General features: G+C 40.2%; 2 protein-coding genes across 4 annotated transcripts in view; one reads left to right on the plus strand and one right to left on the minus strand.

The window, feature by feature from the left end:
* Nucleotides 1-2,227: 2,227 nt before the first annotated feature.
* On the minus strand, nt 2,228-29,428 carry HACD1 (3-hydroxyacyl-CoA dehydratase 1). The gene is made up of 7 exons (XM_031014988.3): nt 29,116-29,428; nt 15,965-16,082; nt 15,761-15,779; nt 15,595-15,683; nt 11,317-11,438; nt 6,212-6,390; nt 2,228-2,404 (listed from the first exon to the last, which is right to left on the minus strand). Exons 1-7 carry the CDS (start codon nt 29,370-29,372, stop codon nt 2,322-2,324), a joined length of 867 nt encoding a protein of 288 aa, XP_030870848.1. The 5' UTR covers nt 29,373-29,428; the 3' UTR covers nt 2,228-2,321.
* A 22,211-nt stretch (nt 29,429-51,639) lies between these two features.
* The window catches only part of STAM (signal transducing adaptor molecule), a 72,441-nt gene continuing 51,991 nt past the window's right edge, over nt 51,640-72,089 (plus strand). The window contains exons 1-2 of one of the 3 annotated variants that reach the window (XM_019035442.4): nt 51,640-52,542; nt 68,557-68,641. In XM_019035442.4, the coding sequence (XP_018890987.1) occupies nt 52,503-52,542; nt 68,557-68,641 (125 nt within the window). In that variant the 5' untranslated portion in view covers nt 51,640-52,502. Of the gene's footprint in view, nt 52,543-68,555; nt 68,642-72,089 lie in introns of those variants that run through there. The other 2 variants (XM_063709919.1, XM_055352245.1) reach the window with 2 other exon arrangements.

Consider the following 72,089-nt stretch of genomic DNA (forward strand, 5'->3'; position numbering starts at 1 on the left):
ACCACCTTAGACACATGTTCTCAGGACCTCCTAAGGGCTGTGTCATGGGCCATGGTCACTTATATTTGGCTCAGAATAAATCTCTTCAAATATTTTACAGAGTTTGACTCTTTTCTGTCAACACAAGTGTAAAGGAATTTCAAATATTTTTTCCTTTTAAAATCAAACTACTGTTTAGCACTTCATTTTCCAAACAACGTTTAGAATTGGTCGAATATAGAAGATAAATGAAATTTAAAGTTTAGGTGTACTTTGCATATGTTAAAGAGTCATCAAATAGTTTAATGCATTTTTTATTAAAGTTAATCACAATTCCTACTTCAAGATATTCCACAACATAAGAAGAAAAAGTATTACAGCCCCTTGAAGGCAGTACTAGTTGAATTAATGCAAATTTTAGAAATATGATTTAAAATATTTTTTGCAAGATAGGCATCTAATAAAATAAATATGTGAAATTCTCATACTATGTAACCAAAGGTAAAGTCTCCCTGACAATTTCTTCCATATAAAAATCCAAGATGAAACTGATCACATAGAGTAAGAGCAGAATGAATGTTAGATCTTTTGAGAACTAGTAACCTAATCCATATTGCTCAACGAAACATTCAGCTGCAGAGGAAACATTACAACGTAATGTAATAAAAGAAATAGCACCTTTGAAAAACCAAGTTATTTAAAGTAAAGGTTTGCAAAAATGTTCTGAGCTACAAATCTCTGTGTGAAAATAATCTGTAAAGGAGGTGGTAACACAAAATCAAGTAATTTTTAGAAGTGTAATGTTACGTGTTGATTATAAATGGAAACAATACAGAACATTTAAAGCCAAAATTACACCTAGATATCTATAGTGGGGGAAAAAAGTTCCTTTTCTTTGAAAGTCACATATTTAATATTCTCTCAAAAACTGGGTTAGTAAATCAACATACTTGAATAAAGGAGGGAAATTTTTTAAAGGACCTATTTACAAATTAAGGCAGTTCTGAAAGTAGATCTGGTGTATCTTTTTTATTAAACACAAGGACAGGAACTTTATTACAAGACCTTTTGCTATTCAATGGAATTCAGAATGAAAGGAGTCTGTCCAAAGATCATACCCCAAAATGTTTAGTTACCTAAGTACCACAAAGGGATTATCATAACAATTGTTACAAGATAATTCTACAGTACAGAGAAGACTTTCTCAAGCAAAGTTCTGAGTACAGCATGATCATCTTCCTCATCATCGTTATCATCATCATCATCATCACTATTTTTCAGAGACAGGGTCTTGCTCTGTCACCCAGGCTTAAGTACAGTGGTACCATCATAGCTCATTGTAACCTTGAATTCCTGGGCTCAAGTGATCCTCCCACCTCAGCCTCCCAAGTAGCTGGAACCACAGGCATGTGTCACCATGCCTGGTTAATTTATTTTTTTTGTAATTTTTTTAGGGATGGGGTCTTGCTATGTTGCCCAGACTGGCCTTGAACTTCTGGGCTCAAACGATCCTCCTGCCTCAGTCTTCCAAAGTGCTGAGATTACAGGCGTGAGCTACCACTCCCAGCCTGAATACAACATTATAGTCAGATGTCATGTTTTTTTTTTAATAGTGGGGCAAATACTTATGCTCTTCCTAACCCCTTAAAACCTTCACAGTTGAAAACCTTGTCCTTAAGTGGCTAATTTAAATAAAAAGCAGATTTCCTTAGCAGTATAAGTAATTTCAGCTGCCTAGAAATAGTTCCAAAGAATATTTTCCAACTGTGACATCTACTTGAATATTTGTGTGTTTTTATGCTGCTACTTTATCTACATCAAAAGTCTTACTTTAGCAAATTATATCCACGCTTCCAAACATTGTTATTAGTCATAATGCTGCCTTATTTCCTGAAAAAATAGATTGTGGGTTCAAAAATACCAATACATTATTAACAAGTTGTTATAATTTTGCATTTATTTTCATTTATAAATATCACATAAATATCATTAGCAGGTATAATAGTAAATCATTAAACTAATTTCTAAATATTGATTTAAAAAGCTTTGAGCATGTTTCAAAAAAAACTTAGCAGAAGTTTTTTTCCCCCAGATAATACACCTAATTATTTTCCTAATAATCAATACCTACCCAAAAGTTACTGATATTTGCACAGTTCTTGTAAAAAATAGATCTGGCACAAGAGGAACACAAATACTGGCAAATACCACATGTCTCAAGTTATATTTTAAGAAACCATACAATCCATGATATTTCACAAAGTTGTTTATTCTTGTTATTAAAACTTGGACTCAGGTAATCTTGGTTATTCTGGAAAAAGCACCTTGTTTGCAGAGATCATTTAATCATCCTTTTCTACAATCACCTCTCCATGAAGCACCTTTCTTCTTTGACGTAACATATGAAAATAGAGTTGTGGAAACACTTCATTGAAAAAGAAAACAAAGAAAAATAAGCTATTGCTTTAAAATTATTTATACTTGAAACCTGTTAAATGTGGCAATGTTAGAGAGTAAATACATCCCATACCACTGCCGTTCCCCGGATATTTACAGAGCTCAAGAGTATAAGAGCACAAATGGAAGCCCACATACCACATGCCTAAATATTCTAATGCTGTAACTGTTGAGGTTTTGTTTTTACTTTTGCTTATTTATTTTTTTTCCTGAGAGAGAGTCTCACTCTATTGCCCCAGCTAGAGTGCAGTAGCATGATCTCAGCTCACTGCAACCTCTGCCTCCCAGGTTCAAGCAGTTCTCCTGCCTCAGTCTCCCGAGTAGCTGAGATTACAGGCATGCATCACCACCACACCTGACTAATTTTTCTATTTTTAGTAGAGATGGGATTTCACCACGTTGGTCAGCCTGGTCTTGAACTCCTGGCCTCAAGTGATCCGCCTGCCTCGGCCTCCCAAAGTGCTGGGATTACAGGCATGAGCCACTGCGCCCGGCCTATTTTTGCTTGTTTTTAACAAACTTAAATACCTTGATAAAAATACCTTCATAATGACCTGGAAGACCATGTTTGAGTTTAGAATTCTGAACTCTTTGGAATGCTGCGCCAGAACATTCCAGCACAGGGAAAACTGGCCCACCCAGCCTCCTCTTCTCCATTCTACTGGCTGTATCCTGTACTGCAAGGGGTCTCCTGCACATGTGTGAGGATACCCGGGTGCATACATCTAAGCTTCATCCGTACCCCTCACAAACAGCTGCCCCCTGGCTATCCTGTTTTCTCAGGGGTGCGTATACTGATACATGGTTAACCCTCAGGACCATGGATCAAGGAAGAAGCCTGGTTAGGGCCCAGATGCATGCTCATTGCCCTCTGGGTAGCAAATTCCATGGTCTCAGGTTTCTAGAATGTGATCTAGAAGGCAGTGGGGTGCTGTGTGGAGTGACCACAGAAGGGCTACAGCAAGGTCCTCTTAACAGAGCCTAAAGCAGAAGCTCCTCCTGGCTGGGTGTAAGGGCATTTAATCCATTATATAATAGCACATAAATTCATATGTTATTAGGTCAGTTGGACAAATTGTCATCTGTCCAGTCAAATTTGAAGAATATTTCGAACCAATTTGAACCAGTATTTCAAACCAGTGTTTCATAGTATAAATGTTGGTGGATAAACAAATTAATATCAGCTATAAACAATGCCAGTGTAAAAATATTTCTGAATATGATGATCAGAATAATCAAACCAATGAACCTTATCACAAAACAAGCTTTGAATATCCTGCTTAGGCAACTTTGGATAAAAATTTCTTTATAAAACTTAGCTCAAACAGAGCAAAAATACACAATAGGTTTTATGTCTTTCTATTTAGGTTCTTCCTAACTTAAGAAAGGTTACCATCATATTATATATACCTAGGGGGCTAAATTTATTCAGGTCGTAATTACTTACTCACTGACCAATTATTGTAAATACTTCCATAAAATTCCGAGTAGCTGAACAGAAGGTATGGGCTTGAGTTCAAACCCTGGCTTTACTCACCAGCTAGTGATTTTTTTTTTTTTTTTTTTGAGATGGAGTCTCACTCTGTCACCCAGGCTGGAGTGCAGTGGTGTAATCTTGGCTCACTGCAACCTCTGCCTCCTCGGTTTCAGTGATTTTCCTGCATCAGCCTCCTGAGTAGCTGGGACTACAGGTGCCCACTACCATGTCCGGCTAATTTTTGTATTTTTAGTAGAGACGGGGTTTCACCATGGTGGCCAGGCTGGTCTGGAACTCCTGACCTCAAGCGATCCATCCACCTTGGCCTCCCAAAGTGCTGTGATTACAGGTGTGAGCCACCACACCAGGCCACAAGCTAGTGATTTTTAAGCAACTCACTTAACCTCTTTCATCTTAATGTAAATGAGAAATACTACTACTACTTTTGAATACTAAGTACTCAAAAAGTACTTTTAATTAGCAAAGGATTTAATAAGTAAAGTAAAATTAATTGATTTATTTCTAACATTAAGAATGCAGGGGGAGGAGGGAATTAAAAAAAAAATGCAGTGGAAAACATGTTCTGGGCTGAGTGGTCCTCTGGCCAGTGGGACTCAGTAGCTGGCAGCATGATGAACTGGGAAGCTGCTACTGGTACAGGCCAGAGTCTACATCTCCCAGGACAACTGAAAAAGGTGCTTCAGGCTCTCCATTTCCATGGAGATGCCTCAAAGGCCATGAGGAGGAAGAGAACCCACTGTTTGAACCTGTAACTGTCAGACAGACACCGAAGCAAGCTCTAGTTCTGTTCAAGTAATGCTACCATTAACCTGCCATTGGGAAAAGAGAGGGATGTGAACCAATAGAGTAGGCATCCCCTCCTTAGCTCTCCCGAAATGGCTGGGGTAGAAAATCAAATACAGAATCAGGCTGAAGTGGTAGAAGACAAGGGGAAAACACATCTTTCACCACTAAGTCAATTTTGACTTTGGGAAAGATACAAGTTGGAGACCTCTGCCGGGGGCGGGGGCTCACGCCTGTAAACCCAGCACTTTGGGATACCAAGGTGGGCGGATCCCTTGAGGTCGGGAGTTTGAGACCAGCCTGGCCAATATGGTGAAACCTCGTCTCTACTAAAAATACAAAAATTAGGTGGGCACTGTGGCAGGCGCCTGTAATCCCATGAACCTGAGAGGCAGCGATTGGAGTGAGCTGAGATGGCGCCACTGCACTCCAGCCTGGGCAAAAGCGCAAGACTCTGTCTCAAAAAAAACAACAAAAAAAAGTTGGAGACCTCAAGGGGCTGGCCAAGTTTTATGCTCATCTCCTTTAGATGAAATAATTTGTATCATGTCGATGTAGATTTTAGAGCTATCAATATTTGACTTAAAAATATATCACTATTAGCCCCCCCCTTTTTTTTTTGAGACAGAGTCTCACTCTTGTTGCCCAGGCTGGAATGCAATGGCACCATCTCAGTTCACTGCAACTTCTGCCTCTCAGGTTCAAACGATTCTCCTGCCTTAGCCTCCTGAGTAGCTGAGATTACAGGCATGTGCCACCATGCCCGGTTAATTTCTGTATTTTAGTAGAGACAGGGTTTTGCCATGTTGGCCAGCCTGGTCTCGAACTCCTGACCTCAGGTGATCCACCTGCCTCGGCCTCCCAAAGTGGTGGGATTATAGGCACGAGCCACCGAGCCCAGCCTCACTATTAGCAGCACTTAAATGGAGTAAAGCCTTACCAATTCACTGCAACTACTGAAAGATGATGAGAAATTAGTGAAGAGGCTGACTTATTCAAAATCCTTTAAGAAAAGAGGCTTTATTATTTGCAAGTACATACAGCAACACAAATAAGACTCAAAACTACTCCTAGATGATTTTTCCAAGTATATGCTTAATGAATAGATAGAAATGATCTGAAATTTTCTTGGACACAGTGTTTATACTCAGACATATAATTCTAAATGCTTGTAAAAAGTGCACTAATGCTTTAAAAATGATTTGTTTTTATCTTTCTTTAAAAAAAATCATATTAAGCTGATGTTTAAATGATTTTGAGAAAGCAATAATCCATGCGTTAATTTACCTGCCTTTATTCTCATAGCTAATGAACTGTCTTCTGCCTCTATCTCCCTTCACTTTTCCCAAATTATCAGTAAATATGGGGTTAAACTGAAGTTTTAATGTATTTGTAAGCAATTATTTCTAATTATTTCCCCTTGCATATTATTATATCCTTTCAAAAATTTCCACATCATATGTCAAATCAAAGTACTAATAAGTATATACTTACAAGGTATATATGATGCCATGGTTATAAGAAGAAAATAATAGTAGTCAAAAGAGACATTGTATTTGTTAGGAAGTCTTATTGAAAACATTCCTGTTTTCTTCACATACGGCAAGGCAGCGTATATTGTAAGAAGTTCACCAGCAACTCCAACAGGATATAAGATGATAAAAAAATTATATCTGGAGAAAGAAAAACCTCAGAGAATTATTTTTCTAGAATAATTATTAGACTTTACATTGCAGGTCTATTGCTACTACTAAATTTAAACTTCAAAATTCTCTTTACATATTTACAATAACCTTACGTAAGGTTAATAGTTCTACTTTAATCATTTGCTTATTGATTATCATCCTTTTTTTCCTAATGCCAGTTTCCATAATAGGCAATGTCTTTTTAATAAAATAGTATCAACTTATTTTAGAGTACCAAAATACTTTCATGTATTAAAAAATGTATATGTAGTTTTTCTTGTTTTTGTTTTGAGATGGAGTTCGCTCTTGTCACCAGGCTGGAGTGCAGTGGCACAATCTTGGCTCACTGCAACCTCCACCTCCTGGGTTCAAGTAATTCTCCTGCCTCAGCCTCCCAAGTAGCTCGGATTACAGGTGTGTGCCACCACACCCAGCTAATTTTTGGTGGGTTTTTTTTTTGTTGTTTGTTTTTTGTTTTTTGTTTTTTTTTGAGATGGAGTCTTACTCTGTCGCCTAGGCTGGAGTGCAGTGGCACAATCTTGTCTCACTGCAACCTCCACCTCCCAGGTTCAAGCAATTCTCCTGCCTCAGCCTCCTGAGTAGCTGGGACTACAGGCGCCCACCACCACACCTGGTTAATTTTTGTATTTTTAGTAGAGACGGGGTTTCACCATGTTGGTCAGGCTGGTCTTGAACTCCTGCCTTCAGGTGATCCACCCGCCTCAGCCTCCCAAAGTGCTGGGATTACAGACATGAGCCACCATGCCCGGCCTATGTAGCTTTAAAAAAAGTATTGTAATGGTAACTTCTTTGGTGCATAAAATCACAAATGACTGCTTTTGTCCACGGCAGCTAGTAATTTATTGATCAAACACTGCGTTTAAAAAGACCAGTGATTATCCTAAATTTTATATCTAAACCTTGAAATTACCAAGGTAGTTATTTTTAAGAGGCATTTGAAAAAGTCTTTGTGGTTACTAATGAAAACCAATTATTGCAGAAAACTGATAATACCACCTGAAGCATGAGTAGCTACTAATGAGTATATTATATTGTCTAAAACTGCTACCGTAACAAAATAAATTGACAAGTTAGTTCCCGAATTCCCACATTAAAAGAAGAGTTAGCTTGTTTAAAGGAGAGCTAAGAAAGTTCTACTCTAAATCCAAAGTCATCATGTGTTCATTTGGTCTGTGGCAAGGTCTGGAACACACAGTAGGCCGGGCATCCTGTATGCTTCCAATTAGGAAACACTCTGTGTTCTACTGGCTGGTCTCCAATAAGAGGGGCCTAAAGGATCCAAGATGATCATATTTCTTCATTAAAAAAAATCATTTTTCTCTGACTCAGTCACTATATAACAGTTACCACAGAAAACTTAAGAGGCCAGAGTGCAAGACCACCCTGGGCGATATAGTAAGACCCCCGTCTCACAAAAACAAATTTAATGAGCAGAGCACAGTGGTGCATGCCTGTCGCCCCAGCTACTTGGGAGGCTAAGGCAGGAGGATTGCTTGAGCCTAGGAGGTCAAGGGGGCAGTGAGCCAAGACCGCACCACTGTATTCCAGCCTGGGTGACACTGCGAGACCCTGTCTCAAAAAAAAAAATTTAATTTAAAAAAAGAAAAATGTTTTTAATTTAAAACAAAAGGTCAACATTTTGATGGAAAAAGAAATCAAATTAATCTGTATTTTATTTAATCATTTTGTTGGCATTAAGAAATATCTATAAAGAAAAGTCAAAGTTGTCAGTATTGAAGAAGCTTGGAGACAAATTAAAAATCACCTTATTCCTGTATGTCAGGGATATGCGAAGATAAGAGATGGGGAGAAGGGCAGAATTATTTGCCAAAATAGATGAGCTGTTCAAGAAAGTAGAATGATTCCTTCACTGTACCTGTTAATCCCTTCCTGGCCTTGGAGAAACTCCCTGCTTTCTTACCAGTTTTGGGTAGTTATTTGTGTATCATTTAAATCAATCTTTCCCTATACCTCAATTTATTAAATCCCATAAGTGGACATTTTATATACCTGTCTCAGTAAAATACCCAAACTGATTAAGTTGCAATTTTTACTTTATGTGGTTTTCAAAAGACTTTTTTTTGGTGGCAGGATTGTTCTTCAATAGAAGAAAAAATTAACACTCCTACAATAAGCTAGTTGAAAGTCTTAAGGGCAATGAAAATTTCTAATGAAATGGGAACAAATTATATAATTTGACTTTACTTGCACTTCAAAAAGATTGCATGTTACTACCTCTCTAAGTTCTGAGGGCAGTATGGGATATTTAACTATGGATAGACCACATTAAAAAAAAAGATACAATGCTTCTTTGAAGGTTGCCAATTACTATCTAAAATTTTTTTGAAGGGAGTGCATTTTAAATCAATATGAAAAACCTAACTTAATATATACAATTACCTATTCTGAGGACTTTTCCAAGAACACTTATAACACATAAATAGAATCAAAGTATATTCAAACTGTAACAATAGGCCAAACTACTTATAACTAAGAAGCCATTTCTAAAGTGTAGTTTTATTTGAGAACAACAGCTTCAACATCTGAACATAAATACAAATATTATTTTACATTACTTAATGGAGTTGGGAAACATATTTAGATGGCTGGGATTTTTAAGATCTTTTTGACATGAAACGTAATTATTTATGATTATGATCAACTGACAATGTATTATGTAACATATAATTTCAAAGCTGAAAGACTGTATAACTTGTTTAACATTAAGGCAATGGATAAACACTTTCTTTTTTTGAGACAGAGTCTTGCTGTGTCACCAAGCTGGAGTGCAGTGGTGTGATCTCAGATCACTGCAACCTCTGCCCCCTAGTTCAAGCAATTCTCCTGCCTCGGCCTCCCAAGTAGCTGGGATTACAGGCACATGTGGCTAATTTTTTAATTTTTTAGTAGAGATGGGGTTTCACCATGTTGGCCAGGCTGATCTGGAACTCCTGACCTCAAGTGATCCGCCCACCTTGGCCTCCCAAAGTGTTGGGATTACAGGCATGAGCCACCACGCCCAGCCTGCAATGGATAAACACTTTCTAAACAGCAAATTTAAACATACGATGGCAGAGTTTTTATCTTTTCCAGACACTCAAGACATGCAAATGCATTCCAAAAGACAGACACACAAAGCCATCAAGTCTAATGTGCCGACCTCAGGAAAATATGCAATGTACATTCTGCTATCCTCTTCAGACAAATTTTGTAAATTCAGCACATGAAAAGAGACTATATGGTAAGTTAGTATTTTCACAGGTGCCAGAGGTCCAGAACATTGTCATGTGAAATGATATTGATGTGTTCTAGGATTAGAGTCCAGCTACATTCAAAACTGCCAACCTTTAAAAAGCCCAGTCACTAAAGGTAAGTACATTTTCATGTACAGTAAGATTAAAACCAATCAAATCCATATAAATGGTAGTAAAACCTTCTTATGACAGACAAGACACTTAAGCTCAAATTATAATTTCAAAGTATTCAAAGATACTTTGAAATACATCATATACAAAGTGGTAAGCCGCAAGTGTCTAAAAAAGAGCTAGAGAATATTAAAAAGTCAAAAAGAATATATAACATGGCCAGGCGCAGTGGCTCACACCTGTAATCCTAGCACTTAGGGAGGCCGAGGTGGGTGGATCACTTGAGCTCAGGAGTTCGAGACCAACCTGGGCAACATAGTAAAACCCCATCTCTACAAAAAATACAAAAATTAGCCAGGTGTGGTGGCCTGCGCCTGTACTCCCAGCTACTTGGGAGGCTGAGGCAGGAGAATCGCTTCAGCCCAGGTGGTGGATATTGAAGTGAGCCGAGATCATGCCACTACCCTCCAGCCTGGGTGACAGAATGAGACCCTGTCTCAAAAAAAAAAAAAAAAAAAAGAGAAAAAAACCCATAAAACACAATTAACAGTGGTTATCCTTGGTTATAGAGATTATAAGTAATTTAAAAGTGGTTTTCCTTCTTTTTGGTTTATATATTCTCATTGATTATATTTGAACATTTATAATACATGAGATTAAAAAATAGTAATTGACCAGGCATGGTGGCTCACACCTATAATCCCAGCATTTATCAGCAACTGACATATCACATATTATTAGTTTATGTTTTGTCTTCATCATAAGACAGAGAATTTGTTTTGTTCATACCTACATCTCAGGCATGCAGTAGGCACACACCATTTGTCATTGTTATTGCTACCATAAAGTACAATACAAAGAATAAAATGAACAAGTCTATACTGATTTGTGACTTGTTCTCCAAAGAGCAGTTTTGCTTTTATAATAACTTTCTAAAATGTCAATTGCTCAAAGAATTCAAACTTCAAGAAGAACAGACATCTTTTGCTTTAAAAACTGTTGCTTTAGGATATATTTGGAGCCCTTCAAATATAAATTTTATCCACATTCCAAATAATACAATTTTAAGTAAGTGTGACTTTTAAAAATGTCTCTGCAACTTAAAGCAAAGAAAAAAACCAATCGCATTGTGTAAATGGTATAAATTGTGGCTGCTAGATTGACTATTAAAATAATTTACATCACAGACACACAAAAAACATATTTTTGGTACTGCTTATGTAAGCTAATTCCAAAAATGTATATTGTGCTTTCCAAAAAAAATGAATGATTAATTCTGAGGTTAAGGATACCACAATTTGTCTCACATTGATTTCACTCAAAATATTTATTAATACGATTCCTCTCTGATCATTAAGCTTTTAGAATACAAATCATAACTTGTATAATTATTAGTTATGCCAGTTATACCTCCTATAACAGCATTCTGGCATCGTGGGGCTGAAACACGAATTTTAATTCCCTGGCGTTAGCACACAAAATAAGCATGCACAGGACAATGAGAAACTAAACTGCAAGATATCGCCACCTGGCCCATTTAATGAAGTATGGCAAGTGGTCAAGAAGGCTGAATGTGTAGAAGGAATAGCGAGTGATCTCTGTCACAGTCCACGCGACCAGAAAAAGCACCACACTCTCTTCATTCTGGATCTGCAGAATTAGAGAAACCCAGTGTCATTCAACCTAGAACTTACTTTTCAGTGAAGGTACTTACTTTACTTATTTATTGCCTTTTATTTATAATGGAATGTTAGGGTTAGGCAAATGCAATATAGAAAACTTCATGCAGTCACCATTAACATAATTAATTATAAATGTGGAACTTAAAGGTATCTTATGCATAGGAATAGTTGACCATAGACTCGTTTTTCTTCCCTCGTCCTTCACTTCAGGCAATAACGCTATCATTGGAGGACAATGTTACCTTGCTGAAACCAAAATCTGACCCTCCTACTTCTAGTAATCATTGAATCACACCTGTTCTACTGTAGGACCAATGCTTGAATTGCTCACTCATCTTTGGCCCTTTTACTACTATTTTAATTCAGGGATTTATCATCTCTCATTTTGACTACTGTAACTGTTTCCTAAATAGTCTTTCCTCTCTTTATTGTCCTCATGAATGCAAGTTTTCTTTTAAAAAGAAGTCAAAGAAGCAAATACATAAAAAACAAACTGGAATCAGCTAAGTCCTGTGATTTAAAAGTTTCACTGGTCCCACTCTTCTTAACAGAATAAAAGGATGAGCCCTAATACCTGGGCACCATATTCAAGGTTCTTTACAGTCCTTGCTCGGAAATCTCTCCAACTTCATCTACAATTACTCAACCCTTCTACCTACTTCTCTCTCTGGTGACACTAGATGTTGTTATTTCCAGAATATGCTCTGAACTTGTGCAATTTAACACATGCTATTCACTCTCACTGGAATGTTACTCTCTTATTCCATAAAAAATCTTTTCCTATCTTTCAAGATTCAGCTAAAACATCTCGCCCTCTAGAAAACTGACTCCAACCCTCTCCTCTCACCCTGAGCAGTTATTTGCTCACCACCTTTATTTATTTATTTATTTAGTTTATTTATTTATTTATGTGAGACGGAGTCTTGCTATGTCACCCAGGCTGGAGTGCAGTGGCATGATCTCGGCTCACTGCAACCTCCACGTCCTAGGTTCAAGTGAGTCTCATGCCTCAGCCTCCGGAGTAGCTGGGATTACATGCCTTGCTAATTTTTGTATTTTTAGTAGAGACGGGGTTTCACCGTGTTGGCCAGGCTGGTCTCGAATTCCTGATCTCATGTAATCTGCTTGCCTCAGCCTCCCAAAGTGCTAGGATTACAGGCATGAGCCACCATGCCCAGCCCAGCACCCTTCTTCTACTGTACTTTGTTCACATCTGTGTTGTGGCATTTGCCAATCTGTACTAAGAGTTGTCTGGCTAACTCTTGTACATGTCAGCATTCAACATCTGTATCCCTCCTTAAGGGAAGCCTTCTTTCACTCCCTACGTCAGACTAAGTCCCTAGGTATACCACAACGCATACTGAGCTCTTGCTTCAAAGCACTTAACACTTATATGATTAAATGTTTGTTTAGCTTCTCTCCCAAGTATAGGCTCCACCAGGTGAGAACCATGTTTGTTTTATCAACAGCCATATCCCAGCACACTGACGGGCACAGATGAGGTGCATGATTAGCATTGTGCATGATTTGACGTTAAGTGTCCCCCACTTCCCAACAGCCAGTACACTGGACAGCTGGGATTGCCTTGTTCTTTTTTTTTTTTTTTTTGAGACAGAGTCTCGCTCTGTCACCCAGGCTGGAGTGCAGTGATGCGATCTCGGCTCACTGCAACCTCTGCCTCTTGGGTTCAAGCAATTCTCCTGCCTCAGCCTCCCGAGTAGCTGGGACTACAGGCGCGCACCACCACACCTGGCTAATTTTTGAATTTTTAGTAGAGACAGGGTTTCACCATGTCGGCCCGGCTGGTCTCCAACTTCTGACCTCAAGTGATCCACCTGCCTCAGCCTCCCAAAGTGCTGGGATTATAGGCGTGAGCCACCCCACCTGCCCACCTTATTCATTTCTGTAAATCCAGAAATTTGCACAGCACCAGGTGTAGAGAACGCATTCAATAATATTGGTTGAATTAATTAACAAGTGCTGAATAGGTACCAGTGGGAAACTATCGTCAGCAAAAAATAAATAGGAATATTAAGGCAGAGATCCTCTGGAGGATAAACGGGGCAGATGGGTCCTGTTTTATTTTTGGAACTCGCGACTCTCAAGCTTCCCTCAAGGTCTAGACAGACCTCCGTCTGTCTAGTTAATGTCTAGTTAATGTTGTCTTTCTTCTTCATTCTTCAGACTCATGGTGGTCCTAACTCAGCTATTATATTCCCTCACTGCCTGGAAGAGTCTGTCTTCTAGTCTTTTAATGCTGTCCTCCTGCTTTTAAACTAGTAGGCAAAGTTAATTAATAGTTTGTCTCTCCCATTGCATGTGCTCACTGCTATGTGCACTATCTGCATGGCAGTCGCTGTTTAGGGTGCAGGTAAATCATGCAAGTTGAGTGAAAGATACTAGTCAAGAGGGATAAAGTATAAAGAGCAGGAGGTCAGTGAGCTGTCCACATGCAGACAGGAGGCCAGTGAAGCTAAGAGGAACAGAGAAGAGGTCAGGTGTCAGTCCCCAAGCATCTAAGAAAGGCATCTGAGAAATGGAAAGGAGGCCAGAGATCTGTCCTCGAGTAGACAGGAGGCTCTAAAGGCTGTCAAGAAGGTCAGAAGGGTTGACGTAGGAAATGTTCCTGTCATGGGTTTAATTTTTTTTTTTTTTGAGATGGAGCCTCACTCTGTCACCCAAACTGGAGTGCAGTGGTGCGATCTCAGCTCACTGCACCCTCCACCTCCCAGGTTCAAGCTATTCTCCTGCCTCAGCCTCCCGAGTAGCTGGGATGGCAGGCGCCCGCCACCACATCTGGCTGATTTTTGTATTTTTGGTAGAGATGAGGTTTCACCACATTAGCCAGGCTGGTCGCGAACTCCTGACCCTCAGGTGGTTCACCCACCTTGGCCTCCCAAAGTGCTGGGATTACAGGCTTGTGCCACCTCGCCCGGCCCTGTCATGGGTTTAAAATGCCCAATATCTTGACATAGCAGCATGGTATCTATCTCGCCTGAAAGGTTTGAATCATTAATTAGATTCAATAATTAGGTCTGTCTCCTGTCATGCCTCAATAAAAATTGTTTATTTTTCCTAAAGCTCCTTAGCACTTTTTTGACAATTATTTTTAATTGAAAATTTAAATTGCATATGTTTATGGTGTACAACATGATGTTCTGAAATATGTACGCATTGTGAAATGGCTAAATCAAGCTAACGAACCTATGTATTACCTTATATACTTATTTATTTGTGGTAAGATCACTATTCTGTTAGCAATTTTCAAATATACAATACGTTGCTATTAACTATAGTCACTACGTTGCATAATAGATCTCTTGAACTTAATTCCTCCTAAAATTTTTATCCTTTGACCCCTTCTAACTTTCAGTCTTTTCTGTTTGTTCAGATCTACAGAACTGCATTTACTTTTTATGTCTGTTGCTGTAATACTCAATGCTAAATAAGATATAATTTTTTTTTTTTTTTGAGATGGAGTCTCGCTCTGTCGCCCAGGCTGGAGTGCAGTGGCACAATCTCAGCTCACTGCAACCTCTGCCTCTCTGGTTCAAGCGATTCTTCTGCCTCGGCCTCCTGAGTAGCTGGGATTCCAGGTGCTCGCCACCACGCCTGGTTAATTTTTGTATTTTTAGTAGGAACAGGGTTTCACCATGTTGGCCAGGCTGGTCTCAAACTCTGACCTCAGGTGATCCACCCGCCTTGGCCTCCCAAAGTGCTGGGATTACAGGTGTGGGCCACTGCGGCTGGCCAGAAATAATAAATTGTATACTGACAACTTCGATTACATAATCAAAAAGGACAACTTGGATTGAAAAGAAACTTCTATAGAAAAGAACATTTTCTGCAGGTTATTTGACAGAATCTGAATACTGATTTCAAAAACTGGAAAATATCAAAGGAGAATATATTACGGATCTAACATGCCAATATTTGGGTTTGTTTGTGCATCAAAGTCATTCTGCTAAGGCACTAAGTCAATGCACAATATCTAAAACTCAAACCCAACTCCTTTTTGTCCAATGCTTCCACTTCCTGAAATATACAAATGTTAATATTTTAGATTCCTATGAATGGAAAGCTTTCCTGCAGGCTCAAGTAGACAACATGTTTGTGTCACTTACTGGTTTTATACTGTGAGTAATGAGCCACACCATAAAGATTCTTGAACTCACTTGGACCCCAGTCACAATCACAGAAGTAGGTACAATTCCTTAAAAAGAAAAACAAGTCAACTATTGCCCTAAAGGCAATTTATAATAAAAGTATAAAATTGAAGCAAAAACTCACCAATTAAACAGTGAACTATCTGTAAGCAAATAGAAAAAAATCATTACGTCAATAATAGAAAACATTAAATAAACCACTGTCAACATTGGTATTCAGCAAATCCATAGGTGGTATGTAATCAGCAAAATCATATTGATTTTGCACAACAAAAAATGTTCACATAAATATTACAGCAATAGAAAAACAGCATGATGGAAAACTTACCTCAAGCAAGGCAAATGTCTGGAAAAATTTAAGTGTCTTCTGAATACTTTTATATAAACCTCTGTGTGTTCCTTTTTCCATATAAAAACGTACCATGGCAATAGCTAGAACCAACCACCTAAAAAAAAAAAGTATTTCATAAAGTTCTTTCGAACTTAATACCACTGATTTATACATTTGTGTTTACAGCAGCATTATTCAAAATAGTGAAAAGGTAAAAGCAACCCAGGTGTCCATAAGTGAGTGAATGGATACTTGAAATGTGGTCTACACAGGCTGGGCACGGTGGCTCATGCCTGTAATCCCAGCACTTTGGGAGGCCAAGACGGGCGGATCACGAGGTCAGGAGATCGAGACCATCCTGGCTAACACGGTGAAACCCCGTCTCTACTAAAAATACAAAAAATTAGCCAGGTGTGGTGGTGGGCGCCTGAGTCCCAGCTACTCAGGAGGCTGACGCAGGAGAATGGTGTGAACCCGGGAGGCGAAGCTTGCAGTGAGCCAAGATCACGCCACTGCACTCCAGCCCAGGCGACAGAGCTGTCCGTCTCAAAAAAAAAAAAAAAAAAAAAAAAGGAACTGTGGTCTATACAGACAATAGAATATTAGCCTTAAAAAGGAAAAGAAATTCTGACATATCATGCAACACGGATAAACCTTGAAGACCTTATGCTATGTGAAATAAGCTAGGCACAAAAGGACTAATACTGTATGATCATTTTTTTCTTTAAAAAATTTCTTTTTTTGCATTACGTGTTGCTGTCATCTTTAACAAAGAACAATTATTGACTGATTGATTGAGACAGGGTCTCACTCTGTCACCCTGGCTGAAGGGCAGTGGCGCAGTCTTGGCTCACTGCTGCCTTGACGTCCAGGGCTCAAGCGATCCTCCCATCTCAGCCTTCCCCATAGCTGGGTCTACAGGTGTGCGCCATCATATCCAGCTAATTTTTGTATTTTTTGTAGATATGGGTTTTCGCCATGTTGCCCAGGCTGGTCTCAAATTCCTGAACTCAAGCGATCCATCTACCTCAGCCTCCCAAAGTGCTGGGATTACATGGTGTGAGCCACCATGCCCAGCCTGTATGATTTAATTTATATGAGGTATACATAGGGTAGTCAAATTCATAGAGACAGAAAGTAGGATAGTGGTGGCTAGGGGCTGGGGACAGATGGGGCAATGAGGAGTTAGCGTTCACTGGGTGCAGAGTTTCGTTTTGCAAGATGAAAAGGTATGGAGACAGAAAGAAGTAATGGTTACACAAAAATGTGAATGTACTTAATGCCACTGAACTTACACTTTAAAAAGTTAAGATGGGCCGGGCGCAGTGGCTCACACCTGCAATCCCAGCACTTTGGGAGGCCGAGGCAGGTGGATCACCTGAGGCCAGAGGTTTGAGACCAGTCTGGCCAACATGGTGAAACCCTGTCTCTACTAAAAACACAAGAATTGGCCAAGCGTGGTGGCGCACACCTGTAGTCCCAGCTACTCCGGAGGCTGAGGCAGGAGAATTGCTCCAACCTGAGAGGTGGAGATTGCCGTGAGCCAAGATCACACCACTGCATTCCAGCCTGGGTGACAGAGCAAGACTCCCTCTCGGGGGGGGAAAAAAAAGTCATCAATTAATATTTACTTAATTTTCACTAAAAACAACAACAACAACAATTGCTGAGCCACAGATAGAAGATCAGCCACGGGCCTGCTTTCAAAAGGTTGTTTAAAAAAAAAAAATAAAAGAAGAGGCCAGGCGTAGTGGCTCACCCCTGTAATCCCAACACCTTGGAAGGTTGAGGTGGGTGGATCACCTGAGGTCAGGAGTCTGAGACCAGCCTGGCCAACATAGCAAAACCCCGTCTCTATTAAAAATACAAAAATTAGCCAGGTGTGCCGGTGGGCACCTATAGTCTCAGCTACTCGGGAGGCTGAGGCAGGAGAATTGTTTGAACCCCTGAGGTGGAGGTTGCAGTGAGCTCAGATGGTGCCACTGCACTCCAGCCTGGGTGACAGAGTGAGACTCTGTCTTAAAAAAAAGAAAAGAAAAGAAAAAAACAGCCTGGGCAACATGGCAAGATCCTGTCTCTACAAAAAACAAATTTCAGAGGCATGGTGGCACATGCCTGTGGTTCCAGCTACTTGGAAGGCTGAGGTGGGAGGATCACTTGAGCACAGAGGCGCTGGTTGCAGTAAGCTTTGTTTGTGCCACTGCAATCCAGGCTGTGCAACAAAGACCCTGTCTCAAAAAAAAAACAAGAGAGAGAGAAAGAAAAAGAAAGAAAAAAATACTATATGCCCTCACTTTTAAACTTACGTTTGCATATAAATATAGCTTATGTTCTGTGAATTAATGGTGCTTTAAATATAAGCTAGAGTTGTGGAGACCAGCTTTCTCATACTACTTCTTACTCTTCCTAAAGTCACCAATGAGAAGTTACTTTTTTCCAGTTTCCCTTGCAATTCCAAAAGCACGTTTAAGTTTAAGCAACTTACCTCATCTGTAACTTTTTAAAAGCTCTAATAACTCACCCAGGGAAATGAGGAGCTACCCTAGTCTTTTAGATAGTCTCCAAAGAGTCTGGTAAGTAGATTTATGAAATATAAAATTATCATGCAGTTTTAACTTTTTTAACCAAACAACACTCATACAGTGGACAAATGGCTTGAAAAGATTCCTGCAAAGAATCTACTAACTGATTCTGATGAAAATGCATGCTCAAGAGAATAATAAGATGGCAGAATGACACTTCTATTCTTAGAACATAATAAGGTAAAAGCAATGACTTGTTTATCAGATTGGCAAGAAGTCAAGTAAATATCTGAAAGGACCACAAGGACCTTTGAAATGCAGACATATTCATGATAATAACAATGACAATAATAAGTGTATTGTCAGAGTGCTTTCTATGTCTTAGACACTGTTTTCAATTCATAACATACTAACCTCAAATCCTCACAATAACCCTATGAGGCGAGGGTCTTCTATTATCCTATTTCACTACTGAGGAAATAGGCAGAGAGGGTCACACAGCCACCACTAAGCTCGGAGTATATGCTCTTAAGCCACAATGCTGTATCGGTCTGGCTCTAAGTATATACTGTGCCCTGAGATACCAGTTAATGATAGCAATTCATATTTACATTATAAATATATTTTTAAAGTTATATGGAGAGTCTATGCTCAAATATTTTAATTGATAATAGCATGCTATCCAAAAAGTTTGAAGGCCACTCTTTTAGATGAGATAATCATCTTCCAGAACATTCAGTTACTTACCCTGAGTCTTAGAGTAAGTTAATGACTGAGTCTGAAATAGAACCTCTGCAGTCTCTAGACTCCCTAGTCCTGACCCCTTTCCACTCTTCCCCAACTTCACTGTGGCTACAACTGATGGATCCATCTCATGTGAGCGCCAACACTGAACTCAGTGCTGGACTGATCCTACGGCACTCATCGGAATCATGCTTTAGGTACCTTCCACAACTAAAGTATTATGATTTCATTATCTTCAATTCAAAGTCCCCATATTTCTTCTACTAAGAAAACAAAAAGTTTATTAAGATATTTTCATTCACATTTTCCATACACTTGTCTTTTTTAGGTGAACCCAAATCAGATGTCCACAAAAGATAAGTTTGAGAGGCAGTTATTAACCTACCAATCAAAGGAGTCATTTGGATGGCAAGTTTTCTACATTTTTAAACAGCATTGTATAAAAATCCGTGCATCGTTAACATTATAACAAGTTCTACTGTTGCTCCATAGGTGGCAGTATTGTACCACCTAGCATAGTATCATGATCGTGCCACTCACCAAACTGTGGGAAATAAAAGAAATTGACAGGCTCAGGGGTTTGAAAGGACCCATCGAACCATCTATTCTAACCTCTTGTCTGTTTTTCCTAAGTAAGGCCAGGAGCCAATTGAATGAGGGTTCACTTCCTAAGCCCTCCATCACAAAGGGTGACAGTCAAAGAAAGTCTCTCTAAGGGTCCTATATTGAACTAGTTTTGAACTTCCTTCATCTATCGGTTTAGTAACTATAATAAAACACACAGAAAATATTTCAAAAGCAACTGGAATTTCTGCAATTAGGATTTTTTTTTTTTTTTAGACAGATTCTCGCTCTGTCCCGCAGGCTGGAGTGAGTGGTGTGCCCATGGCTCATGGCAGCCTTGGGTTCCCAGGCTTCAGCAATCTTCCCACCTCAGCCTCCCGAGTAGCTGGGACCACAGGGGTGTACCACCATACCTGGCTCATTATTGTTCTTGCTGTTGTGGGTTTTTTTTTTTAGTAGAGATGGGGTCTCCCTATGTTGCCCAGGCTAATCTTGAACTCCTGGGCTCAAGCCATCTGCCTGCCTCCGTCTCCCAAAGTAATGGGATTACAGGTGTGAGCCACTGCACCTGGCCAGACTCTCTCTTTTGTGATGCTAGCAGTTACTGATGATCATTGGCTAGATCCATTATTTCAATAATCATTGAAAAACAATATTCTAGCTTGCTATTTCCTTTGTATACCTCCTTTAGCCATTTGGAGGCTTGGACCGAAGATAGTCTTCAACTTTCATATACCCCACACTTTGTCTCCTTTTTTTTTTTTTTTTTTTTTTTTTGAAATGGAGTCTTGCTCTGTCACCCAGTCTGTTGCGATTTCGGCTCACTGCAACCTCAACCTCCCAGGTTCCAGTGATTCTCGTGCCTCAGCCTCCCAAGTGGCTGGGATTACAGGTACCTGCCACCATACCCAGCTAATTTTTGTATTTTTAGTAGAGATGGGGTTTCAACATGTTGGCCAGGCTGGTCTCGAACTCCTGACCTCAAACGATCTGCCTGCCTCAGCCTCCCAAAGTACTGGGGTTACAGACCTGAGCCACCACATCTGGCCCATACTTTCATATATTGTTCATTGACACCTCTAAACTGCCTTTTCTAGATAAAAGTTATACTTTTGTTTAGCAGCCAATATGTGAGTGCTTCAACTGATTGTACACCGGCACTCATGCCAATGAGTCAAGCTGAATGATTCATAAAAGAAAAAACGCCTGAGAAACTGAATTTCACTAAGATTAAGACACCTGCTCTTTGAAAGCACAGTTAAGAGAATAAAAAATCAAGCCCAAACTGGAAGAAAATATTTGCAAATCACATATCTGGTAAAGCACTTGTATCCAGATTGTATAAAGAACTTTCAAAACCCTATAATAGGAAATCAAACAGCCCATTAAAGAAAAAAAAATGGGCAAAAGGTTTTTTGTTTTTTTTTTTTTTGAGACGGAGTCTCGCTCTGTCACCCAGGCTGAAGTGCAGTGGCGCGATCTCGGCTCACTGCAAGCTCCGCCTCCGGGTTCATACCATTCTCCTGCCTCAGCCTCCCGAGTAGCTGAGACTATAGGCGCCCGCCACCACGCCCGGCTAATTTGTTGTATTTTTAATAGAAATGGGGTTTCACCGTGATAGCCAGGATGGTCTCGATCTCCTGACCTCATGATCCACTCGCCTCGCCCTCCTAAAGTGCTGGGATTACAAGTGTGAGCCACCGTGCCCAGCTAAAAATGGGCAAAAGATCTGAACAGATACCCAAGAAGATATATGATTGGCAAGTGAAGCACATGAAAAGATACTCAGTATCGTTAGCTACCAGGGAAAACAAAATCAAAATCCCAATGAGATAACAGAATGTACTTCTCGGAATGTCTAAAATTACAATGACTGACCACACCAAGGGTTGGCAAGGATGTGCACCAATGGGAAGTCCCATTCATTGCGAGAGGGAAGATAAAAGGGTGTAACCACTTTGGAAACCAGTTTGGCAGTTTCATAAGAAATTACGCTTTGGGAGGCCAAGGCGGTTGGATCATTTGAGGTCAGGAGTTTGGGCAGTCTACTAAAAATAGAAAAAAAATTAGCCAGGCGTGGTGGCGCACGCCTGGAGTCCCAGCCACACAGGAAGCTGAGGCAGGAGAATCGTTTGAATCCGCAGGCAGAGGTTGCAGTGAGCCGAGGTTGCACCACTGCACTCCAGCGTAGGTGGCACAGTGAGACTCCATCTCAAAAAAAAAAAAGAACGAAAGAAATTAAACACTTAACTACCCTATGACCCAGCCCCTCCACTCCTAGGTATTTACCCAAGCAAAACAAAAGCATATGTTCGTACATAGACATGTACATGCATGCTTATAGCTTGATTTGTAATAGTAAAAACTGAAGAGAGCCCAAATGTCCATCAACAAATGGATGGATGAACAATTTGTGGTAGGTCCATTTGCGGATCTGTCCTCAGCAACAAAATAGATTCTATGCAGCAATAAAAGATATGGCTCTTACTTAACATTCTGGGAAGTGAACCTTGGGTTTCTTGTTCTATTAAATCATACTAAGTATATTGTGAAAATATCTTACTTTCTCTTTCTGCAAGAAGTGCAATTTTAGGCCAGGCACAGTGGCTCACACCTGTAATCCCAGGATTTTGGGAGGCCAAGGTGGGTGGATTGCTTGGGCCCAGGAGTTCAAGACCAGCATGGGCAACATGGCAAGACCTTGTTTCTACAAAAAATTAAAAAATTAGCCAGGTGTGGTGGCACGTGACTGTAGTCCCAGCTGCTCGGGAGGCTGAGGTGGGAGGATCACTTGAGCCTGGGAGGCTGAGCAGTGAGCTGAGCTGGTGCTACTGCACTCCAAAGCCAGACTCTGTCTCAAAAAAAAAAAAAAAAAAAAAAAGTACAATTTTAAATAAACCACTAGGAATAAAAACGAACATTCGTAAACATCCACTGTGCATCAGGCATCCTGCTAAGAACTTCATATCCATTATCTCTTTATTCCTTTATAATCTAGCTAAGTAGTCGTGCTGTTCCAACTTTACAGATGAGAAAACTAAGAGTCAGAGAGGTTAAGTAGCTTATCTGAGGTTACCCAGCTACAAAGGAATGAGACACAACCTTTAAACAACACCTTTCTGTATTGTGTACAGACTAAAATCCAAACATGTTAGCAAAGCATCTAAGGCCCAGTGCAATGCCCCAAGCTACCTGTCCGCCTTCATTTCCCACTCTACACTTCAGGCCCTCTTCTTTTTTTTTTTTTTTTTTTGAGACAGTCTCGCTCTGTTGCCCAGGCTGGAGTGCAGTGGCATGGTCTCGGATCACTGCAACCTCTGCCTCCCGGGTTCAAGAGATTCTCCTGCCTCAGTCTCCCGAGTAGCTGGGACTACAGGTGCACGCCACCACACCCAGCTAATTTTTTGTATTTTTAGTAGAGACAGGCTTTCACTGTGTTAGCCAGGATGGTCTCGATCTCCTGACCTCGTGATCCGCCTGCTTCAGCCTCAAGTGCTGGGATTACAGGCGTGAGCCACTGCGCCCGGCCCAAGCCCTCTTCTTGATGCCTCAACAGATGTCTTGCAATTTCAGATCTCTGTGCTCTAACTCATGCTGTTTCCCCACTTACGCCTACTAAGTCCTTCACCGCTCAGTTTAAATGCTGTGATCTCTCACAGAAAACTTTCTCTAATTCTCCCTACCTGTCTGTCCTCTGACACATCTGCTTAGCACTTATCTCATTATTTTATTGCAATTGTTGTTTATATATTAATGCCCCAGGTTACCCTGCTTCAAGGACAGGGCCTACAGTATTTGAAGGACAATGCATTTATATATACAGGCACAAAAGTATTTGTCAGAAAGAAAGAGAGAGGGAGGGAGAGAAATGCTCACTTCCCTATTATGAGCAAGTGCCATAAAAATCCTTACATCTGGCCAGGTGTGGTGGCTCACGCCTATAATCCCAGCACTTTGGGAGGCGGAGGCGGGGCACATCACGAGGTTAGGAGATCGAGACCATCCTGGCTAACAACATGGTGAAACCCCGTCTCTACTAAAAATACAAAAAAATTAGCCAGGTGTGGTGGGGGGTGCCTGTAGTCCCAGCTACTCGGGAGGCTGAGGCAGGAGAATGGCATGAACCCGGGAGGCGGAGCTTGCAGTGAGCTGAGATCGCACCACTGCACTCCAGCCTGGGCGACAGAGCAAGACTCTGTCTTGAAAAAAAAGAAAAATCCTTAAATCTGCCAGGCATGGTAGCACTCACCTGTAATCCCAGCTACTCATGAGGCTAATGCAGGAAGTCACTTGAGCCCAGGAGTTTGACGCCAGCCTAGGCAACAAAGCTAAACTCCATCTCAAAAAAAAAAAAAAAAACCCTAAAAAAATCCTTACATCCTTTAAAGGTATAATTCTACTTCCAGGAATTTATTACACTAAGCCACTAATTGAACAGAAACAAATAAAAGCAAAATGTCATTAGGGGCATGATTTAATCCATTATTGTATAATTAATTCTATACATTCAAATGTAACTGTCAAAAAGTATAATTATGAAAAACAGATGAAAACCTGACAGACTATTAAGTGAAAATGGAAAAATATACAATACAGCAGATATTATAACAACAATGCTGTAATACATTCACTCATTCATTCATTCAAATATTTATTGAGTACTTCATGGAGTTTACACTCTAATGGAGATGACAGACAATAAGCATTGCGAATAAGTAAAATGTATTGTACAATCATATGAAAGAAAGTGGGATGGAGAAAAATAAACAGGCAAGGGAGATAAGGAGTATGTGTTTCACTATTCAAATTAAGATGGCCAGGTAAGGCCTCCTTGAGAATGAAGTTTTGAGTAAAAACTTGGAAGAGGGGGCAGGGCGCGGTGGCTCATGCCTGTAATCCCAGCACTTTGGGAGGCCGAGGCGGGCGGATCACGAGGTCAGGAGATCAAGACCAACCTGGCCAACACGGTGAAATCCCATCTCTACTAAAAATACAAAAAAAATCAGCCGGGCGTGGTGGCAGGCGCCAGTAGTCCCAGCTACTCAGGAGGCTGAGGCAGGAGAATGGCGAGAATCCGGGAGGCGGAGCTTGCAGTGAGCCGAGATCTCCCCACTGCACTCCAGCTGGGTGACAGAGTAAGACTCCGTCCCAAAAAAAAAACAAAAAAACAAAAACAAAAACAAAAAAACTTGGAAGAGGTCAGATATTCATATGAAAGATAAAAAGAAAATGAAAGTGTGTGATAGGCTGATAAAATAACAAGCTGTATTTTACATTTATGTAAAATTTTATAATATTTCTTAAATACTATTCCGTTGCTTTGCAATTTGGGGTGTGTGTGTGTGTGTGTGTTTTGTTTTTGAGATGGGGTCTCACTATGCTGCCCAGGCTGGTCTTAAACTACTGGACTCAAGCAATCCTCCTGCCTCAGTCTCCTGAGTAGCTGGGATTACAGGTGCATACCACTTTTCCCAGCTTGTTTTGAAAATTATTACAAAAAAATTAATAAACACGCCAAAGTTCTGTTAACAGAGAAATAAAATAAGTTAAATGAACAAAAAGAGCCTCAACTAGTCTTCTGCTGTCCACCCCATAAAACGTGTAAGTTCTTGTCCCGATTTCAACACTACAACTTCTTCAACCTTATTTACCACTATTCCCCAACAGCACCCTCCAGTTCAATCAAGAGAATACATCAGGCTTGCATACCATGCCTATTTCCAGAATTTATATCACCTGAAATGTCTACTCTCTATGTATGCAAATCTTATTCCTTCTTCAAATCTCAACGCCTCTAGAAAGCATCTGAAGAGTCAGTTACAGAGATTATTCCATTTCAATATCCCTTATTTTTGTAAATATGACAAGGAAACTTCTCAGTAGAGGCAGAAGGAGACAAGTTTAGAATAAGCCCTGATTTGCCGGGGAAGGGTCAGAGGGACAGAATGGAGAAAGAATTTAATTCTGCGCCAGGTAAGGCAGGAGACCCGGAAAACTTCAAAGAGGTAGATTTGATTAGAAGTCATGGGAATAACAGGAGAACATTATACAAAAGTGAAAAACCTGAGCACAGAAGCAGAGCGCTGTGAAAACACATGGTGCTTTGAGGGACGAGTGAGTCAGAGATATCAAATGCAAGTTGACTGGAAAGGGGAATCGGGAGCAGACTGCAAAAAGCCTTGAATGGCAGACAGCCTGAATCCCTTAGATCAGGGTGGAGGTGGCAGGGAGTCACTGAAGTCTTTAAACTGGAGCTATGCATTGATGTTCATTTTTGAAATATAAGTTGGCTTTCAAGACAGAGAGTCAACTGAAAAGAGAAAGGACAGACACCCAGTTAACACAAGGCAGATATTTCAAAATGTTTACTGGCTGGGCACGGTGGCTCACACCTGTAATCCCAGCACTTTGGGAAGCCATTGTGGGAGGATCACTTGAGAACGTCCTGGGCAATATAGCAAAAACCTGTCTTTACAGAAATTATTATTATTATTGTTTTATTTTTGTGTGTGAGACAGAGTGCAGACTGGAGTGCAGTGGAACGATCTCTCAGCCTCCTGGGTTCAAGCGATTATCGTGCCTCAGCCTTCCAAGCAGCTGAGATTACAGGCGTGTGCCACCATGCCCGGCTAATTTTTGTATTTTTAATAGAGACGGGGTTTTGCCATGTTGGCTAGGCTGGTCTCAAACTCCTGGCCTCAGGCGATCCACCCGCCTCAGCCTCCCAAAGTGCTGGGATTACAGACGTGAGCCACCGTGCTCGGCCTACTCTACAAAAAAAAATTTCAAATTAGCTGAGGATGGTGGTGTGCGCCTGTAGTCCCAGCTACTCAGGAGGCTGAGGCAGGAGGATCGCTTTGAGCTTCGGGGTTGTGGCTGTAGTAAGCACCACTGCACTCCAGCCTGGAAAACAGAGCAAGGGCTTGGCTTAAAAAAGAAAAAAAAAAGGAAATAAAAGGAAACGTTTATTTTATATTATTTTTTGAGACGGAGTCTCACTCTGTCGCCCATGCTGGAGTGCAGTGGCGCTATCTCGGCTCACTGCAAGCTCCCTCTCCCGGGTTCACGCCATTCTCCTGCCTCAGCCTCCGGAGTAGCTGGGACTATAGGCGCCCGCCATGGCGCCTGGCTAATTTTTTGTATTTTTAGTAGAGACGGGGTTTCGCCGTGTTAGCCAGGATGTTCTCGATCTCCTGACCTCGTGATCCGCCCACCTCGGCCTCCCAAAGTGCTGGGATTACAGGCGTGAGCCACCGAGCCCGGCTCCGGAAACGTTTATTAACCAGACTATCACAGAGGTGAGAGAATTCTTTCAGTTCCGAATGCATTTAAAGGCAGCATCATTTCGTGATTGCTGAATTGTTGTAAATACATTAGTTTTCTCTCTTTCCAAGATTATAATTTAGGAAGAAAGAAAGATGAAGTAGCAGGACAGTGGAGTCAGAGAGTCTGGGTTGAAACCCATGTCTGACTGACACTTGCTGGCTGTGATCTTGGGCAAGTATCTGTGCCTCACTCTTCTAATCTATATAATGTAATATCATGTGCCCCTCACAGGACTTTAAAGGACTAAAAATACACCTAAAATAACCAACACAGTCCCCTGCATAGTAAGTCCTCAGTAAATAACATTTGTATGAACTGTATTTGGCATTCAATATCATATGCTAAGCACATAATAGAAACTCAATCACCATAGGTAAAGATTTATTAAATTTTTGTCAATCACATTTTTCTATAAACCCTGGAGAAAGTTTAAAATATTAAGCCGGAAGTGGTAATCCCAGCACTTTTGGAGGTTGAGGTGGGAGGATTGCTTGAGGCCAGGAGTTTGAGACCAGCCTAGCCAACACAGTGAGAGGCCATCTCTATTTTTAAAAAATTAAAATAAAATATTAGGCCCGGTGCAATGGCTCACACCTGTAATCGCAGCACATTGGGAGGCCGAGGTGGGGGAATCATTTCAGGTCAGGAGTTCGAGACCACCCTGGCCAACATGGTGATACCCTGTCTCTACCAAAAATACAAAAATTAGTGGGGCGTGGTGGCCCACGCTTGTAGTCCCAGCTACTCCGGAGGCCGAGGCAGGAGAATCGCTTGAACTCCAGAGGCTGAGGTTGGCAGTGAGCGGAGATTGCGCCAATGCACTCCAGCCTGGGCGACAGAATGAGTCTCCGTCTAAAAAATAAAATAAAATACTGTCAGGGCGGGATGGCTCACGCTTGTAATCCCAGCACTTTGGGAGGCCGAGGCGGGCGGATCACGAGGTCAGGAGATGGAGACCATCCTGGCTAACATGGTGAAACCCCGTCTCTACTAAAAATACAAAAAAACTAGCCAGGCGTGGTGGCGGGCGCCTGTAGTCCCAGCTACTCGGGAGGCTGAGGCAGAAGAAAGGCATGAACCCGGGAGGCGGAGCTTGTAGTGAGCCGAGATCCCGCCACTGCACTCCAGCCTGTGAGACAGAGCGAGACTCCGTCTCAAAATAAATAAATAAATAAATAAATAAATAATAAAAAGAAAAAAAGAAAATAGTAAACTTTTCCTCGCGTTTACATAAGTTAATACTTCGAGTGATAATGGGAAAATAACTTTTTTAAAAGGCAGTGCAATTGAGAAATGGAAAAGCATTTTCCCAACAGGTTTTGAGAAGGCAGTTGACACAGAAGTCACTTTGACAGCTCTGCGAAGAGCGACAGTCATTGCGTAACCTTAACTTGCAAAGTCATACTCAAAGCCAAAAATCAAGGTCCAGGGTATCAGCCACGGAGCCTGAGGCCATAATGATGCTGGGCAGGAGCTCCAGGCTGGGATAAGTGGGGTGGTTATTTCAAAATCGTCCCAAGTGACAAGCTCTAGGACGTGCTGTGCTTTAAAAAAAAAAAAAAAAAAAAAAAAAAGTCGCGGTGAAATTAACAGGGGCGAAAACTCTGCCCAGCGATCGCAGCATGAAGCTCTGCGCTCTCGAGACCAGCGAGTGGCCAGGGCTGGGCGCTCCTTCAACAGCAGCGAAGGCAGCGGCGCCTGGGCCGCAGCCGCCTCCCCCGCGGGCCGGCACCGCATTCCTGCCCAGGTCTATACTTAACCTCCGGCCAGCGCCCCGCCGTGCACCGTATTAGGCAATGCCCGGCGCGCAGGGCCCGGCCCCCCCGCCCGCTCCATTCAACCCCGGCGGTGGCCGCGGCGACAGCTCCCTTCCCCCACGGCCGCTGCCCGCACCCCCCGCGCCCCTCACACCCCGGCCCGCGCCCCCTGAACCCGGAACCTCCGCGGACCGCGGCGCGGGGAGGGCCCGAGGGTGCCCCGCGGCGCGCGTACCCCGCGGTCATGGCGATGTCGTAGAAGGTGAGCCAGGCGGTGGCCAAGAACCCCAGGCGCCTCCGTTTGCCCGGAGCCTCCCGGTCCTCGCCGGCCTCCGAGGCGCCGCCGTTGGTGCCGTCCTCGTCGCTGGACGCCATGGTGGCCGCGCACCTGGGGGACGTTGGAGAGAGCGGCAGGAGCGTGGGAGGGGACCCTGCCCAGCCTGCAGCCCGAGCGCCGCTGCCCGCTGCCGCCGCCTCCGTCAGGCGCCCCATGTGCAGCGCGCAGGGGGCTCGGCGCAGCCAGCCCTACCGACCGCGAGGGGGAGGAGCGGACGCCCCCGGCCACCGCCCGTCACGCCCCCGCCCCGCCCTGCCCCTTGGGAGCGCGCGCCACTCGGGGGCCAGAACGCCTGGCCCTGGCACTGGGGATCCAGGACCCGCGAGCCCCGGCACGCTTTCCAGGCGGCGCTGTAGTTTCCGCTGCCGAGGAAAGTGCACCCGCCTCGCTAGCTGCGGGGGCCTCTTCATAGAGAGACGCCCAGGCGCCTTGCGCCCTGGCGATGCGCACCATGCGAGTGCATTTAGTGGGGACACAGGGAACGCACCTGAACTTGGCGTGGCTCTGCCCTGCCTGGCCTTTTGTAAGGCAGTTTCTCAATACGCAGGCAGGGAGCGGGATCTTTCCGCCACTCATTCTTTTCTTTTCTTTTTAGAGATGCGGTCTCAGTCTGTCTCCTAGGCTGGAGGGCAGTGACGCGAACATAGCTCACTGCAATTTCGTGAGCTCAAGCAATCTTCCCACCTCTGCCTTCCAAAGTTCTGTGATTACAAGCCTGAGCCACAGCGCTGGGCCAAACATTCATTCATTCTTAAGAGCTTCTGGGGAAGAAACGCCTCTTTCGCCCTGTTTCTCGTTTACCAGCGAGTCCAACAGGTCTTCCAACAGTGAGAAGACCGTCCCACTTGAGTGATTTTTTTTTCCTTTTTCTTTTCTATTTTTTTTTTTTTTTTTAGAGTCTGGAGTGCAGTGTTGTGATCTCGGCTCACTGCAACCTCCGCCTCTCTGATTCAAGAGATTCTCCTGCCTCAGCCTCCCGAGTAGCTGAAACTACAGTCATGCACCACCACGCCCGGCTATTTTTTGTTATTTTTAGTAGAGACGGTTTCACCACGTTTGCCAGGCTGGTCCCGAACTCCTGGCCTCAAGTGATCCACCCGCCTTGGCTTCCCAAAGTGCTGGGATTACAGGCGTGAGCCACCGCACCCGGCCTCACTTGTGTGAATTTTACCGGAGCGTGTGTGTGTGTGTGTGTGTGTCTCTGTGTGTCTGTGTGTGTGTCTATTTACCAAGTGTCAGGCCTCTGAGCCCAGGCTAAGCCATTATATCCCCTGTGCCCTGCACGTATACATCCAGATGGCCTAAAGTAACTGAAGAATCACTAAAGAAGTGTGGCCGGTTCCTGCCTTAACTGATGACATTACCTTTTGAAATTCCTTCACCTACTGAAATACAACCCCCAAATTCCTGACTCCTCCCATTTTATTAGCTGTGTGAACTTGGACAACGTAACCTATCCATGCCTCAGTTTCCTTAGTGGAAATAATTTTTAAAAATCGTGAGCAGAGATTGGCCATTGCACTCCAGCCTGGACGACAGAGTGAGACTCTGTCTCAAAAAAATAAAAAAAAAAAGGAAAGGAAGGCTGGGTGTGGTGGCTCACCCCTGTAATCCTACCACTTTGGGAGGCCGAGGTAGGCGGATCACTTGAGGTCAGGAGTTTGAGGCCAGCCTGACTAACATGGTGAAACCCCGTCTCTACTAAAAATACAAAAATTAGCGGGGCGTGGTGGCGGGTGCCTGTAATCCCAGCTACTCGGGAGTTGAGGCAGGAGAATCGCTTGAACCCAGGAGGCACAGGTTGCAGTGATTTGAGATCACCCCATTGCACTCCAGCCTGGGTGACAGAGTGAGACTTCGTTTCGAAAAAGAATAAAAATAAAATAAAGGGAGGAAAGAAGTAAAACTGTTTGCAAATGAGAGCAATGTGTTTCCTAGAAAATCCCAGGAATCTCGAGGAATCCTAAAAAAAAAACCTACTGGAATTACAAGATCAACATAACAAAAATCAATTGTTTTTCTACATGTGTACACGGAACAACTGGAAAATGAAATTTAAAATAAACCATACAATGTTAATCAGCATCCAAAAACATGAACTATATAGGGATAAATTTCACAAAATATGTGTGAGACGTATACACTGAAAATTATAAATCATTGCTCAAAACTATAAATCTCTGCTGAGAGAAATGAAAGATCTAAATAAATAGCTGTTCCCTGTTCATGAATTGGAAGACTCGATACTGTTAAAATGTCAATTCTCTCCAAACCCCACAGACTTTTTTTTAACTTGACAAGCTAACTATAAAATTCATACAGAGGTACATAGGAAGAAGAAAGTTGGAGCACATATACATCTGGTTTAAAGACTTACTATAAAACTAGTTTTCAACACACTGTGGTACACATAAGGTGAGACATAGAGATCAGTGAAACAGAATCAAGTCCAGGGATAGACCCATATGTATATGGTCTATTGATTTTTATAAGAAGCTAAGGTAATTTCCATGTGGAAAATATAATCTTTTCAATAAATGAAATGACTGGATACCCATATCAAAAAATAAATCTTACCTCACGCCATAGACAAATAGTAAGTTGAAATGAATGACAGACCTAATCATGAAGCTATAGTTACATAATTTCTAAGAAAATACAGAACAATCTTTGTGACTTTGGGGAAGGTGAAGGTTTTGGAGGTAGAAAAAAGCACTAATCATAAAAAGGAAATAAAAGACAGATTGAACTTCATCAAAATGGGAAACATCTGTGTTTTCAAGACAACATTAAAAAAGTGAAAATATTCACGACAGATGTCTCTAACAAGGAATTTGTATCTGGAACATATAATGAAAGCTTACAACTTAATAAAACAGTTCAATTTTTTGAAATGAGCAAAAGATTTGAATACACACTTCACAAAGATATAGAAATGGCCAATAGCTGGCCAGGCACTGTGGCTCACACCTGTAATCTCAGCATTTTGGGAGGCTAAGGCAGGCGGATCACCTGAGGTCAGGAGTTCGAGACCACCTTGGTCAACATGGCAAAACCCCGTCTCTACTAAAAATACAAAAATTAGCTGGGCATGGTGGCACGCCCCTGTAATCCCAGCCACTTGGGAGTCTGAGGCAGGAGAATCACTTGAACCTGGGAGGCGGAGGTTGCAGTGAGCCAAGATGGCACCACTGCACTCCAGCCTGGGCTACAAGAGCAAAACTCCATCTCAAAAAAAAGAAGTAAAAAAGAAATGGCCAATAGCACATGCAAAAGTGCTGAATCTTATTAGTCATTTGGGAAATGCAAATTAAACCCACAACGAGATAGCACCACACAACCACTCAAGTGGCTAATATATTAAAATGTTAGCAAGGATTGGCATTCTCATACAAGGCTAAAAAGAATACTGCTTTGGAATATAATTTGGCAATTTCTTACATCAATATACACTTACTTAGCATATGATCCAGTAATTTCATTCTTGGTATTTAACCAAGAGAAATAAAAACATATGTCTACACTAAGTCTTGAAACCAAATGTTCATAGCAGCTTTAGTAATAGTAATTCCAAACTGAAAATAACTCATGTGTCCATCAATGTGTGAATGAATGAACAAATTGTAGTGTATTTATACAATGGAATATTACTCAGCAATAAAAAGGAGCATACTATTGTACATGGCACATGAATGAATCTCATTAACTTTGTGCTGAGCAAAAGAAGCCAGACACAAAATATTATATAGTATATGATTACTTTTATATAAAACTCTAGAAAAGCAAAATCTAATCTAAAGGGACAGAAAACAAAAAAGGTTGTTTCCTGAAGTTGGGGATTCCTGTAGGGAGACTAGACTAAGAATAAATACAGGAAAGCTTTTGTAGTAGTGTGAATGTTTACCATGTTGATTGTGGTGGTAACACAGCTTTACATATTTGTTGCAACTCATCATACCGGCCGGATACAGTGGTTCATGCCTGTAATACCAGCACTTTGGGAGGCTGAGGTGGGCAGATCATCTGAAGTCAAGAGTTCGAGACCAGCATGGCAAACATGGTGAAACACCGTCTCTACTAAAAATACAAAAATTAGCCAGGCGTGGTGGTGCACGCCTGTAGTCCCAGCTACTCGGGAGGGTGAGGGATGAGAATCGCTTGAACCTGCAGGCAGAGGTTGCAGTGAGCCGAGATCATGCCACTGAACTCTGGTCTGGGCAACAGAGACTCGTCTCAAAAAAAAAAAAAAAAAAGCTCATCATACTGAACACATAAGATAGATTCATTTCGTTGAGTATAAATTATTAAAATTGATTTATAAATGCCATGAACACTACATATTTTAACGTGTAAAATTTATAATACTGATATGTTTAACATGAAACCCAAATGTTGTGGCAGAATGCCTTCGTATTTTGCAGTTAATAGTTTCCCTACCAAATATTCCTTTAAAGCATCGAATCTGCCACAAGATAGAACTCATTTTCACAACAGTAATGCATGTTACAAAGTTCAATGTAATAACATTTTGAAAAATAAACTTTTAAATGCCCTAGGAATAAATAATATTTCAACAGATTTATAAAATCGTCCCTATAAAATGTGAATTTACCATGTACTATGTAGAAATAGGTGATACCAAAATGAATGAAACATGGAGCGTGTTTTCATGAAGCTAACAATTGTTATAAAATGGATAAGAAATTCATACAAATTAATATATTCTAAGATATGTTATTAACATGCCACCTCTCATGTGCCAGACACTTCAGCTGATTTAATCCACACAATCTTTTCAGGTAAGTATTACTATCCGCATTTTACAAATGAGCTCATTGAAGCCTGGAGAAGTTAAGAAACTTGCCCAAGCTTCTCAGCCAATGGGCGGTGATTTTGAAGGACCACTGACTCCAAAGCCCATGTTCTATTATGCATTGCAGAATATAATAAATTTGGAAAGAGGATTACAAAGTGCTTTGGGAGCTAAAGAGCTGTCGAAAAATGTAATTTGTTTGGAGAATCAGACAATGACTCATGCAAGAAATCACTTTTAAATGCTTAAAGAATAAGTATGATTTCAACAAATCGCAGAGGGTATTGCAGGCTGAGAGCTGACCATGAACACGGGGGAGGGAAAAACAAACAAGTTTGAGGAGAAGTGAGTAGTGCAGATTAACGAAATGTTAGAGGTATTAGAGAAGAAGGATAAAGTAGATACACAGGGAGAACCACTCTATTTTAAAAGGCAGTATGAGCTTCTAAAGATTTTCAGTATGAAAACCGCAGCGAAGAAACTCTGTTCTCAAAGATTAATTTGGGCCGGTCGCTGTGGGTCACCCCTATAATCTCAGCACTTTGGGAGGCTGAGGCGGGCAGATCACCTGAGGTCAGGGATTCAAGACCAGCCTGGCCAACATGGGAAACCCCGTCTTTACTAAAAATACAAAAATTAGTGAAGCGTGATGGCGCGCACCTATAATCCCAGCTACTCAGGAGGCTGAGGCGGGAGAATTGCTTGAATCTAGGAAGGAGAGGTTGCAGTGAGCGGAGATGGCACCACTGCACTCCAGCCTGGGTGACAGAGCGAGACTCTGTCTCAAAAAAACAATTAATTTTGCAGCAGTGTATCAAATAAATTGGTATGAGGGGATGCAAGAAATGAGAGCTGTTGTCTAGGAGATAAGTAAGAAAGACCAGAACTGGGTTAGTGGCAATAGTCGTTCGAAAGTGGATGGTGAGGAGAACTTCAGTTTCAGCTGAAGAGGAGGATGAATAAGGAGATATCTTAAAAAATAAAATAAAGGACCGGGCGCAGTGGCTCATGCCTGTAATCCCAGCACTTTGGGAGGCCTAGGCGGGTGGATCATGAGGTCGGGAGATCGAGACCATCCTGGCGAACACACTGAAACCCCATCTCTACTAAAAATACAAAAAGTTAGCTGGGCGTGGTGGCAGGGGCCTGTAATCCCTGCTACTCGGGAGGCTGAGGCAGGAGAATGACGTGAACCCGGAAGGCGGAGCTTGCAGTGAGCTGAGACTGGGAGACAAGCGAGACTCTGTCTCAAAAATAAATAAACAAATAAATAAAATAAAATAAAATTAGCTTTTGGGGTACAGGTGGTTTCTGGTTTCATGAATGAAGCATATAGTGGTGAAGTCTGAGATTTTAGTGCACCTGTCACCTGAGTAGTGTACGTTGTACCCAATATGTAGTTTTTTTCAATCCCTCAACGCCCTCCCCACCTCCCTGCTTCTGAGTCTCCACTGTTCACTACACCACTCTGTGTGCCTTTGCATACCTATAGCTTAGCTCCCAATGATGAGTGAGAATATATGGTATTTGGTTTTCCATTCCTGGGTTGCTTCACTTAGAATAATGGCCTCCAGCTCCATCCAAGTTGCTGCAAAAGACATGAATAAGGAGATATATTAAGATAACAAGAGAATCAAAATAAGATTTTTATTCATTGTTTTTTATTTGCCGAAGGTGTCATGAAAGAGGGAGAGATTGATTATCTATTCGGAATGGGCTATTTTATGAAGCAAGATGACTCCGACAGTGGAATGATGAGGGATTAAGAAGATGGATGAAAAGATTAGGGTTTTGTTTTTGTTTTTGTTTTTGACACGAAGTCTCACTCGTCTCCAAGGCTGGAGTGCAGTGGCATGATCTCGGCTCACTGCAACATCTGCCTCATGGGTCCAGCGATTCTCCCGATTAGCTGGGATTCCAGGCACCCACCACCACATCCAGCTAATTTTTGTATTTTTAGTAGAGATGGATTTTTGCCATGTTGGCCAGATTGGTCTCAAATTCCTGATCTCAGGTGATCCACCTGCCTCGCCCTCCCAAAGTGTTAGGATTACAGGCATGAGCCACCACCCCTGGCTGGATTAGATTTCAAAAAGAGAAAAAAATCCTTCTTTCTCAGACAGGAATAAAGAAAATGGAGATAGAGATATTTTGAGGTAGGGAAAAGAAAGTTGAGGTAGGTAGCTCCACTGAGGGTAAGGTGTCCTGAGGGCAAATAAGGTTTGGAATGGCGCCTCATATATAACTTTATTTTACTTCTGAAAACATCATATTATTTTCCCAGTCTGAGGAATAGCCCTTGCCTTTAGAACAAAGGCATTTAGAGCTCTCTTTTATAATCTGAGCCCATAGAGGCCAATGGAATATTACCTCCTAGTCCATGCCATGGAAATCCTCTGATCCAGCCAGGCAGGTCTGTTCCCTGTCCAAAAAGTGACCTAGAGAGACTTTAATCCAAATCTCCTTTCTGTTCACCCTCCCTGACCTGTTGTTTTCCCTTCCCAACTGCTCCCCAAGCTGCTGTTTTCCCTTATACAAACAAGAATGTTTTGAAAATCTCATTCACTCTTCAAAGATGTTTCAAATCCCAATTCTTTAAGTGTCTTTCCCTGACCACTTAAATATACATTAAATTCTCCAACAGTTTGTAGTGATAATGTGTCGTTTCTTTTGGCATTTCATTATACATCATTTTCTGCTTTTCCAACAGTTTGTAGTGACACAAATAGTTTGTAGTGATACCAATAGTTTGTAGTGATACCAATAGTTTGTAGTGATAATGTGTCGTTTCTTTTGGCATTTAATTGTGTATCATTTTCTGCTTTTCCTTAATTTACACTTGTGTATGTTTTGTCTATGAAGAAGAAATGCATATGAGAGATCACAAACTATATTTTTAAAAATCCTTCTCAAAAACCCATTAGTGTTTTGCAATTTTGAACAGCTTTGTGGAGTTATAAATGACATAGAACAAACTGCATATATTTAAAGTATACCATTTAATAAGTTTTAACGAATGTGTCCTCTGTGAAACTTTCACCACAATCAAGACAGAGAACATATCCATCACCTCGAAAAGTGTCCTCCTGCCCTTTTGTAATCCCCACCTCCTCCCCTGGCAACCACTCATCTGCTTTCTATCACTGCAGAGTAGTTTGCATTTGCAAGAAGGTTGTATAAATAGAATCATACACGACGTACTCTTTGTTGACTTTGTTTTTTTGTTCACTTGGGGTAATTACTGTGAGCTGGTCCTTGGCTGGCCCATGGGCATGTGATCTGTGTAGTCCATAGAGTCTTGCACTGACAAGGGCTCTGTGCTTGTTTGGGCTGGGCACAGTGCCTCATGACTGTGATCCCAGCACTTTGGGAGGCCAACGCAGGAAGATCACGAGGTCAGGAGATCAAGACCATCCTGGCTAACACGATGAAATCCCGTCTCTACTAAAAATACAAAAAATTATCTGGGTGTGGTGGCACACGCCTGTAGTCCCAGCTACATGGGAGGCTGAGGCAGGAGAATCCCTTCAACCCAGGAGGTGGAGCTTGCAGTGAGCCAAGATAGCACCACTGCACTCCAGACTGGGTGAGAGAGCGAGACTCCATCTCAGGAAAAAAAAAAGAGAAAGCCTCCCTGGTTGTTTGAATGCTCCACTGTCTTTGTTTTTGAAGTTCTTAATGGTTTGTGAACAAGAAGACCTACATTTTCCTTTTGCACTGGGCCCCACACATTATATTGCTGATCCTGAAATAGAGATTCATCCATATGTGTGTATAGATTAACAGTTTATTTTGTTTTATTGCTGAGCAGTTATTCCATCGTATGGATATCCTACAATTTGTTTATCCATTCATTCACCAAAAGCATTTGGGTTTTTTTCCAGTTACAAATAAAGTATCCATGAACATTTGTGTACCAGCCTATATAAAGATATGCTTTCAAGCTGGGCATAGTGGCTCATGCATATAGTCCCAGCACTTTGAGAGGCCAGGGTTAGAGGATAGCTTGAGGCCAGGAATTTGAGGCCAGGCTGGGCAACATAGCAATACCCTATCTTAAAAAAAAAAAAAAAAGATACGCCTTCATTTCTTTTAGGTAAATACTGAAATACAGAACGACTGAGTAACATAGTAAGTGTATGCCTAACTTTTTAAGAAACCACACTGTTTTCTAACTTTTTTTTTTTTTTGAGACGGAGTCTCGCTCTGTCATACAGGCTGGAGTGCAGTGGTGCGATCTCTGCTCACTGCAAGCTCCGCCTTCCAGGTTCACGCCATTCTTCTGCCTCAGCCTCCCGAGTAGCTGGGATTACAGGTGCCCTCAACCACGGCTAATTTTTTGTATTTTTAGTAGAGATGGGGTTTCGCCATGTTAGCCAGGATGGTCTGGATCTCCTGACCTCGTGATTCACCTGCCTCGGCCTCCCAAATTGCTGGGATTACAGGCATGAGCCACCGCACCTGGTCTGTTTTCTAATTTTTTAAAGAGATTTACAAATTTTTTACTTTTTGCACAAAGAGTTAGCATGGTTTCTTTCATGGGATGGATGACCTGGATAATCCATTCAAGGAAGTTCCCTTAGTACAACTTAATGAAACCTATATCCTTTGCATACTGGGGAACATATTGAAGCTGTATTTTTGGATCACATCATGCTGGTTTGAGCAAGAACCCTGGCCAGTTTCACAGGTGGCTCTAGTATAGCTGCTGGAGACCCATCTTGCCCTTAAGAGTAAGAGGTGAAAGGAAACAGCTAGCACATACATGCACTTCTCAAATTTTTCCAGTTTTTCTAAAGTGGTTGCACCATTTTACATTCCCATCAGCTGTGTAGGAGAGTTTCAGTTGCTCCACATCCTCGTCAACACTTGGTGTAGTCAGTCTTCGAAATTTTAGACATTCTAATAGGTGTATTATTTCATTGTGGTTTTAATTTTCACTTCCCTAATGACTAATTATGCTGTTGCTTTTCATGTGCTTATTTGTCAGTTGTATATTTTCCTTGGTATAGTTACTGTTCAAATCTGCCCAATTTTTTTTTCTTTTTTTTTTTTTAGACAGGGTCTCACTCTGTCACCCAGGCTGGTGTGCAGTGGCACGATCTCAGCTCCATCTCCCGGGTTCAAGTGATTCTCGTGTCTCAGCCTCCCAAGTAGCTGGGATTACAGGTGCAAGCCACCATACCCAGCTAATTTTTTTTTTTTCTGAGACAGAGTCTCGCTCTGTTGCCCAGGCTGGAGTGCAGTGGTGTGGTCTCCGCTCACTGCAACCTCTGCCTCCCGGGTTCAAGCGATTCTCCGCTCTCAGCCTCCCAAGTAGCTGGGATTACAGGTGCAAGCTACCATACCCAGCTAATTTTATTTTTTGAGACAGTGTCTCGCTGTGTTGCTCAGGCTGCAGTGCAGTGGTGTGGTCCCGGCTCACTGCAATCTCTGCCTCCCAGGTTCAAGCGATTATCCTGTCTCAGCCTCCCAAGTAGCTGGGATTACAGGTGCCTGCTACGATGCCTGGCTAATTTTTTTGTATTTTTAGTAGAGATGGGGTTTCGCCATGTTGGCCAGGCTGGTCTCGAACTCCTGACTTCGTGATCTGCCCACCTTGGCCTCCCAAAGCGCTGGGATTTACAGGAGTGAGCCACCACAACTCAGCCTGTTGCTGAATTTTGTGGTGGATTAATTGCTTTCTTTAATTATTAAGTTTTGAGACTACTATATATTTTCTAGGTAAAAATCTTTTATCAGATATATGATTTCTAAATATTTTTTCCCAGTTCATGGGAGAATTTTTATTTATTTATTTTTTTAGAAACAGAGTCTCACTGTGTTGCCCAGGCCAGTCTTGAATTCCTGAGCTCAAGCAATCCTCCCACTAAAGTGCTGTGATTCCAGGCATGAGCCAGTGGGAGAATTTTCTTGACAGTACTTTTCACAGGGCAGAAGTTATTAATTTTGATGACGTTCTGTTTATCAATTTTTTTCTTTGAAGGATTGAGTTTGTAGTGTTATATCTAGGAAATTATTGCCTAACCCAAGGTAACAAAGGTTTTGTCCTATTTTCTTCTGGAAATTTAATATTTGAGGTTTTTATTTGGGTCTATGATCCATTTTGAGTTAATTTTTGTATGTGATACGAGGTATGAAATGAGGTTCATATTTTTGCTTATAAATATCCAAGTGTTCCAGGGCCATTTATTGAAAACCTATCTTTTCTCTGCTGAATTGCTTCTGTACCTTGTCAAAAATCAGTTGTCCATTTACGTATGAATATATTTCTGTTAGGTCTATTCCGTTCTACTGATCTTCTTGTCTGTCTTTATGCCGGTACCGTATTGTCTTGATTGCCATAGCTTTATAACAAATCTTGAAATCAAGTCATGATTTGTGTTTGTGACAGTGACAGGGTTAATGATGTTAGTAATCTGTAATGTGTATGTTCTTAGCACATCATGATAGAATTTGACTAGGCATGGTGTGGTTAGTACAACAGGATGAGAGCAATGATACCACTAGAGAGAAGTGATAGCATTAATTCAGAGGAAAAAAAACACTTCAAAATTTCACCAGTTTTTCTATTTGTAGGCATCACAATAGGAAGGTATGTGAGGAAGAAAGCTGGTGCATTTGGGAGAACACTAGTGAAATGTAGCAGAAGGCCAGGCGTGGTGGCTCACGCCTGTAATCCCAGCACTTTGGGAGGCCGAGGTGGGTGGATCATTTGAGGTCAAGAGTTCGAGCCCAGCCTGGCCTATATGGCGAAACCCCGTCTCTACTAAAAACACAAAAATTAGCCAGGCATGGTGGCGGGCGCCCGTAGTCCCAGCTGCTCAGTAGGCCGAGGCAGGAGAATTGCTTGAAACCAGGAGGCAGAGATTGCAGTGAGCCGAGATTGTGCTACTGCACTCCAGCCTGGGCAATAGAGCAAGACTGAGTCTCAAATTAAAAAAAAAGAAAGTAGCAGAAGTGAGCTGTAGTGGAAACAAATACAAAGAAAGGGAATGAGAACTGAAACACGAAGAGCAAGAAACCTCTGAACACAGAGGACTGATCTGGGAATGATAAGTTGAGCATTGTGGTTTGGAAGGAATATTGGAATTCATTTAACCCAATCTCCTTATTTTTTTGTATTGATGTGAAAACTGAGAGACAAGGAAGTTCCTTTAGAGCTTATCTATAATCTCCTTTAGAACGGAATCAATCGTGCAAATTTGGTTCTAGGCTAACAGTTGAAAGTCAAGACTTTGTAAGTAAAATCCTTCTGTTCTGTAGGTATATTATTGTAAATAAGAACTTCATTCTTAAAGAACAATTTCATACCTTACAAAATTGATTATGAAAATAAAACATACGCATATGCGATTTTGAATATCAATTATGTAAGACTAAAAACAGTATAAAAAGTAGTATTTTAAACACTCCTTTGGGGAATATTTTCTACATTGGCACAGATATAGTCCAGGGAATTTTAGAATGAAAATAACTTTTTTCCTTTTGTAAATATGTAAATTTCATTTTGTAAATATGTATATGCATATAGAGTAAGCATATGCATTTTTCATTGTGCTAAATGTTGAATTGCCTTCAAAGCTGGAGTCATCTATTCGAAAAATCTTTGAATGGTAAATGATGGGAAGGAATAGATTCCTTTGTGAGATCTTCAGTTTCAAAGATCCTTACAATGTATCAGCTGCTGAGTCAGCAGAATCAACATCAACCCAGACTAGCTGGTAAGTGTTGCTAATCTAGTTACCTGGTCTGTGGTAGTTACTAGGTGTTCATAAAAGAAAAAGACATGATCTTTATAATAGTGAAAGGCAAAAGTGGAAGAAGTCATAAATTGAATTATGGTGAATTGGATGAGTTTATATCATACTATTATTTGTTATGAAAAGGTTATTTATAGACCCTGACATTATATAGATTGGTTCAAACTTCTCCAAATAAGAGACGTCAGACTATGATAGAGCAGCTGTTCCAGAATATCCATTAGGAGCAAAAGAGTGACAGGGTTGGGGACAGGCCTGCAGTCTAGCTGCTGGGAAAGGGTCTGACTGAGGCTGTGGTTTTCAAACATTTTTGCTTTTTTGAAACATATACCTTCTCTCATATTTTTAAGTGATCTACGGTTTTTTTTTTTAAATCATAACCCTAAACAGTTGCAAAGGGTATAATTTCTGGGAATTTTAACAGCTTTATTTAGGTGTAATTCAAATACAGTATCCGTGCATATTTAAAAATAAATATTGGCATATATACCAATATATGTCAAAAATGTAGTAATGAAAGCATTACTACAGTCAAAATAATGAAGATAGAGCATCACCACTCCTTCCCACCCTTTCCCCCTCCCCAAAATACCCTATCTCTTTTAAAAATTTCCAGTGAAGCCATTTAGGCCTGGTGTTAACTTTGTTGAAAATTTTTAACAAGAAATTCAAATAAAGCTTTTCACATTAAATATTTCTTGGGGCTGGGCATGGTGGCTCACGCCCATAATCCCAGGACTTTGGGAGGCCAAGGAAAGAGAATCGTTTGAGGCCGGGAGTTTGAGACCAGCCTGGGCAACATAGCGAGACCCCATCTCTACAAAAAAAAACCATACAAATAAATAAATATTTCTTCAGTGAGCTTTATTAGTTCATGCCACTGAAGGAATTTGCCATTTCCTCCATGTTGTCCAGTTTATAGGTCTAAAATTGGTCATAATATTTTCTTATTATCTTGTTAACATCTATAGCATCTGTAGTGATGCCACTTCTCTCATTTTGCAAGTTGACAGTTTGTGACTTTTCTTTTTTTCCCCCTAATTAGTCTGGTTATAGTTTTATCAATTGTATTAACCTCCTCAAAAAACTGGCTTTAGTTTCTTTTATTTTCTCTATTTGTGTCTTATTTCTCATTGATTTCCATTCTGATGTTTATTAGTGCCTCTCTTCTGTGTACTTTGGGTTTCGTTTGCTACTTTTTCTATTTTTTTAAGGTAAAAGCTGAGATCATTGATTTGAGACTTTTCTTCTTTTCTAACATAAGTGCTAATTTATACTATAAATATCTCTGTAAATACTGCTTTGCTTTCCACAAATTTCGTTATGCTGTGTTTTCATTTGTATTCTATTTAGAATACTTTTCAATTTTCATTTTTTATTTCTCTTTGACCCTGGATTAGTAAATTAGTTGTTATTTAGTTTCCAAATGTTAATTAGTATGTTAATTTGTTTCCAATATTTGGGGACTTTCAACTAGCCTTTTGCTACATACTTTTAATTTAACTCCATTTTAGACAGAGAACATACTTTGTATGACTTGAATGTTTTTAGATTTATTGAGATTTGTTTTATATCCCAGACTATGATCTGTCTTGATAAATACCTCATGTACACTGGAAAATAATGTATATGCAGCCTTTATTGGATGTAGTATTCTAACAAGTTCCATTAAATCAAGCTTGTTGTTAGTACTGTTCGAGTCTCTATAGCCTTACTGATTTTCCCCTACTTGTCCTGTCAATATTGAGACAGGGAAGTTAAAATTTCAACTATATGATGTAGTTGTTTATTTTTCCTCAAAATTCATCATTTTGTTTCATGTACTTTGAAGCTCTGTTATTATATGCAAAAATGTATAAAATTGTTATATTCTCTATGTTTTTATTTTTAAAATAACTTTCTTATACACATCATATAGTTGGGTCTTGTTTTTAAAAAATAGACTGACAATTCCTGCCCTTTAATTGCAGTTTAGATCTTTTGTATTTAATATAATTATTAATGACTAGGTCAAAATCTATCTTCTTACTTTTGTTTTCTATTTGTCTCTTCTGTTCTTTTTTCTTCTTGTCCTCATTTGCTGCCTTTTTTTGAATTACGTGAATTTAAAAAATTTTTATGTATTTCCACCATTGTCTCTTTATATCCTTTTGTTTGATTTTCTTTTGGGGGGTTTTGCTCTAGAGGTTAGAGTATGCATTTTTAACTTATCATAGTCTACTTTCAAATAATATTTATACCATTGCATGTATAATGTAAGAACTCTTCCAGTATTATATTTCTATTTGTCTTCTCCTATCTTTTGTGATATTATTTTGATATATTTTACTTTTGCCTATGCTATAAACCCCATAATAAAATTATTTTTGTTTTTAAATATATTTTAAAATGAGAAAGAAGCGTCTTTTATATTTACTCTCACATGACCATTCAGATGATTTTCATTTTGTTTTTTAGATTCAAATCTCCAAGTGACCCCATATTTCTATTGCCTGAAGAATTTTGGATTTTTGTTTGTTTGTTTGAACATTTCTTATTGCGTAGGTTGCTGATGATGAGTTCTTTCAGCTTTTTTTGTATGCCAAAATGTGGCCCCAGGACCCCCATGCAGATACCAAAATCTACAGATGCTCAAGTCACTTTATTTCAACTTCATTTTGAAAAAGATTTTTGCTGATATAAAATTCTACATTGACAATTTTTAAATTTCAGGACTTTAAAGGTACTATCCACTATCTTTTAAAAAAAATTTTGCAATTTTATTAGGAGTCTACGGTAATTCTTATCTTTATTCCTCTATGTATAATGTGTCTTTTTGTTTTCTGGATGCTTTTACTATTTTATCATTATCACTGATTTTCAGTAATTTGATCATGCTGTGCCTTAGTGCCATTTTTGTTGCTGTTATTTATTATGACTCGGGTTCACTTACAGTCTCAGATTTGTAAGAATATAGTTTTCATTAAATTTGAGAAATTTTGGGGGTTTTTTTGAGACGGAGTTTCACTCTTGTTGCCCAGGCTGGAGTGCAATGTCGTGGTCTCGGCTTGGCGCGATCTCGGCTCCCCGTAAACTCTGCCTTCCAGGGTTCAAGCAATTCTCCTGCCTCAGTCTCCTGAGGAGCTGGGATTACAGGCATGCGCCACTATGCCAGGCTAATTTTGTATTTTTAGTAGAGACGAGGTTTCTCCATGTTGGTCAGGCTGGTATTGAACTCCCAACCTCAGGTGATCCGCTCACTTCAGCCTCCCAAAGTGCTGGGATTACAGGCGTGAGCCACTGCGCCCGGCCCTTCCCACCCCTCTTTATTACTTTCTATGGAACTCCAATTACCCATATGCTATACTGCTTTATATTTTTCTATAGGTCATTGAGATTTTTTATTTTTCAGTCTTTCTCTTCTATGTGCTTCAATTTTGTATAGTTTCCGTTGCTGTGTCTTCAGGTTCACTTATTTTTTCTACTGTAGTGTCTAAACTCCCATTAATTCTTTTTTTAAAATGATTTTTATTTTTATTTTTATTTTTTTGAGTTGGAGTCTTGCTCTGTCGCCCAGGCTGGAGTGCAGTGGCACGATCTCGGCTCACTGCAAGCTCCGTCTCCCAGGTTCACGCCATTCTCGTGCCTCAGCCTCCTGAGTAGCTGGGACTACAGGCGCCCGCCACTGCACCCGGCTAATTTTTTTTATTTTTATTTTTAGTAGAGACGGGGTTTCACCGTGTTAGCCAGGATGGTCTCGATCTCCTGACCTCGTGATCCACCCGCCTCGGCCTCCCAAAGTGTTGGGATTACAGACGTGAGCCACCGCGCCCGGCTAAACTCCCCTTAATTCTATCTAGTGGAAGTTTTATGTCAGATAGTGTAATTTTAATCTCTAGAATTGCCATTTGCTTCTTTTTAGATGCCTTTTATTTCTCTCCCCGTTATATTCATCTTTTTGTAAGCCCTTGAGCATGTTGATCACAGTTAGAACTCTTTAAACATTCTTATGTTAATTCAATCATCTCTTTAATTTCCAGGTCTGTTTCCATGGACTGATTGCCCTACTGGTTATTAGCCACGTTTTCCTGCTCCTTTATGTGTTCAGTAATATTTTATTGGAGTCTGGCCATTGAAGAATTTTATATTTGTGAGTGCCGTAAATATATGTATTCCTGTTAAGAGTTTCATACTTTGTTCTGCCCCTGATTTATGTTGCCCAGCTTACTTTTCAAGAGTTTACTCTTTAAGCTTTTTTAGAGCAAAGGTAGAGGTAGACTTCCATGTCAGGCCACTCCCCACTACTAAGACTTTAGCCTTTTGGGGTATTTACTTAACACTCAGTGTATTCAACTAATTTTCTTCCTTCTGGCTTTGAGAACTGAAATGATTCCCTGACTTGTATGAACTCTTGGGATTTTTCAGATTTTGCTTCCCTGGTAGTAGGTCTTTGCCTAAAAGTGCTTTGCCCAAACTTGTAGAGCTTTACCGTACCCATGACTAGATTAGCATTCAAAGCCGCAAGGGGAACACTTGTGCAGACTTCTTTTTTTTTTTTGAAATGGAGTTCGCTCTTGTTGCTCAGGCTGGAGTGCAATGGCGTGATCTTGGCTCACTAAACCTCTGCCTCCCAGGTTCAAGCAATTCTCCTGCCTCAGCCTCCCAAGTAGCTGGGATTACAGGCACCTGCCACCACGCCCAGCTAATTTATTTCATTTTTAGTAGAGACGGGGTTTCACTATGTTGGCCAGGCTGGTCTCCAACTCCTGACCTCAGGCAATCCACCCGCCTCAGCCTCCCAAAGTGCTGGGATTACAGGCGTGAGCCACCACACCCGGCCCCTTGTGCAGATTTCTGAAGCTCTTCCCTGCATAGCACCCTCCTAATATATTGCCCTCCAAATTCTAGTCTCTTGGCCTCCTCAAACTTTGATTTTTGTCTCTTCAATGCAATAAGACCTTTGGGTTCTTTTGGGGTCCCACCTCCCTGTGCCACAGCCTAGAAACTGATTCCAGGCAGAACGCTATTGTAATCATTGGGCTCACTGCATATGCTTCCTTTCTTCTTGAAATCATAGTCCAGTGCTGCCTGTTGTCCCATGTTTGAAATCATTCCATATATTTTGTCCAGTGTCTTATTTGCTTATTGTAAAAAGGTAAGTCTGGATCCTGTTACTCTCTCATGGCCAGTAATGGAGGTTTGCCATTTTAATCATAATAAATTTTATTTATTTACTGCATTTAACAAACATCTATGGAATATCTACCGTGAAGAGCCCAGAAACAGGGAAAAATGATTCAGACTAATGCTTATACAATTAAAAAGTTACAATATTGTGGTAGCTTTTAAGTATGACCCCAAAATTCTTTGACACTCTTTCCACCAAGAGGTAAATTTTATTTCCTCTTCCCTAAAGTGTAGATGCTGTGACTGACTGTCCAAAAGAACATGACTGAAATGATGCTGTGCTTATTTCCTAGCCCAAGTCTTAAGAAACTGGCAGTTTCCTGGCTCTTGCAATACTCACTTGTATGCCCATCCAACACACTGAGAGGAACCAAACAGATACATAGGAGCTCCCATGTAGTTGTTCTGGTTGGTAACCCCAATGACTCAGTCAACTGCTAGGACCAACTGCCAGACATATAACTGAGCAAACTTTGAAATGACTGTAGCCCTGGCTGTAGTCATTCCAGCCTCTGAGCTACCCCCGCTGAGACTGTGTGGTCCCGGCTAAGTTCTAACCAAATTTCTGTTTGTAAGCAAAAGAAATGATTGTTGTTGCCCTTAGATGCTAAATTTGCAATTTGCAGTGCTTTTTTTTTTTTTTTGAGATGGAGTTTCACTCTTGTTGCCCAGGCTGGAGTGCAATGGTGTGATCTCGGCTCACTGCAACCTCCACCTCCCGTGTTCAAGCAATTCTCCTGCCTCAGCCTCCTCAGTAGCTGAGATTACAGGTATGCGCCACCATGCCCAGCTAATTTTGTATTTTTAGTAGAGACAGGGTTTCTCCATGTTGGTCAGGCTGGTTTTGAACTCCCGACCTCAGGTGATCTGCCCCCCTCAGCCTCCCAAAGTGCTGGGATTACAGACGTGAGACACCATGCCCAGGTATAATAGACACCTGTAACACATACCATACCATTAAGTGCTATATAATAGAGGTAGTCAATTAACAAATGGATTAACAAATATTTATTATGTGCCTATTACTAGTCAGGTACTGAGTCAGGAAAGGCTTTTAAGAAGCAAAATCTAAGTGGAAGTTTAGAGGAGATCTAGGACCTAAATAGAGTAAGAGCAGGAAAAGCAGAAAGAGTTGCTTGTTTGAAGATACAAAAAGCATGGGGGCGAATGCTAGTAGTTCAGAAAGGCTAACGTAGAGGGTAGGAGAAAAAAAACTGTGAAGAGATGAGTTACTGAGAGGTCAGTTCATTAAGGAGGTAATGCTAAAGAAGAGGGGTTTAATCCTGAAGGTAAGGCTACTCTGCACACTTGTAATCATACAATTAATTTAATTTTTTATTTAATGACTATCTTCCCCAAAGGCTGTACTCCAAAAAGGCTAAATCTCACAGAGCTTTTATCCCTATAATTCCAGCATCTAAAATGTTACCTGGCACACATGGGAGTTAATAAATATTTGCTGAATGACTGAGTAACTGAAGAAACTCTATAAGAATTTTAAGGAAATGATATATAATCAGATTTGTGTATTAGAAAAATCATTCTGGCGGTAAGAGAGAGAATGGTTTAGAGGTAATAGCTGTATTAGCTAGCTTGGGCTGCCATAACAAAATACCAGAGTGAGTGACTTATACAACAGAAATTAATTTTCTCGCCGTTCTAAAGGTTGGAAGTCTGAGATCAGGGTACCAGCATGGTCGGGTTCTGGCGAGGGTTCTCTTACTGGCCTGCAGACAGCTGCCTTCTCGCCACATCCCCACATGGCAGAGAGAGGGAGAGACAGCAAGCAATCCAGTGTCCTTCTTATAAGGGCACTAATCCCATTAGCAAGGCCCCAGCCTCATGACCTCATCTAACTCTAATTATCTCCCAAAGATTCTGTCTCCAAATACCATCACATTGGGCATAAGGGCTTCAACATTTGTATTTTTGAGGATACAATTCAGTCCACAGCTGTAGGAAAGGAGAAAAGACAGCAGGAGGTGAATGTAGTAACTTGCCTAAGAGATGAGGGTATAAACTAAAGTAGTGACAATGCAGAGGAAGAGGAAAGACTGAGAAATAGTAATCATTCCTAATTGGGCTGGAATTATTAAACTGTTAAAAACCTTCCTAGGATATTCTTTTTCCTGAATTTGAAAATTATAGACTTTTTCCTGTAGTAACTCTATTTGCACACCAGTTTTTTTTTTTTTTTTTTTTTTTTTTTTTTTTGAGACAGAGTCTCTCTCTGTCGCCCAGGCTGGAGTGAAGTGGCCCGATCTCGGCTCACTGCAACCTCCATACGCCAGGTTCAAGCAATTCTCCTGCCTCAGCCTCCTGAGTAGCTGGGATTACAGCTGCCCACCACCACGCCCAGCTAAGTCTTTGTATTTTTGGTAGAGACCGAGTTTCGCCATGTTGGCCAGGCTGGTCTCAAACTCCTGACCTCAGATGATCCACCTGCCTCAGCCTCCCAAAGTGCTAGGATTACAGGCGTGAGCCACCACACTTGGCCAGTATTTTTGTTTTTAATGTAGATGAATTTTCAAAATCAAACTGAGAATAAAGGGATATAACATTTAACAAACAACCACAGAATTTATTAAACATACAACATTACAGAAACATTTTAATATGCCATTGATATGTAGTCTTCAAAACGTTTTAAAAACTGTGGTAATACTAAAAGTGAAACTCATAGAATTTCAGTATTTTAAAGGGATAATAAGGGACGTTAACCACAAAATACAAAGCATTTCACTTTTTATGTTTGTCTTTTAAGTTAAATATTAAAAATTTTATATTTAAAAAATGTTTATTATTTATACAGCACATTAATCATCGAGACCCCCCTGCCCCCACAGCTAAAGTCATTCTAGGTCAGAATACACGGATACTGCTCTCAATACTAGTATGTATTATTCCCAGTGCACACATATTGATAATCAAGGCTTGAACAGTTTGTGCCCTGGCTTATTGCTGGCAACAGAGTAATTCAGTCCGGAGTAGAGAACATGTACAAATGCATTTTCATCAATATCTGGCTCTGATACACCCAGTCTGAGCCAGCAATATCTGGCTCAGGCACTTATGATAATGGCCCAAGACACTGCTCAGGATCTTAAGGTAAACAAGTTGTCACCTAATTCTGTCAGCCCAGCAATCAAAGCACATTTTTGAGAGGGAATGTTCTGACTTCCGTATCAGTCGTGATATTTCCGAATAATTCTATACTTGTCATAATGAAACACAAGCACGCTTTTGGTATTGGCCCTTCAAAACATTAAGAAACTGGTAGTACCAACATACCATTTTTGACATTGTTGTATTTTAACATTTTTTCTGCTTTTGAAAGGAATACACGCTCATCATTAAAATATTTTGAATAATAAAATGCACAAAGAACAAAAACATTGTCTAGAATCTTGCCACTCAGAGACAATCATGTCATAATATTCTCATGTATTTCCTTTCAGATTTTTTAAATTGTGGGCATTTGTAATTTTATAACGTTTGTAACTTCCTTCTGAAAATTTGTGTATTCAGATGTCTATGTAAATATGAATCTGTATTATGCACCTTAAATGGCTGTGTAGTTTTCACATCTTATGTACTATGATTTAATTGACCAGTGTAAATTACAGTGATCAGTTACACTTATTTAGTGCTTACTCTATGCCAGGGACTGTAATAAGCGTTTTGCTTGTACTAATTCATTTGATCCTCACAACCCTATTATTCCTGTTTCTTACACATGAGGAAACTGAGACACCAAGAGGTGAAGCAATTTGTCCAATCACTTAATGTGGGACATTTAATGGCTGGCAATGCTTTGATCCTTTAGACAATGTTGCCAGGTATACCTTTGTTCATGTTTTAAAAGAATGTCTTTAGGATTAATTTGCCGAAATGGAATTGCTGGGTCCTAAGGTTTTAAAAATTTTTTTACAGGCTTCCAAATATTTCCCTTAGGAAGATTATACAGTATTTACACTTCATCCAACAGTATGTGAGTGTCTGACTCCTCACATCCCTGATTCTTTGCAGTTTTTCTCTTTTTTTGAGACGGAGTTTCGCTCCCGGGTTCAAGCGATTCCCAGCCTCAGCCTCCCGAATAGCTGGGATTACAAGCGCGCACCACCACGTCCGGCTAATTTTTTGTATTTTTAGTAGAGACGGGGTTTCACCATGGCCAGGCTGGTCTTGAACTCCTGACCTCAGGTGATCTGCCGGCCTCGGCCTCCCAGAGTGCTGGGATTACAGGCGTGAGCCACCGCGCCCGGCCGATTCTTTGTAATTTTTACCTAAATGACAAAACATTATCTAACTGCTACTTTAATTTGCACATTTCACTTTTAGAGGTGGGACTTCATTTTTAATGAATTTTTAAGCACTCTTTGATTACTATGTATTAATCCTGTGTTGACATGTCAATATTAGTTTCCACGCTACATTTGGAGATGCTGTAATTTGCGGGATAATTTTCATTTAGGTACAAGATGTGCTTACTAAGTTTGTTCCAAGTGGGACGCAACATCTCTAGTAGATGCTCCTTAAAACTTCTCCATCACACAGAGAATAATTTTTATTGGTTAACTAAACTTATAAGTAAAATAAACCAACATTTTGGGTTGCTAGGAATCACTCACTGATCAACTTTTAGCTCCAGTTTTTTTCTGTTTTCTTTTTTTTGCTCAGTCTAGGGAGGCTATCTTGGGCTGTGAAAGACATGTCACCAACCATCACAGCTGCTGAGTGATTGCACGGTTAGTCAGTATGTGCCAACGCCCTACTAGAAGAGCTGTCTGCAGATTCCAAAGCCGGGCGTTCAGAGAATCCCGGGAAGGAGCCAGCGTTACCTCAGCCTCTCCGAGGGACACGCGCGCCCTGAACACTCCCCTCTTGGGATTCAGGCCAATTCGTTCAGCTCCCATGACTTCATCCGAGCAAGTTTGTCACCTCACACAGCTAATTAAACTGTTTACCTAGAGGATGATCCAAAGGAATTTCCATTTCCTTCCAGAGGGAATACAAGGTTATGATAACCGAGACAGCGAGAGGAAAAAAGGGGCACAACTCGACCCGAATTCAACCTGCTTTCTTTCTCTTGGGTCTCCCAGTCACTCCTGGGGTTGTTAGTAGGCTTCAGCACGCCTGAAGGACCCCGTCCTCCGGAGACTCCTAGCCAAGGGAAAAGCAGAAAACACAAGAACTAATTCCACTCTTATGTGTGACTAATTAAAAGAGCAGTCAGGCAGAGGGGACTCCCTGTTCAGCCTTTACCGATGGGGCAGGCTCGGGGCAGCTTTGAGACAGGCAGCGCCAAGGTCGCCCAGATTCCCGACAAGCTCCGCGCGGGGGCTTCCTCGGCTCCTTGCTGTTGCCGCCGCCGCCGCTGCTGCCGCGGTTGGTGGGGTTGGGTGAGAGGAGGAGCTGTCGCGGACTCTGTAGAGTCAGTCTCTGTTGCTCTTTTTGCCTGAGGAGTCTTCCATCCTACGTCGAGCCCTGACTCCCGTGCTGTCGAGGGGGAGTCCCCGGGGACACCTCGGCACGCAGTGGAGATGCCTCTTTTTGCCACCAATCCCTTCGATCAGGATGTTGGTAAGTGTTTTTGCCTCTCCCTGCCCATTCCTCACCGGACTGCACGCTCACTCTGCCAGCCCCTGCCTGCATTCAGGACCCTCGGGCCAGGGCCGAGGAAGAGCTCTCTCTTCCCCTTTCCTGAGGCTCCCTCCTTCAGAGCTGGGAGGAGGTTGAGGGCTTGGCGCATCCTCTTTGAAAGAAATGGGACTCATCCTGTGAAATGGGCCTTGAGCTAGGACTGTAGGTTGCCAAAGAACTGCTGAATGGGTTGGTGTAAAGGGCCTGGGAGGAGCAGCTGGTGTAGCATCTGGTGCAGGGACTGTGCTTCTGGAAGAACAGCGAAGGGCTTAAGGCGTATGTTGGCTAGATTAGGATTGTAAACCCTGTACCAAAAGTGCTTGCCTAGACAAATAAATGTTGAGCGTCTGGAACTGGCAGAATGTTTTAGGTAAGGTTCCTTAGAGGATTTTAAAATCTTTTGTAACAGTAACTGAAGGAGGGAGCTCTGGTTAAGGGTAGACTCTCAAAAATGTTGGGAGCGATGAAGATGAAATACTTGGCAACGACTGAAACCGAATTGAGGATCTGAGCCTTTGGGATGTCTCTCTTAGGCTAGGTCTCTGCACTTTAAAAGGTGTAAAGAAGTGTGGAAGAAGTTGTTGAATCTGGAAAGAGTTTGAAATGCTACATTTTTGTTGTTTTCTGAATCACTGGTATTAGGTACTGATGATGTCAATTCAATAGGTTTGCTTTTTGTTTTTTATTTTATTTTATTTTATTTTTTTCTGACTTGAAGATAATAATTATGGGAATTTGAGTTTCCGGGGAGAGAATTTTGGTTTAATTTGAACGCACGTAGTACCTTGGCACACAAGTGTGGACTGAAAGCAAGCCAAATACCATTTCCAAATCCCTTATGGCAGAATGTAATCATTACTGTGAATAAGGACAACCTTATGAATTTACTTGTCTTTGTGTATTTTAATTATGAAAGGTGGATGTTGAATTTTTCTTTTTAAACTCTTCCTTAGAGTATGTCACTGAAACTTGGAGGTTTATATAAGAGTAGAAAAAGGTTCACTCCTTATCTCTGCCACTTCTCAGCTCACGGTGAAATCATAGGCAAGTTAAATTCTTTGAGTTCCAGTGTTCTTGTCTTTAAAGAGGGGAAAACACATCATTCCATTCTGCGGTTAAATAATATGTCTAGAGGGCCTGCTACAGTACCTTTATGTGGTTGGCACTTACTAGATGTTACCTTTTTTGTTCCGCCTTAAATGAGTGTCCTGAATGTTAGCAGTGGACGGAACCTTGGAGATCACCGATTATACTTAATGAATTGGAAAATTGCATTTAATTTAATAAGCAGTTAGCACACACTACAGGACACAGCGGCTCAGTGACATAAGAGATACAGTGATGAGCAAGGCCTAGTTGCTGCTCTCAAGCAGTTTTACATCTCACTACATGAATCTCTAGGGGAAATACTTAAAACAGCTTCTTAATACTTGCTTCTTCTGTTTACAGCACCTTTGTCTAGTTTTCTTGGTCCTGTATAATTTAGCTAGCAACTACCCAATCACCTTTATAGTCTACTGACTTTGTGAACACATATTTGCATTGGATTCAGGTAAATTTCTTAATGTCAAACCCGTTCCTAGTACCTGTACCACCCAGTTCAAACACAGGCACCTTCTTGCGTTTATGCTTTTGTCCTAATGCTTATGCTTTCTTTTATCTTTCAACATATCCTTATGTGTTAAGGCCAACTCAGAATCCAACTTGTTACACCTGAATCATTTCCTGATTACTGTAGCAAAGGGTTTCTCAGTAGCAACGTTATTGACGGTTTGGGCCAGATAAATATCTTTGTCATAGGAGTTTGTCCTGTGCAATGTAGGGTGTTCAGCCTTATCCCTGGCCTTTATCCACTAGATGCCGGTGACACCCAGCCCCCACTCATGATTTTAGAAGTCTCAGGACATTGCTAAATGCCCCCTGGAAGGACAAAATACCTCCCAGTTGAGAACCGCTGCACTAGTCCACTCTAATTTCCACCTTCTTACAAAATCCTCTAACTTATTTTAGCATTTTTGCCTTTACCGAATTATTTAGCATTCGAGATAGTTATATACTGTAATTTCCTCCTTAATGAGTGGTTGCTACATAGGAGGTGTTTAATAAATGTTTGTTGAGTTGAGAATGTGTCAGTTGAGCCTGCCAGACGGTATACTTCTTCAGTGTAGCAACATTGTTTTGCTCCAGAAAAGCTTACTTTTTAAAGTTGCTCAGGTTTTGGTATTGGACCAATTCTCTTCTCACAATCTTTGTACTGAAATATTACAAAAGGTTTATCTAAGAAGACCCCTCAGAGATTCCCCGTACATAAGCCTTGCACAGAGCCAGTAGACTCTTATTATTTTTTAATAGTATAACATATAGAATACAGTGTATAGAATACACTTAACAATTTTTTCTTTCACCATATCTACCAATGAATAGGTCATAACGTTAAAGTAACTCATTTGATACAATTATTTATCACTTAGCACTCGTATACATTTGCACATCTTCAAAATTAATTGTCTTCAGTCTTAATCTGAGGCTGAATCAGAAATTCGCTGACTGATTTATATAATATAACATTTTTTATAAAGAGACACAATGCTGGTGATAGCTTTTCCCTTGGAAGAAACACCGAAAGATGTTACTAGAATGTGAGCTCTGTGAGGACAGGGATTTTTGTTTGATTTGTTCACTGCTGTATCCCTAGCTGTAGACCAGTGTTTGGCATGCTGAAGAACTTCCAATAAACATTTATGGAATAAATGAATCTCATTTTGGACATTATAATTCAAGAGCTGAATTTAGAAGAAACGTAAAGATAACTTATTTCATCAAGTTTGTATTTCAAAGTCTCTAGTGACTTCCACCTTGCCAAATCCAATGGTCACTTTCTAGTCCATTTCTTTGTTGATCTCTTAAGCATTCCTCTTTGATATACAGTATTTTATTCATGGGATTTCAGGACACCAAACTTTTTCTTATTTTCTACTTAGCTCCTTTTAAATTTTTTTGCTTCCCCTTTTTGCAACTTCTAAAAGTTGAGTGCCCTGCGGCTCAGTTCCGGAGCCTCTTCTCTCCTTCCACTTTTTTTTTTTCCCTTAGAGTATTGGGAAGCAATTTAGCTTAGTGTTAAGAATTCAGACTCTGGGGCCACACTGCTTGGATTCAGTCCCAGGTTTGCTGCTTACCGGCAGTGTGATTTTTGGCCTAGTTGCTTAGATACTCTGTGTCTCAGTTTCCTTATCTTTAATATGGAATATAAGAGTAATAATAGTTCTTACCTCAGAGAGTTGTTAAGAGGGTTGAGTTAATATTTGTAAAGCACTTAGAAAAATTTCTGTACTTTTTATTAAGTAAGATTTTAAAAAGAACCTCATCTAATTTCTTAGCTTTAAATATCTAGTGTATTCTGGTGACTCCTGGATTTGTTCTTACTCTCAGCCTCTTGCCTGAGCTCTCGACCTAGATATCCATCTCCTTACTGAGCATCTCCATTTGGATTCTGCTTAGAGTCTAAAAACAAACATTCAAAAACTCAGTTCTTAGTTCTTTGCCCAAACCTGCTCATTCCTTCATCCTTGCCCTTCTCAGTAGACAACATGATTACTGTTTCCTGTCACTGAGCTCCAATGTCTAGGAGTATCATTGATTCTTCTTATTTCTTCACACTTCACATTCATCCTATCAGCAAGATATTTTGGCTGTACTTTAAAAATATATCCAGAATTTCATTGACAGGTGAAACTAGCTGGACTTCCTGGGTCAAGTGGGGACTTGGAGAACTTTTCGGTCTTACAAGGGGATTGTAAAATGCACCCATCAGTGTTCTGTAAAAACGCACCAATCAGTGCTCTGTAGCTAGCTGCAGGTTTGTAAAATGCACCAATCAGTGCTCTGTAGCTAGCTAGAGGTTTGTAAAATGGACCAATTAGCACTCTGTAAAATGAACCAATCAGCAGGACATGGGCGGGGACAAATAAGGGAATAAAAGCTGGCCACCCCAGCCAGCAGCAGCAACCGGCTCGGGTCCCCTTCCATGCTGTGGAAGCTTTGTTCTTTCACTCTGCATAATAAATCTTGGTGCTGCTCACTCTTTGGGTCCGTGCCACCTTTAAGAGCTGTAACACTCACCACAAAGGTCTGTGGCTTCATTCTTGAAGTCAGCGAGACCACAAACCCACCAGAGGGAACAAAGTCCGGACACATCATCACCTTTTTCTGTCTCACCATTCTTACCTTACTTCAGTCATTGTTATCTCTCATAGTCAGTGGCAAGAGCCTTCTGGTAGGTTTCTTTGTTACCACTCTTGCCTCTACAATCAGTTCTCATTTACAAAGGTCAGTGATCTTTTAAAAATGTTAGATAATGTCACTTACCTGCTCAGAGTTCTCTGGTAGCTTCCTATCCTACTTAAAGGGAAATGCAAGTTTTTTTATTGTGGCTCACAATATGGCTTCTTCCTGTGTGTCTGATATGATTATGATCTCCAAACTCACTCTGTTGAATTCCAGGCTTCTTAAATCTGAACGCTCCACGCTCATTCCTGCCTCTGTAGCTATATGGTACTCTCTTTGCCTGGGATACTCCTCACCCAGGTATTTGAAGGTCTGGATATTCATCACACCCATTCAGGACTCTGTTCAAACGTCATTTTCTAAGAGAGGCTTTCCCTAATAATCTTCTGTAAAAAATATCCTTCTTGGGCTGAATGCAGTGGCTCACGCCAGTAACCCCTACACTTTGGGAAGCTGAGGCAGGAGGATTCCTTGAGGCCAGGAATTGGAGACCAGTCTGGGCAACATAATGAGACCCTGTCTCTACAAACAATAAAAAAGTTAGCTGGCATGGTGGTATGCCTGTAGTCCCAGTTACTCGGGATGCTGAATCCAGAGGATTGGTTGAGCCTGGGAAGTCAAGGCTGCAGTGAGCTATGACTGCACTCTTGCCTGGGCAGGAGAGTGAGACCCTGTCTTTAAAAAAAAAAAAGAATTAAAAAAAATGCATCTTTACCCTCTCACTCTGTTTCTTTGTTCCATTTCTTTTTCTTTATAGTACTTAGTGACCTGACATTAATTGATTGATTATCTTTTGTGTGGAATGTAAACTCCATCAAGATGAGAACTTTTCATTTTTTTTCCCCTAATGCTTCAGGGATAGTGTCTGGTACATAGAAAGCACTCAAGAATTATTTATCAAATAATGAATTATTGGTATTTTTCTAGAACATTAGTCTTGTGTTTCTATTTGCTGTTCTTTTTTCCCTCCAAAACAAATTCATCTGTCAGAAAACTGAAGTTATCTTTCTCAGTCTGGCTCTTCATTCATTATTTGGTAACATTTTTGTTTGTTTTTAAATGTTTTTTACATTAATATAGATGGGGTTTTGCCATGTTGACCAGGCTGGTCTCGAACTCCTAGCCTCAAGTGATCTGCCTGCCTCAGCCTCCCAAAGTGCTGGGATTACAGATGTGAGGCACCCGGGCCCAGCCAATTTGGTAATATTTTAGTGTTGTAGTTATCTTGACTTGAAACCCAAGAGGCATCTTTGAATCGTTTGCCTGCCTCTGCTAAATCATCATATGTCTTTGTTTCTATAATAGAATATTTGTGTTCCCAGTCAGACTGCTTTGGACCAGTCCACGTCCTACATACTTGGACATTTTTTTAGTCTGCTTTGCTTAGTCTAGTCAGCCTCATAAATCATAAGCTAGATGAATCTTAAATGTTAATGTCACATTCTCCTGAAGTGTGGTATGATAGAAAGACCTTGGGCTTTGGGCTTAAATTGCACCTGCAGCATTTACTCTTAGTAAATGGACACAATGTATAGTTGGATAGGTATAGGACCCCTTTGAATTCACTTTCTACTTTGGTAAATAGGGATAGAAATATCCATTATACATCATGCGGATGCTATGAGGATTACTTGTGAAAACACATGACATTCTGACTCTTTACCAGAGTTGAATAGGCTTCAAATATCTCAAGTTCAGCATGTTCAAAACCATTTGAAATTTTTCTTCTCAATTATGCTTTTTGTCTGTTTTGATAGTTGGTACCTAAGTTTACTTAGTCATACAAGTCGTGAACTTGGGAGTAATTCTTGACTTCTGTAGTTGTAATTTTCTACATTCTAAACAACAAATGTATCCTGTCTACCCTGTGCCAGATACCCTGGTACCGAATATGCCCTCAAGGATTCCAGGTTTAGATCACCACTCTCTCAGATTAGTACAGTAGCTTCCAGCTGTTCTTCCCTGCTTCCAGTTTTTCCCTAGTTATTTTCCAGATGGCTGATGGTGATATTTTTAAAATGTAAATGTACGCGTGGCCCCTCCGTTTGAAATATTTATAGAGAGGGCTGGGCGCGGTGGCTCACGCCTATAATCCCAGCACTTTGGGAGGCCGAGGCGGGCGGATTATGAGGTCAGCAGATCGAGACCATCCTGGCTAACATGGTGAAACCCCATCTCTACTAAAAATACAAAAAATTAGCCGGGCGTAGTGGCGGGCGCCTGTAGTCCCAGCTACTTGGGAGGCTGAGGCAGGAGAATAGCGTGAACCTGGGAGGCGGAGCTTGCGGTAAGCCAAGATCACACCACTGCATTGCAGCCTTGGTGACAGAGCGAGACTCCGTCTCAAAAAAAAAAAAAAAAAAAAAAAAGTTCTGAAGAATCTACCGCTTTCACAGTACTTTGAACTTTTCAGCAGGGCATGTAAGGCCTCTTACGTTTGGCTTCTTTGTGACTCTTGAGCCTCACCTTCCACTTTTTTCTTGCAGGTGTATTTCACTCCTTATTGGTTTTATGCCACTGTGCTCTTCAGATGTGGATCCTCTGGCTTGACATACCTATTTGTTCATTAATCCTCAGTAGGTTTGTTTTGAGGAGATGATGCATGTAAAGCACTTAGCATAGCACTTGGCATGTAGTAACCAATGGATACCTTTTAGCTCCTTTTATAATCAAGTTAGAAATAGATGTGGGGACTATTGGATTCTAAGGTGTGCAATTAGTTACTGTTAAAACATAGGAGAGAAATGTGAAAATTCAGAATACAAGTATGTTAACCATCTGATATCCACTGGATTAAGAACTTGTATTCTTTGGTTCTTCTGTCCCTATTTTACCTCTCCTCTAAGCGTTTTTTCTAATTCCTCTAGGTTATCATTTCTGTTTTATGTTCCTCTCTGAAATGCTTCCATGCTGTTCTTTTGATACCTACTTCTTTTTCTGGTTAGCAGAGCTTCAGATTACTTTTCTTTGCAGATACAGTTTCCAGGAGGATCAGGGATATTAGATGAAAGATTTTTGAAGAATTGATTTGCAAAGAGGATAATTTCTTTCAGACTTACTTTTCCATTGGCCATTTTTAATGAACTGTTACATCTTCGGGCTGACTGAATGACAGTTCTTTCCTCACCACCTAAATGTGATGCGAAGTCATCCTGTCAGCATTTCTTACCTCCCCAGATCTTTGACAGTCATAAATTTTGAGAAAAATCAAAAGTTGCTGCTTATCAGAAAAAGTTCTCTAATCTTTTGAAAAGACTATTGAAATTCAAATGAGGCTCTGTGTATGTTTTTTCTGGGTACTGCTGGGCAGATTTCTCAATCTCCTCTTTTTGAGTATTAGTGTAACGATAATCTCAGGATAAAATGAGATCATTATGAAGCTTTGAATTCTTTAGAAGCAAGTCTGTTATTTTTGTCACTTTTCCTTTTCCCACAAACCCTGTTTTTGTCTTAGAAAATAAATAGTTTTGACTTCATTTGCTATTCACAGAACCATGTTGTAGGTAGTTTATATCCTTCTGATTAAAAAAAAATACTTGTTCTTTTATAACTGAGCAGAATTGTGCCACTGATTTTGATGATTTTGAGGCAGCCTCAATAAATGAAGTGAACAATTTTAGATTTCTGAAGTGGGTTGTGTTTCTGATCCATCCATACAAAGATGAATCAGATGCTGATTCTATTTATGTGTAGGAAAGTAATAAAGTAGTTCATGAGTGTTCAACATAATATCTGCTGATAACTGTATCATATGTTCCTTGGTATATCATTAATCAAGAACTGTAAGATAGCACTCAACTATGATAGTAGACAATTTATATTTGATCAGATAAACTGTTAACTTTTTAATAAGTTTTAATATGCTTAGCTATTATGTTTTTAAATAAGGTGGCAGGTTTTAGAATTTAAGTGTGTTCTTTTAAAAAATGCACTTAAAAAAAAAAACAACCTGCTTGGCTACCAGTCAGTGAGAGTGATGAATTAATTATTAAAATGCACTACCAGAACAAAGTAATAACACGCTTTCCTTTTCTAAGATGAAGTAAGTGATATTGTTCAGAATGACTCACTCAATATTCTTGGGCTTTAGAGGGGTTGAGTACCTAGGGAGCAGGCTCTGGGACTCCTCAATCAGAGCACTTCCACTTGGGTTTGCTGTATATATTGGGTTTCTTTTAAGATAAAATTCTCTTATAGTGTTGAATGATAAATAATTTGACTAGTCTTTGTTTCCTAGGAGACAGCCTCTAAATCCTTGGAATTTTCTGAGTGATAAGAGCATCTTTGTTATTTTTGGTGGGCCACTGGGATAATAGCTTAGTTTATGCTAATAAGATGACTCGGTCTGGGGGCTGGCCACTCCAGAAGGACTAACCATGTGATTAAAGGATTTGGGCTTTGAGTCATAGGACCTCCTGGGAAGGATAGGGACCTGGAGATTAAGTTCCACTGTGTGGTCATATTTCATAAATCATACCTATATAATGAAACCCCAATTGTAGAATCCATGAAGGTACATTTCCCAGTCCACTGAAACCTACACTGAAAAACTGAATATTCCGTGATGAAAACTGGAAACAAGCTATTTGTGAAAATGCTTTGTGATGTGTGGATTCATCTCACAGAGTTAAATGTTTGTTTTGGTAAAACAGGTTGTTTGTTTTGATAAAACAGGATAAAAACTCTGAACACTGAAGCTCAGTTGAGCATTCTGGTAGGTGATACACATTGTGGTGATACACAGTGATGTGCTTGGATGGTGATGAAGCTTCCTAGCACAGAAGCTTTATGTTTGGGACCCTCCCAGATCTAGCTCCATACAGGTGGTTGTTTGTATCTGGGGGTCTGCATTCATGGATTCAAACAACAGTGGATCAAAACTTGTAGAGGAAAAAATATCACGTCTATACGAAACACATAGAGACATTTTTCTTGTCATTATGCCCTATACAGTATAGTTATTTACATAACATTTACAATGAATTAGGCATGATAAGTAATCTAGAGAAATTAAAGTATATAGGAGGATGTGCAAAGGCTTTATGCAAATTCAATGCCATTTTATATTAGGGACTTGAGCATCCATACATTTTGGTATCTGTGGAAGATCCTGGAACCAACCTCCCATGTATACCAAGAGACAACTGTGTATCTCTATTGGCTGGTCCTGGTTTGTGTTTTTTATGATAAAACTCTAATTGTAAGTATAGTACTTTCTGTGTGAGTTGCTATGGTGAATTATCAATCCTGAAGGGTAGTGGGAACTCCCAGTTTGTATCCAGTTGGTCAGAAGTGCCTGGGGGCCCCAGAGCTTGTGTCTGAGGTTTGAAGTGAAGGGAGTCTTACGGAGAGCTGTGTCTTCAACCTGTGAAGTCTTTGCTGACTGGGTAGTTAGCATCAGAAGTATGCTAGCCCTCTGGGTAGTTAGCAGTGCATTGTAGAGGGTTTCTGCATTTGAAAGTTAAGTTTGAAAACCATTAAACCAGGTATTATTGTTATTATTATTATTATTATTATTGAGATGGAGGCTTGCTCTGTCACCCAGGCTGGAGTGCAGTGGCATGATCTCAGCTCACTGCAAGCTCCACCTCCTGGGTTCACGCCATTCTCCTGCCTCAGCCTCCCAGGTAGCTGGGACTACATGCGCCCACCACCAAGCCTGGCTAATTTTTTGTATTTTTAGTAGAGATGGGGTTTCACTGTGTTAGCCAGGATGGTCTCTATCTCCTGACCTCGTGATCCGCCCACCTCGGCCTCCCAAAGTGCTGGGATTACAGGCGTGGGTCACCGCGCCTGGCTAAACCAGGTATTATTTAAGGTCAATGTGTTACTGTGACTTTTTGTGGCTTCATATTGCAGATACATGAGTAGTCTTATCATTTTTTTGAGCACTTAGACTGAGAGCATGGTTATTGAAATAATTCCCCAAAGTAAACCTTATTATTTTCAAGGGATTTACAATATATTACCAAAACTTGAGCAATGATAGGTAAATTTGAGCTAGTTCTCCTCTTTTCCCTCTTCCAAACCACTTTTACATATTGGTGATAGATTAATATTTTTCAAAAAAGTCTGGGTCTTGTTGTTTTATTTCCTTATTTGGAACTCCTGGGATTCTGATGTTTCTTGAAGCAGTGCAAACACCTGAGCTAGTATTTTAGGTCTTAATGTTGTTCTCTTATTATTCCAAATTTTCACAAAGTAGTCTGTATTTCAGCCAGCCTAGATTCTTCATTATACTTCTTTTCTGTTTTGATGACTTTACTTTTTACTTTATTCACTTAATTAGAAACAGATCTCTCTCCAGGATCTTTACCTGTCTTTCAGTTTGCTTTGGGCTTTGCATTATTTGAAACCCTTTCAATCTTAAATGTAAGTCTATCTGCTGGTTTCATTTCCTTTCTTAGATTGTAAGCTACTTCTGGTAGGGTATGGCATGGACTAGAAGGCTATTCCATTTTGCTGAATATGTGTTCAAATTTTATAATTGCTTGCAAGTAAATCGCTTTATTGAGATCATGAATTGTTTGGATCTTTGTATTAATTCTTATGCAAGGAATTAATTTGTGTGAATAACCTGCTTTTGCTATCTTCTATGTTAGAAGATTTTAGGGTAGCTAGGTAGGTACCCTACCTAACCAATACCCATTGGTTATTATCCACTTGGTCTTTACTAGATGCTTATTTTAGTTGTCCAGTGGTAGTGACTAACTAGCAGGTGATGCTGTGATATATAGCAGGTATTATACACCTGTAAAATATTTGGTCAGAGTTGACTGCTTTCAATTTTTTGCGATTAAACTCACTTGACATACTTCCGCTCTCAGTAGTAGGTCAAAATGAGGAAATAAGTGTACTCTGTTGATCTAGGCAGCAGGGCATGGAGGAGAGTGTGGAAACAAGAATTTCATTATCACTTGGTCAAGACCAACCATTACAGATAAGAATCTTGGTATGAGTCATTTCCACCGTCCCCCCAACCCATCTGTGTTTAAAAAATGGAGACTGCTATTGAAGATCTTGGTGATGTTATCTTTCAGCATATCTGCTCTTTGAATTGCAGTGTTCCAGTTAAGACTGGTTACCCTCTGCTTCTGTACAGCTGTTGTTTTGAAATATAATGATTTTTTTAAAGTTTTTTTTCCTCCTACGCGTATTCTTTTTCTCTTAAGTTGCTTTTTTCTTTTTCTTTTTTTGGTCTTTTTCTTTATCTTCCACATTAGAAGATAGTTTCCTCACGCCTGCAATCCCAGCACTTTGGGAGGCCAAGGTGGGTGAGTCACCAGGTCAGGAGATGGAGACCATCTTGGCTAACACGGTGAAACCCGTCTGTACTAAAAATACAAAAAAATTAGCTGGACGTTGGGGCATGCGCCTGTAGTCCCAGCTACTCAGGAGGCTGAGGCAGGAGAATCACTTGAACCTGGGAGGTGGAGGTTGCAGTGAGCCGAGATCGCACCACTGCACTCCAGCCTGGGTGACAGAGCGAGACTCCGTCTCAAAAAAAAAAAAAAAAAAGATACTTTCAAATAGCTTACTTGTTTGCCCATGGCTAATACTGGAGAAATCAAAAGCACATTGGAAGTTCTGATCATGTGGTTAGGTCTCATTGACTTTTAACTTCACTGTAGGTTGGTCTGGTGGGCCATTGACTATGGAATTCTGCCTCTCCACTCCTCCCCCTGCAATATTACTGTCTTTAGGTCTTTCCTCTTGGGCTGACATAGAGCCCCCAGAAAATAGTCTTCTGATTTCTTGGAGGGTAACGGTTCAAATGTTGAATCAGCCTTGCATACCTGGGATGAATCTTAATTGGTCATGGCATATGTAATTCTTTTTATACATTGTTGGATTCAGTTTGCTGATGTTTTTGTAATCGGTGGAAGGTATCTGAGTTACTGGCAGTGAGTCTGTGTGGGTCTGCACCAATCTCAGTTCTTGCCTCCTCAGAAGAAAGAATTCATCTAAGGGGCGTAAGGCAGACAAAGAGATGAAGCAAGTTTCAGAGCAGGAGTGGAAGTTTATTAAAAAGCTTTACAGCAGGAAAGAAAGGAAAGTGCACTTGGAAGAAATCCAAGTGGGCGACTTGAAGAGTAAGTGCGGTGTTTAACTTTGATCCCAGGACTCTATAGGTTGGCCCATTTCCTGTGATTCTTCCCTTAGGGTGGGCGGCCCACATGCGCAGTGCCCTCCTTATACTTGGGAGGTGAGCATGCACAGTGTGTTTAGAAAGTTGTATGCATGCCCATCGGAGGCTTTCTTCCCTTTTCTGGTGGAGTGCCCCAGGAAGGTTGTATACTGCCATTTTGTCTCTTAATGCCCCTGCCTGGGCTCACTCACCCAGTGCCTGAGATTTTATTGGAGCCCCCTTTTTTGCTTCTCCCTGGTGCCTGCATTCAATTAACACTTTAATGTTTAACACTTGTGGACTGTTAGGAGCTTCTCTCTCCCTGGTGCAAGCTGCCAATTTATCACTTTTAGAGAGGCAATGTGATAATTGCTGAATCACCCAACATTCCTAGTGGCTGTGGGAGAACCCTCTCCTGCCCTGCTCATACCTGTCTTACTACCTGTAACATTTTGTTGAGGATTTTTGCATTTATGTTCATGAGAGATATTGGCCTATAGTTTTCTTGTAATGTTTTTGTCTGGTTTTGGTATCAGAGTAATGCTGGCCTCACAGAATGAGTTACGAAGTATCTCCTCTGCTTCTATATACTGCAAGAGATTACACAGAATTAGTATAATTTCTTCCTTAAATATTTGGTAAAATTCACCAGTGAACCCATCTGGGCCTGTGCTTTCTGTTTTGGAAGATTATTAATTATTGATTCAGTTTTTTAAATAGATGTGGGCCATTTAGATTGTCTGTTTCTTGTATGTATTTCAGCAGATTATGTCTTTCAAGGCATTGGTCCATTTCATCTAGGTTATCAATTTTGTGGGCATAGAGTTGTTCATAATATTCCTTCATTTTCTTTTTAATGTCCATGGGGTTTGTTGTGATGTCCCTTCTTTCATTTCTGATATTAGTAATTGGTGTTTTCTCTCTCTCTCTCTTTTTTTTTTTCCTTAGTTTAGCATGGCTAGCAGCATATCGGTTTTATTGATCTTTTAAAATAACCAGGTTTTGGTTGTGCTGATTTTCTGTATTGGTCTTATGTTCAGATTCATTGGTTTCTGCTCTAATTTTTGTTGTTTGTTTTCTTCTGCTTGCTTAGTTTGGATTTAATTTGCTCTTCTAGTTTCCTAAGGTAGAAGCTTATTGATTTTAGATCTTGATTCTTTTTAAAAGTATGTATTCAATGCTATAAATTTCCCTCTAACCACTGCTTTTGTTGCATCCCACAAATTTTGCGAAGTTGTATTTTCACTTAGTTCAAAGTATTTTAAAATTTCTTTCAAGTTTTTTTTTACTCGTTTAAAAGTGTGTTAGTCTCCATATACTTTGGGATTTTCCAGCTATCTTTCTGTTATTGATTTCTAGTTTATTCCATTGTAATCACTATGTGATTTCTGTTTTTTTAGATTTGTCTTGGTTTGTTTTATGGCCCAGAAGGTGTTCTGTCTTGGTGAATGCTGCATGAGAGCTTGGGAAGAATGTGTATTCTGTTGTTTTTGGATGAAGTAGTCTATAGATGTCAATTGTCAATTATATACAGTTGACTGATGGTGTTGTTGAGTTCAACTATGTCCTTTCTGATTTTCTGCCTACCTGACCTATCCATTTCTTTTTTTTTGGTCTTGCTCTGTCGCCCAGGCTGGAGTGCAGTGGTGCAATCTTGGTTCACTGCAACCTCTACCTCCCGGGTTCAAGTGATCCTCCTATCTCAGCCTCCTGAGTATGTTCAGCTAATTTTTGTATTTTTTTGTAGAGGAGAGGTTTCATCATGTTGCCCAGGCTAGTCTTGAATTCCTGGGCTCAAGTGATCTGCCCATGTCAGCCTCCCATAGTGTTGGGATTACAGGCAAAAGCCACTGTGCCTGGCCTCATCCTTTAACTTTTAATCTCTATATGTTTTTATGTCTAAAGTGAGTTTCTTATAGACAACATACAGTTGTGTGTTGTTTTTTGATTCACTTTGACAATTTCTGCCTTTTAATTGGTGTAGTATGCAGACCATTGACATGTAAAGTGACTGTTAATATACTTGTGTTAATAGCTACCATATTTGTTACTGTTTTCTATTCATTGCCCTTGTTTTTTGTTCCCATTTTCTATTTCGCCTTTTTTTGGCTTTTGTGATTTTAATTAAGCAGTTTGCATGATTCCATTTTATCTCCTTTCTTAGCATAGCAGTTATACTTTTTTAAAATCTTTTTTTTTTAGTAATTGCCTAAGAGTTTTCAATATACATTCACAACTAATCCAAGTCTGCTTTCAGATAACACTGTACCACTTCATGTGTAATGCAAGTACCTTATAATAAATGAAAATATTATCAATTCCTCCTTCCCATCCCTTGCGTCATTGCTGTCATTCATTCTACTTACATGGAAGCATACATAAGAATATCAGAATATATATAAAATCGTAGGTAATGAATACATTGTTGCTGTTATTATTTAGAATAAACTATTTTCTGTTAGAGTAAGAAGAAAAATAAAAATAAAAATAAAAGTTATTATTTTTATCTTCGGGTATTCCATCTTTGTTCTCTTCCTCTTTTTTTTTTTTTTTTTTTTTTTTAAAGAGATAGGATCTTGCTCTGTTGCCTAACTGGAGTGCAGTGTACGACCATAGCTAACTTCAGGCTCAACCTCCTGGGCTCAAGTGATCCTCCCACTTCAGCCTTCTCGGTAGCTGGGAATACAGGTGCATGCCACCAGGCCCAGCTAATTATTTTTTTAAAGATGAGGCCTTGCTCTGCTGCCCAGACTGGTCTCCAATTCCCATCCTCAAGTGATCCTCCCACCTCGGCCTCCCAAAATGCTGAGAATACAGGCATGAGCCATCCTGCCCAGCCTCTAATGCTGTTTTTTTCTTTATGTAGATACAAGTTTCGGACTTACATAATTTTTCTTCTTTGTTAAGAAGTTCTGCTAACATTGCTTTCAAGGCAGGTGTACTTGCAGTAGATTCCCTCAATTTTTGTTGAGAAAGTGTTTATTTCCTCTTCACTTTTGAAGAATAATGTCTTAGGATAAACAACAGGCAGTTATTTTCTCTGAACACTTAAATAAGTTTTTATTTAAGGAAATACATTCAGTGAAAACTTGGTTTTCTTTCCTTCAGTCCCCTCTCCATATTATCAAAAAAAAAAAATCCACAAAACTAGCTAAATAATTAACTTAATTACCTGAAACATTTTTATAAAGATTTATTAGCAAGTAAATAATCTTTTGCTAATGAAAATAGTATTTCTTATTTTAGTCTTTCTATTTGCAGATGGTGGTAGACCTATATATAATTTTTTTATAAAGAAAAATCAATGCCTTTTATTTTATACTAAGTAAAGAAGCAACTGCATTGTGAATAGGGAAAATAATTGCAAGAGATAATGAGGGTACATCTTTTCAAGATGGCCATGAAAATAACTAGAATGCTGGCAACTATTCTGATTTGTTGTTAAGACTTGATTATACTATCGTTTTGTGATTTCAATGTGATTATGTATCTTTTAAAGATTTAAAAAATAATGTTTCTGCAATCCCCTTTACAATCTACAGAGAAAGCAACCAGCGAGATGAATACTGCTGAGGACTGGGGCCTCATTTTGGATATCTGTGATAAAGTTGGTCAGTCTCGCACTGGGTAAGTATTTAGCGTTTCAAAGGATTTTTATTCTTCCTTTTTAAAAAACACGAAAGGCCAGGTGCAGTGGCTTGCACCTGTAGGCCCAGCCCCTCGGTAGGATGAGGTGGGAGGATCGCTTGAGCCCAGGAGTTAGAGGCTGCAGTGTGTGATGATTACACCCATGAACAGCCAAGGTACACGAGTCAGGGCAACATAGTGAGACCCCGTCTCTTAAAAAAGAAGGATCAGGAGGTAAAGTATATTAGCATTAAATTTAGTTTACAAAGAGAATATTTTTATTAAAAAGATTTGAAGAATCATCTCATTTAGTTTATATACCTTTTAACCAGTTAGGATAACATGGCTGGTAAAAAGTTGATACTTTAATCACCCTCCTTCATATTTTCTTCTGGAATCTCATTTTTTCCACTGATTTTAGAGTTATTAGTGATTTCTCAGTTACCAAGTTTCATGGTTATTTATGAGTTCTTTTCTCCTTTGTCAGATTTGTAACATTCCACCTAATGAATCAGTTAGGTGGAATTGAAAAGAAATTTTTTCTTTCTATTGAAAGATTAGGGGAATAGAATCTTAAACTTTTTGGCATATATTACAGAGCTTTCCAAACAGTACAATAATTGGATTAATTGGTGTGGATATGGGTGATTTCTTCAGCTCCTGGGCTAACAGCATGAGCCTTTAGCAGTTTCATTTACTGCTTTATGCCACACAAATGGTATGGTCTTATTTGTGCACTTTCATGTGAAAAAGATTAGGAAGCACTGCTGCATTATACTTGATATTTGCAGTGGTAATATGAAGCCTTTGCCAGTGTCTTCTTTGCCTCTTCTTCCTTCACCCCTAAATATAGATGTTCCTGAAACTTTCCCTGATTCATTTTTTATTTCTAAGATTTTTTCTTTTGGTCTCACAACTTCCAGCTGTCTTTATGTAGATGGCATCTGTATTTTCAGCTCTTCTTACTCAAGCACTAGTCTTATGGACACTGCATTATTTCTGGATATCGTTCTATATAAGCCTTCATCTCACCATCTAGAAACCAGAACTCCTGTCTCTTTTTGCTTTAAACCTACTTTCCTTCAGTTTTTCCATTTCTATTAATGACAAGATGATTCTTTCATTGCACTAAAACTTGAGTCACCTCCACATTTATTACTCAATTCTGTCCATCTGCCTTCTCTCAAAATGTTGATGTTTAAAAGTCTCCTTAATCAAGTTTTTGAGCATAGCCAAATGGTGCAGAGGCAGTTTTCTTCAGGGGCTGTCTACCCTCCACTCTAGCTTTTTTTGGCCCATAATGTCCTCCCACTATGATGTTCCCAAAGAATCTCCCAAATGTGGTCCCATCCATCCCCTTTGTTGTATTTACATTTTAGTATATTCTGACCTGGTTCATTAATTTAATTGAAAATTTTTAACTACTGTGTGTTGCATATCGCGTTCCCTTTTCTCCATTTTTATTTGTCGTACTTTACTTTGGACGTTCCTTACCTTGCCTAGGCTAGCGAATTAACCCACCGGCATTTTTTTTCTGTTTCCATCTCTTTTCTAATTCTTATATCCAGTTGCTGTATAACAGCTGTGTTCGTGTTACTCCCCTACCTTCCATACTGAGTTCAGTTTAAACTCCTTAGTCTTCTGAATCATTCATTTTCATTTTTTTCCCTCCTGTATAACATTCATTTCAGCTCAACTATCTGAGTTCCAGTGCTTTTTTTCTACCTTAGTTTGATGCTTTTGGTCCTTTTGTTTCTTGAGGATGGAATGTTTTCCTCTTTAATTTCCCATCTCTGTATCTCATATCCTTTCAGACCCAATGTAGATACCACTTCTTCCACAAAGACTTTCCTTATCCCCTTTACTGACAATGGTATGATCCTCTGAATCCTCAAAGCACTCTATCAAAACTATTCTTATTTGTGTTTTTTCCTGCATTTTAGTAACTTATATCTAATGAACTGAAGTTTCTTAGATATAAACCTAGTAGATTTGTAGAATGAATGGTCCATGAACTTCTGTTGCACATGGGAAAGAAGCAAATAGCTTAGTGGTGGAGATCATGTACTCTAGAGGGAGATTGCCTGGGTTCAAATCTTGGCTCTAGCCATTTAGCTATGTCATACTGGGTAAGTAACTTATCTTTCTGGGCCTTACTTTTCCAGTTTGCCACCTAAGAATAATAATAGTATCATCTTCATAGGGGAGTTGTTGTGACTTTGAGATTAGCTTTGTCAAGTGTTTATAACAGTACCTGGCACATGGCTGAATGAGTGCAACTCTGCCTGCTTTTGATTGAAGTCATATTTTGTGACAGTTTCTGTTGAAGACTGGGCACCAAGCTAGACCACTTCATGTGCATTTTGGAGATAAAAGTTTTATCTAGCATTGCAGCTGCAAAGCCCCTCCTCTCTCTCTTCACTTTGTTGGTTTCCTTTTTATCTTTACTTTGGTGTTTTTCATTTTGTAGACGCTTTCTGTAATAATTGGGTCAGTTGCTTGAAGTTGTTTGTCAAAAGGCAAACCTCCTTTTGCAACTGTAAATATTCCATGTTTTTCCAGTGAAAAAATCAATTTGTAATGCATCTGAAATTCTGTATGTTGTAGCACAAAGCTGTAGAGATCAATTTGTTTTTCTTCATGTTAACGTTATTCTCCCAGAAATGTTTATTATTCTTTTCCCTATTTTATTTCCTTTCGTATTTGAAATTTACTAATTTATAGCTTTAAAAATATTTTTTATTTGTCTTTTTGTTTTTATCCAGTATCAATAGGTTTAGACACATGCTCATTTTTTTTAGTTTTTCATATTTATTTTTAAACTACATACTTTCTCTCAGTATATTCCTTAATATTTGAATTGTCAGTTGGGGATTTTAATTGACATTATACGAAGTCTTTGAATTTACTTAGGAAATATTTTCAACTTCAGTGAATTCGATAATGAAGGTGGATCTGTTTGTTCTTTTAGTCAGTGTTTTTTCCTTTTCTTCTTCCTTCCCTCCTTTTTCTTCTTTTTTCTTCCCACTTACTCACTTAGTTTTGACTCCTTTAATAGTTATTGCTCTCTGGTTCTTTTAAATCCCCATTAAGTTAGTCTTCAAGCATTTATTGTGTGCATAAGTGGGATATCTTGTTATACCTCTTGTTAATAAAGAGTTGTTTGAAAAGGATTAAACAATAATTGAGATACCATTCTAATATTATTGAGGTTTTAAAAAAATGTCAGGCCTTCAATAATTGCTCATGTATGTATTTTCTTTCAATAATACTGTTTAACATACATCTCCAGTTGTGTTTTTTCTTTCTTATTCTCCCTTGATAATCTCATATTAGGAAATGGTAAACATAAGGGTCATATTAGGACATTCATGGGCCCTAGGCACTTTTGTCTTCTTGGGCTCCTCTTTCTATTAAAAAAATTAAAAATATTTTATGACTACATTGT

The sequence above is a fragment of the Gorilla gorilla genome, chromosome 8, assembly GCF_029281585.2.
Source record: "Gorilla gorilla gorilla isolate KB3781 chromosome 8, NHGRI_mGorGor1-v2.1_pri, whole genome shotgun sequence".
Classification (NCBI taxonomy): Eukaryota; Metazoa; Chordata; class Mammalia; order Primates; family Hominidae; genus Gorilla; species Gorilla gorilla.

Bases quoted from the DNA above. Each gene is read 5' to 3' on its own strand.
- HACD1 (XM_031014988.3), bottom strand. From the start codon at position 29,372: ATGGGGCGCCTGACGGAGGCGGCGGCAGCGGGCAGCGGCGCTCGGGCT. The intron at 6,391-11,316 runs GTGGCGATATCT...TTCTTTCTCCAG, and splicing joins TACTTCATTAAATGGGCCAG to ATATAATTTTTTTATCATCT. The intron at 2,405-6,211 runs GTAAGTATATAC...TTTTCAATGAAG, and splicing joins CATGGCATCATATATACCTT to TGTTTCCACAACTCTATTTT.